The 72,089-nt window shown below is 40.0% G+C and overlaps 1 protein-coding gene, 1 long non-coding RNA gene and 1 other non-coding gene across 3 annotated transcripts; 1 reads left to right on the top strand and 2 right to left on the bottom strand.

The window, feature by feature from the left end:
- Positions 1 to 15,632: 15,632 nt before the first annotated feature.
- Positions 15,633 to 18,807, top strand: LOC131230455 (uncharacterized). The gene is made up of 3 exons (XR_009164034.1): positions 15,633 to 15,720; positions 16,007 to 16,091; positions 18,421 to 18,807. It is a non-coding gene; the product is annotated as an uncharacterized LOC131230455 (long non-coding RNA).
- A 22,200-nt stretch (positions 18,808 to 41,007) lies between these two features.
- Positions 41,008 to 47,503, bottom strand: LOC131227428 (L-gulonolactone oxidase 2-like). Its single transcript, XM_058223240.1, has 4 exons — positions 46,826 to 47,503; positions 43,876 to 44,125; positions 43,013 to 43,177; positions 41,008 to 41,756 (listed from the first exon to the last, which is right to left on the bottom strand). The coding sequence occupies exons 1-4, from the start codon at positions 47,498 to 47,500 to the stop codon at positions 41,008 to 41,010; spliced, it is 1,839 nt and encodes a 612-aa protein (XP_058079223.1). The 5' UTR covers positions 47,501 to 47,503.
- A 20,082-nt stretch (positions 47,504 to 67,585) lies between these two features.
- LOC131238203 (small nucleolar RNA R71) lies at positions 67,586 to 67,692 on the bottom strand. The gene has a single exon (XR_009167613.1). It is a non-coding gene; the product is annotated as a small nucleolar RNA R71 (small nucleolar RNA).
- Positions 67,693 to 72,089: the final 4,397 nt, after the last annotated feature.

Below are 72,089 nucleotides of genomic sequence, written 5' to 3'. Positions count from 1 at the left end.
TTCCATGAAAGGGGTTTGATACTCTGGCAGAGTTTTGTGAATGATACACATGTACACAAATATCTTTCAAGTAGCAGATTTTTTCTGAAATTAAAAATTCTTAGAACTTTGTTGATGTGGCCACTGGCTTTAAGATGGAATGTAAAGATCAGAGATTTGGACATCAGCAGTATTTATGCATTGAATTAGTCGTAATCTTTGATGTAATATTGACGTGTGGATTCTCTGGTATTAGTTCATAATATAGATGCCAGACAGGCAAAGCTTGTTATACACTGAAAGCTGCAAATATTTAAACTTATCTAATGTGGTTCTTATGCAAAACCAAAAGAAAATGTCATCTAGAAAGTTTCAGATATGTATTGATCAGGTAAAATATTTATCTTCCTTTAGAGAGATTGTGATACTTTAGTTGATTGGAAATGAAATTTCATGAAACATGATGAAGCAATTGCATCATAAGAATTCCAAAGTGCTGTATTTCATTTAAAATAAAATAAAATAATTCGTTGTGGTTAGGAACATATAAGGTGTGTTTAGATGCATTATTGAACTGAATTGCAGCTATTAGTCTAATAGAGTGGAAATTAGACAAGTTGTGATTTCCTTAGCAACTGTTTGGGCTCCAAATTGTGGTTATGTTGCTTCCAAGTTGGACTTGAATAAAAAATAACTACCAATTTTGTGGGTTGCTTCTTTATCATGAATTCTAGAAAATGTCGATTACTTTTGCCCATTCCTATAGATTAATAAAGTGAAATTTCACAATTAACTTTGTGCATGATTTTTGTGTTTTAACCCATCATAGAGGTAACCCATTGATTGGACAATTGGAGTCAATGAGGATGTTGATTGGATGGTATACGGGGCTTCATACCAAATCTTAGTATATTGCTGATGAACAGGATCATTTCTATTTCCTACACATTTACACTTTGATTTTCAAATAGCTGATGAGTTAGAAAGGCCCATTGCTTGGTGATCTAGACTGTTGAGATGGGTTTTCATCGTGGATGGACCATGCTTCCAAAATTTTCCCTACCAAAGATCCTACCTCTCAAAAGTTTCTACTCCTTTTCCTATTTGCTTTGAATTGTGTTGGAACTAAGAGATTCTTTAGATACATCTATTTAACCTTATTTTCATTTGTTCTATTTGACTGCAGGAGATGATATCCAAGCCTGAAATTGGACAATCACAAAGGTTTTATGCATGAAACAAAGCTAATTTTTCCCTTCCTATGTTGCTTTACTATTGATTCCAAGTAGCTTTTTCTTTCTTCTTTATTTAGTTTTTATAATGATTTGTATTTTTTAAAAAGGTTTCTGGGATATCAAGCTGATAAATATGGGTGGACCAGCATGATTTTTTTTGAGGTTCTATATTTTTCTTTCTTTCTTTTGAAGATCAGGCTCGAACAAGCTTTGCAATCGTCCATAAAAATCCTTAACACTGTTTGCTACGTCGATTGTCTTGAGGCCAACGTTCTTTTGGGAATGAAGAAGCACTTGTTGACATCCTTTAATCTCTGGCACTGCAGATCTCGTTGTTGTCCCCAACATTATTTATTTATTTTTGATCTGTTTGACAATTGCTTAAGCTTAGTTATGTTGGTTAGCATGAGGAGGTGATTATAAATAGTAACTATTGCTTAAGTTTACAATAGCATCATCACAAAGTTTAGCTTTATCTGCAATACAGAGTTCACGTCATTTTTTATCAGAGTTTCTTAATTGAAACTGTAAAAGATGCTTAATTTGTTATATTTTGCTACATCTTAAAATGCAATTATATCTGGCCCCTGCCCTTACTGCTGGCTCCTTCACCAGGCTGATTTTGCTTCTCTTTTCGTGTTTTTCTTGGGTTCGCATGAACCAACAAGGTGCAAAATAGAGGAAGTGCCTTGTTTGTCACAGACAGGAATTTTAGCTTCAGTATAAATTGTGGTTGGAGTTGAAAGTCAGTCTATTGCATAGTATTAAATAGTAGCAAATAAACAATATATTATGGTTCCTTTCAGTTTTTGTTGATTATGATTTTTCTGTAGCTGATAAATTAACATGGGGTGTCATCTTACTCCCATATATTTGGCTTTTCGCAGATCCTGTGTTCTTCTTTTTCTCTATTAGTTACTTAGACTATCAAATGTTGATTTTCTTTCATTGTTTAGTTTTTGGTGTATGTGATTGTTTGCATTACTGTAAATTACTGTTCATTTTACTATTTTTGGAACCCACACAAATGATCTTGGCTCGCTTAAGTTTGTCACAGAAAACTTGCCACCAATGCTTGTTACTAAAACTTAAGTTACTGATGAGTACAATCCAATGATTGAATCTCTTTGGTGGTGAAACTCTTTAAGTACTTGAGACTGTGTTCCCTACTTCTTAGCTCCCTCTTGATCTAGCATATACGGAAACATGGCTACTTTGATTGCAGTAATTTCAGCTTAAGAGGAGACATGCAGTTTCAGTTTCTTTTATATTAGAATTTTTTTTTTGTTTGTTTCATTCTTTCTCTTTTTTCCCTTTTCGTTTGGACAATTGGGAACTGTTAGAGAAATTGGGCTTCCTCTTATATCTTCTTCTGTTATCCAATTTCATAAACACTTACATATAACATGTATTGATACTCTATGATCTTAGTGAAAGTTTAAAGTGCAAGGCAAACTCACTTGCTCGGCAGATGCTATATATAGGCTTTCTTGGTTTATAGGCAAGAACAATGTATTGATGTAGTTCTTTGTGGACTATTATGTTTTTTTTTTTTATTCTTGAAAGATAAAACCTATAACCTTAATCTTAACCTAAAACCTAGCTAAACCTAAACATAAAACCTAAATGTATTCTCAAATCCCTAAACCTAAACCTACACCTAATCCTAATCTCAACTCCTTAACCTAAACCTAAACCTAAACTTGAAAACTCAAACCTAAACCCGATCCCGAACCCGAACCTATAACTACAACCTAAACCTAGAACCTATAACCTATAACCTAAACCTATAACCTAAACTCAATTCCCTAAACACTACCCTACAACCTAACCTAAACCTATACTTATAACCTAAACCTATTCTCAAATCCCAAAACCTATAACCTAAACCTAAACCTATAACCTATAACCTAAACCTATAACTTAAAACTCAATTCCCTAAACTCTAACCTACAACCTAACCTAAACCTATACTTATAACCTAAACCTATTCTCAAATCCCAAAACCTATAACCTAAACCTAAACCTATAACCTATAACCTAAACCTATAACCTAAACTCAATTCCCTAAACCTTAACATATAACCTAACCTAAACCTATACTTATAACCTAAACCTATTCTCAAATCCCAAAACCAAAGATACTAAAGTATCTAATGCATCTTAAATATTTAGAATTAAGAAGTCTCAGGTCCAACCAGTTGGACTGCAATTTATTGCATCTTAAACATTTTTACAGATCATTTTATAAATCATTTACATCTTTACTATCAATTGTATTATCAAATGAAATTCAAACTCTTTGTTGGGGTTAATTGTAAATCATTTATAGTTGTTTATAATAATATGAAAAAAATCTGTTTTTGTTTATAATAATATTAAAAAAATCTTTTTGTAAAAAAAATGATTTCATTTGTTTTTTTTTGTATGGATGCATCATGCATGGTTTTATGATAAAACACATGTATGTATGTATGTATATGTATGCATGCACACATGGATGGATGAAACGTATGCATGCATGCATGGATGGACAGATTATGCATGTGTGTATGCATGCATACATGCATGGATGGATTTATGTGTGTGTATATGTATGTATGTATGCATGCATAGATGGAAGACTGGATGGATGGATCATCACGCATGTGTGTGTATGTGTGTATGCATGTATGGATAGATGGATGGATTGATAGATCATGGATGGATGGATCATCATGCATGTGTTTATGTATGTATGCATGCATGGATGAATGGATGTATCATCATGCATGTTTGTATGCATGCATGTATGTATGCATGATCCCAAACCTAAACCCGACCCCAAACCCAAACCCGAATTCCTAAACCTAAACCTTAACTTATCCTCAATTCCCTAAATCTATAACCTATAACCTATAACCTTAAACCTACACCTAATCATGTGCATATATTTGCGGATATATATAGATCTATGTATCGATTGCATGGATCTATATATAGGTTGCATTATAGGGAAACATTTAATGATGTTTCATACAGGTTGTGGCTATCAAAGATATAATATCACCTCCTTATAGGGAAACATTTAATGATGTGTACAGGTAAATTCATTTTTTTTATTCCTTATATTGTTTTCCAGTTATATTTGTGTTGGTTTCAGAGTACAGGTAGCAATAGAAAGTGTTGGTCGATTGTGGCTTGTAGACAAAGGGATGAGTAACCAATAATACGAATATGGGAGGCCTTCCCCAGGTATCCAAATGCTTTTAGATATAATCATGTTGTTTTTAAATGTATTAGATCGAAATTGATGGAGCAGACTCGAATGTGCGTTGGAACTATTCGGATGTTGAGCGGGGGTCCTTGGAAGGTGGGAACCGCTTTTATGACCATGATGAAGCTGTCCATTTCCTATGGACAGCATTGGAGTGGCCTGACCATTTGGATAGGCCATGTTTATGTATTAACTCGAAATTGATGGAGTAGACCCGGATGTGCGTCGAAGCTATCCGGATGTTGAGCGGGGGTCCCTGGAAGGTGGGAACCGCTGTTATGACCATAATGAAGCTGTCCCTAAACCTAAACCTACACATAATCCTAATCTCAACTCCCTAACCTAAACCTAAACCTAAACTTGAAAACCCAAACCTAAACCCGATCCCGAACCCGAACCCGATTTCTTAAACCTAAACCTAAATGTATTCTCAAATCCCTAAACCTAAACCAACACCTAATCCTAATCTTAACTCCCTAACCTAAACCTAAACTTAAACTTGAAAACCCAAACCAAAACCCGATCCCGAACCCGAACCCGAACCCGAACCCGATTTCCTAATCCTAAACCTTAACCTATTCTCAATTCCCTAAATCTATAGCTTATAACCTAAACCTAAACCTAAACCTAAACCTAAACTTGTAACCTATAACCTAAACCTAAACCTAAAAACTAAATGTATTCTCAAATCCCTAAACCTAAACCTACACCTAATCCTAATCTCAGCTCCCTAACCTAAACCTAAACTTGAAAATCCAAACCTAAACCCGATCTCGAACCTGAACCCAATTTCTTAAACTTAAACCTTAACCTATTCTCAATTCCCTAAACCTATAGCTTATAACCTATACCTATACCTAAACCTAAACCTATAACATATAACATATAACCTAAACCTAAACCTAAAACCTAATATATTCTCAAATCCCTAAACCTAAACCTACACCTAATCCTAATCTCAACTCCCTAACCTAAACCTAAACCTAAACCCGATCCTGAACCCGAACCCGATTTCTTAAACTTAAACCTTAACCTATTCTCAATTCCCTAAACCTATAGCTTATAACCTAAACCTAAACCTAAACCTAAACTTAAACTTTAACCTAAACCAATAACCTATAACCTAAACCTAAACCTAAAACCTAAATGTATTCTCAAATCCCTAAACCTAAACCTACACCTAATCCTAATCTCAACTCCTTAACCTAAACCTAAACCTAAACTTGAAAACCCAAACCTAAACCCGATCCCGAACCCGTACCCAATTTCCTAAACCTAAACATTAACATATTCTCAATTCCCTAAACCTATAGCTTATGACCTAAACCTAAACCTAAACCTAAAGCTTAACCTAAACCTAAACATAAACCTATAACCTATAACCTAAACCTAAACCTAAAACCTAAATGTATTCTCAAATCCTTAAACCTAAACCTACACCTAATCCTAATCTCAACTCCTTAACCTAAACCTAAACCTAAACTTGAAAACCCAAACCTAAACCCGATCCCGAACCCAAACCCGATTTCCTAAACCTAAACCTTAACCTATAACCTAACCTAAACCTAAACCTATAACCTAAACCTATAACCTAAACATAAGCCTAAAACCTAAACCTAAACCTAAAATCGAAATGTATTCTCAAATCCCTAAACCTAAACCTATACCTAATCCTAATCTCAACTCCCTAATCTAAACCTAAACCTAAACTTGAAAACTCAAACCTAAACCCGATCCCGAACCCGAACCCGATTTCCTAAACCTAAACCTTAACCTATAACCTAACATAAACCTAAACCTATTACCTGCACTTATAACCTAAACCTATAACCTAAACATAAGCCTAAAACCTAAACCTAAACCTAAAATCGAAATGTATTCTCAAATCCTTGAACCTAAACCTACACCAAATCCTAATCTCAACTCCCTAACCTAAACTTAAACCTAAACTTGATAACCCAAACCTAAACCTGATCCCGAACTCGGACCCAATTTCCTAAACTTAAACCTTAACCTTAACCTATTCTCAATTCCCTAAAGCTATAACCTATATACTATAACCTATAACTAAAACCTAAACCTTAACTTAAACCTATAACCTAAGCCTAAACCTTAACTTAAACCTAAACCAAAACCTATAACCTAAACCTTAACCTATAACCTATAACCTATAACCTAAACTTATAACCTATAACCTAAAACCTAATCCTAAACCTAAACCTAAACCTAAAACCTAAAACCTAAACCTAAACCTATTTTAATGATCAGTTTTATTTTTAAAAAGTGCCTGCTTTTTTGGAAGAAGTTTATGCAATTCTTCATGATTCTGAATTATAATGTTTTGTTGGTTTAATTTTTTTTTTCAGGTGAAAGACACACAAAGAAAATTGTTGCTGATTTTTTTTCTTTTTTTATTTATGATGTTAAACTTATATGTATTTATGTGTGGATGAATGTAATGTGGATAAGATTGCTTGTGTTTGGATGGATGTAGTTTATATTTGGATGAATGTAGTTTATGTTGGATTTACGTAGTTTGGGTTGTTTAGATGGATGTGAATGTGAATATGATGAAATATATTATATAACAGGTGTATATCAGGAAGAATACGATGAAATATATATATTAACCTTCTTATAAAGGACGGTCTATGGCCGTCCTTTGAAGGCCTATAAGAGACGGTCCATGACAGTCTTTTTAAGGACGGTCCATGACCATCCTTTTAAAGGATGGTCTATGGCCGTCCTTTGAAGGCCTATAAGAGATGGTCCATGACAGTCCTTTTTAAGGACGGTCTATGGCCGTCCTTTGAAGGCTTATCAGAGACGGTTTACGACGGTCTTTTTTAAGGACGGTCCATGACCGTCCTTTTAAAGGACGGTCAATGGCCATCGTTCACAACCATCCTTTTTTAGGACGGTCCATGACCATCCTTTTTTCGTCAATAAAAATGACGGTTTTCGACCATCCTTTAAGTAATACGACACGTGAAAATTTGACGGCCCTTGCGACGGTCCATAACTGTCCTTTTTGGTCATTTGAGACGGTTTTGGACCGTCCTTTTTTCACAGTTTTGGCGTAGTGTCGCCACTCTTAGGAGTGGGAAGATCATTAATAAAACCCTTCGGGTTAGGCCCGAAAAGCCTCAAGAACCAGAAGAGGACAACAATAATGGATCTAGTGAGGCGCCACAAAAATTAGAACCGGAACTTCTAGAAAAGTCAGTTGCTCCATTTTCCTAACGGTTGGTTGCACCAAAACCTCTTTCTAACTCTTAGGATATCCTAGAGGTGTTGAAACAAGTGAAAGTCAACATTCCTCTACTTGATGTCGTAAAACAGATACCTTCATATGTCAAATTTCTGAAAGACTTATGCACGACCAAACGACGACAGAGTATTCAATAAAAGATCTTGACCAAGAAAGTGAGTGCCATCCTAAAGCAAGACATGCCACAGAAATTCAAAGATCCCGGTAGCCCAACCATATCATGTGTAATCGGGGACCATCGAATTGATCATGCACTTCTTGACTTAGGAGCGAGCGTCAATCTGATTCCCTACTTGGTATACAAACAGTTAGGTTTGAGTAAATTAAAACCCACCCTAACCACACTACAACTTGCTGATCGCTCTGTTCATGTACCAAGAGGGATAATTGAGGATGTGTTGGTCCAAGTTGATAGATTTTACTACCCTATAGATTTTATCATCCTAGACACCGAACCCATCAATAACATGAGCACTCAGATCTCCGTCATTCTTGGTTGCCCATTCCTTGCTACTTCAAACGCAATTATCAATTGCAGGAATGGTGTCATGACTATGTCTTTTGGGAATATGACATTGGAGTCAAACATCTTTTTCAATAACGGCAGAAACTTAGAGGATGATGACGATTTCCACGACATTAACATGATTGACTCTTTAGTGGAAGATACGACACCTCCGACCTTATCCTCTGACCCTCTAGAGACTTGCCTGGCCTACTCCCATGATTTTGATGATGACATGATTAGGGAGACATGTGCCTTTCTTGATACTGCACCTGTACTTGAAGTTAACCGGTGGAGGCCACAATTTGAAGAGTTGCCCCAAACTGATGTAGTGCCTCTACCGTCTAACCTCAAGCCACCGAAGCTTGACCTAAAACCTTTGCCCTCTGATTTGAAATATGTCTATTTAAGTCAAGATGAGACATACCCGGTGGTGATCTCTGCCCACCTGGAGAAAGAACAGGAGAGTATGCTTATATCTACTCTCATTGAGCATAAGGGAGCCCTTGGATGGACGATAGCGGACCTCAAGGGGATCGACCCCTCGATTTGTACTCATCGCATATATCTTGAGGATAATGCTAAGACCGCTCGACAATCACAACGTAGACTAAATCCAAACATGAGGGAAGTGGTTAAGGCCGAGGTTCTTAAACTATTGGATGTGGGTATCATATACCCTATATCCGATAGTCAATGGGTGAGTCCAACTCAGGTAGTTCTTAAGAAGTCCGGGATCACCATCGTAGCCAATGCCAATAATGAACTCGTGCCAACTAGAGTTACTACTGGTTGGAGAATGTGCATTGACTATAGGAAGCTGAATACCGTCACGAGGAAGGACCACTTTCCCTTGCCCTTCATTGATCAAATCTTGGAAAGGCTAGCTGGTCATTCCTATTACTGTTTCCTTGACGGGTATTCGGGCTACAATCAGATTGAAATCGCTCCTGAGAACCAGGAAAAGACCACATTTACATGTCCCTACGGCACCTTTGCCTACAGAAGGATGCCATTCGGATTATGTAATGCCCCTGCCACCTTTCAGCGATGTATGATGAGTATCTTTTCTGACATGGTGGGAAAATATCTAGAGATCTTCATGGATGATTTCTCTGTTTTCGGTTCATCTTTCAGCGAGTGCTTAGAGAGTCTTAAATGTGTGATGAAAAGATGTGAAGAAAAGAACTTGGTACTTAATTGGGAGAAGTGCCATTTCATGGTTCATAAGGGAATTGTCCTTGGACATATTATCTCGTCCAAAGGAATCGAGGTGGATAAGGCAAAAATCGATCTTATCTCTAACCTACTTCCACCCAAGAACATTAGAGACGTGCGGTCCTTCTTAGACACGCAGGGTTTTACAGACGATTCATAAAGGACTTTAGTCTCCACTCTCATCCCTTATGTAATCTTCTGTAAAAGGATGCACCATACGAGTGGACTGAGCAATGCCAGAAGGCTTTCACCAAGCTTAAGGGCATGTTAACCACTGCACCCATCATGCAGCCACCCGACTGGAGCCTTCCTTTTGAGCTTATGTGCGACGCTTCTGATTATGCTCTTAGGGCGGTTCTAGGCCAGAGAAAAGATAAGATGCCTTACGTCATTCATTACGCAAGTAGAACTTTAAATTCTGCCCAAGTGAACTACTCGACTACGGAAAAGGAAATCCTAACTGTAGTGTTCACTTTGGATAAATTTAGGTCCTACCTGATCGGATCCAAGATCATTATCTACACAGATCATGCGGCACTTAAGTATCTTCTTTCTAAGAATGATTCTAAGCCCCGTTTGATACGATGGATCCTTATACTCCAAGAATTTGATTTGGAAATTGAAAATAAAAAGGGAGTAGAGAACGTAGTGGCCGATCATCTGTCTCGCCTTAATACCTCTGATTCCCCTGAGGCGACCCATATCAATGACATGTTCTCTGATGAACAACTGTTCAGAGTCTCCCATTTGGCTTAGTTCGCTGATATTGTTAATTATCTTGCCACAGGTTCCATACCAACGCATTGGACTGCACAAGATAAGAAGAAATTCTTTACCAAGGTGCGTAACTTTTTTTGGGACGATCCATATTTATTCGAATATTATCCAGACCAAATTCTAAGGAGATGTGTGCCAGATGACGAGTATCAGAGTGTCATCTCCTTTTGTCATTCACAGGCCTGTGGTGGTCACTTTTCTACTAAAAAGACCACGGCCAAGATTTTACAGTGTGGCTTTTAGTGGCTCACTATGTTCAGGGACACTCATGAGTTTTGCAAGGCTTGTGAGCGTTGTAAAAAATAGGGAGCATTATCCCATCGAAATATGATGCCTTTGAATCTCATCCTTATCATAGAAGTATTGACTGCTGGGGCATCGATTTCATGGGACCATTCCCCTATTCGAGAGCTTAATGAAGAAATACGGTATCTCTCATAAGGTGAGCACCCCATACCATCCACAAACAAGTGGACAAGCTGAGATTTCCAATAGGGAGATCAAACATATCCTAGAGAAAACGGTTAACCCTGATCGTAAGGATTGGTCAATCCGATTGACCGATGCCTTATGGGCATACCGTACTGCTTTTAAAACCCCTATTAGAACGTCTCCCTTTAGACTTGTCTATGGGAAAGCTTGTCATTTGCCTGTGGAGTTAGAACATAAAGCGTACTGGGCGATCAAAAATCTGAATTTCAATCTGGACAACGCTGGCTCGCTATGTAAACTTCAATTAAATGAACTTAAAGAAATCCGGAACGATGTGTACGAGAACTCGAGAATTTACAAAGACAGAATGAAGGCATTTCATGACCAAAGTATTCTACGAAAATCATTCACACCTGGTCAAAAAGTCCTTTTGTATAATTCTCGATTACATCTCTTTCTAGGTAAGCTTCGATCTCGTTGGACTGGCCCTTACATTGTGGTCACTGCGTATCCTCATGGGGCCGTTGAGATAAGAGATCCTGACAATGGCAAGGAGTTTAAAGTAAATGGACATTTCTTAAAGCCATTTGTCGAGAAATTTGATTCAGAGGACATGTCCATACCTCTGACTGGTCCTGTTTACCAGGACTGATCTCCTAGTCTGATGGAGGTATAGGTAGGTTTCCTGTTTTCATAGGAGTAAGGTAGTTTTCTTTATACTGTTTTAGGATAAACGGTAAACTTAGCGCTCCTGGGAGGCAACCCAGCCTTTTATTTTATTTTATTTTATTTTATTTTAGTTAGTTCAAATGTTTGTGGGTAACATTGCTGCAAACCCTCACGAGACTATAACTTGTCCACTAGGGGCAACCTAGGAGTTTAAAGGCTTGTTGCATATGCTAAATGCAATCGAGAGCACCTGCGAAAGTGGTGTAGGTAGGATTTTATTTTTTGTTATTTTTATTTTACTTCTGTTGGTTTCTCTCTTGTGCTGACCCGCTTTTACGTAGATATTTTTGAAAAGCTTCTTGATTCTTTCGTCCAGGTACTATCTTTCCATCACTCATCTTATATTTTCGTTGTCCCATGTGCATTGCATGCTTATTTCTTTTACATTGAGGACAATGTAGATTTTTAGTTGGGGGTGGGAGATTAGGCTACCTAATCAGTGTTTTCTTGGTCTTGAGCAGAAATTGTGAAAATTTTTAAATTTTTTAAAATTTCATATGAATTCGAAGTGATTTTGACGGCTATCTTGGATTTAGAATTATAAGATAAGTGATGTTGGTAATTTATGACTCTTGGATTCAGTATCCTTTAGATTTCACAGTTAAGTTTGAATTGTTAATCCATGATTAGAGGTTTTAAACATTGATTGAGTCATGATCTCACAAGACAAATCTTGCTTTCACATAAAGGTTTCAGTTTGATATGGAAGGGTTAATTTGGTAATCACTAAGCATGTAGGGAACCAGCCTGAAAAATTTGCCCGTCATGATCAATTGAAAAAAAAAACAGATACCTTTGTAAAGGGTTGTGCAAATAATCTTCATCTTAGGTTTGCTCCCTATAGGTGTAGATTTAATTCTCCATAAATGATATGCGAAAAGGGTTGGGTGTACAGTCTTCACCATAGGTTTGTTCCCTGTAGGTGAGGATTTGATTCCCCTTCTTGGCATTACTTTTACTGAAAAATTAAAAGCTGGAGGAATGAAAGGACGATCTGTGGGGCAACTTTTGGTTATCATGAATTCTCTTGTTGGCTACCAATGATATCCTGAAATTGAGAAGTGAGTTTCATGTTGATAAGCCGAGATTATACTATACACCCATGAAACCAAATGTTTAAAATTATTCTAATTGATGGATTCCTACTTTGAACTTGATTATGACATTTATCGTGTGCTTGAATCTAGGAGAAAGTTTTGCCTAACATTCATAAACCTTAGAATTCTGGAATTTGGATAGTTTTTCAAAAAATCACTCCAGAAATTCTCCTATGATTCTCAACTTAATTTTCGCATATTTTGCTCGGGACTAGCAAAATGCTAGTTGGGGGTTGTGTTGAGGGTCAAATATTGCATATTAGACCCCAGTTATTGCTTAGATTTACGAACATGATACCGTTTAATGGCCTGCTTTAATCATGTTTGTGATGCAGAGCGTATTTACGAGCATGGACTGAAAAGGAAGCTTAAAGCATGGATTTAACACTCTGATCACACTAAAGGCAAGGGACGGACACCAGGGGACCAAGATCGATGGAATTACATGCCAGGGATCCACGAAAATCGAGAAACTGAAGCTCAAGTAGCCTGAAAGTCAGCCAGAATGCAAGATCACTGGGTTTACATCATCTGTTTAGCTCGAAACTTTATACATGGCTCAAGGACCAAAAACTAACCGTACATGTCAAATTTCAGCCATTGGATCCCTCTGGAAGTGACCCAACGGACAGATCAGCCCATAAATCAGTGATTTGGGGCCTACCTGCTATCTGGATAGGCTTCAAAATTGGTATCAACGCGTTAAATGAGATGAGAATACAGATGGATGGAGCAGATTTTTCACAAACATCTTCTAGGGACCTCATGTACATCATGTGTGCACGGTAGACAAGTGCACTAGCCGTGCACTAAAATTCTCAAAGTCGGTCAGCACACGCTGACCGACTCCATCTTCTCCAAACTAAAAAAAGGAAACAGCGTCCTACCATCGTCCATCGATTTTCACCAGTGGGCCCCACTCATCATCTATTTACAAGATCTGGACCGTCCATCGCGTCCAGAGGGGAGGCTGGACCCCCGCCTAGGTGTCCTTCTATTCCCATGCGTGCACACACGTGTAAATAGCGATCAAATGTAAGATAGACAGTGGAAGTATTTGATACGGTGGGCCGCACTAAAATCAAGAAAAAGTATACATTTCTTATTGATTTTTCGCCATGAGTCGAATGAACGGAGTGGATTTACTTTTTAATATTGTTTATGGGCCCCACCGACTCTCATTCAAAAATGGAAACTTCCGTTTCTTCTGGTGTGAAATAGGGGCGCCGTTTAATCTGCGGTGGGCCACCATCATGGCTCATGGGGGCGATCCGAGCCATCCATATTTTTGAGGAACTCGAGAAGGTCAAAACCACGTGGATCTCGTACACCCAGGCACACACACGTACCTGCTATAATGGTCAGAAGAAGTTCATTTTGCAACGTCCAAAGCAATTACAGCCTGATTACTTCAGTGGGCTGCATCAAAGGATAGCTAAAACCAACCATCCCGCACCGAATTCTCGCCATGAGTGTAATGGACGGAGTGGATCTCTTTGTTGAAGCTGATCATGGGCCCACCGAATGTCTCAGCGCAAGAAAGTGCGCAGGTGAGTGCGAACTTATACACGGACGCCGCCCGGCCCGCTGTGGGCGATTATGCGAGCAAGATCACAGTCGAATCTATTATCTAGACCGTCCAAATTGAGGAGAAGACAATTTTAACCGTGCTTATGACGTCAGATCTCAGGGAATGGAAGAACTACATCATGGATTCAATTCAAACGCAACAGGTTGGATGTGTTTTCACTGCGTAAAACAGAGTTACACAAATCCGATTTTTAGTACTGCGTAAAGAGGAGTGCGTAACTCCTTCTCACGGTGCAGGCCATCTGCCGGACCTTCCTACCTTTATAAAAGAAAGAAAAGAGAAAGGAGAGGGGGATGGACTTTTGCAGGGATCAATAGCTGAGAAGAGAAGTTGGAGGCAGCCGTGGATGTCCGACTGAGAGAGTATTTTTTTTAGAGTTTTATTTGTTTATTTTTTATTATTAAGGATAGCCTAATTATGGTAGGCTAAACCTCTTAGCCAGGGCTAAGAGGTGAAGCTTGTAGCGTGATGGGGAACTTTTAGCTGGTGCTTTTTATTTACACTAAATTGAATTTGATATTAGTTTAATTTCAAGGGAATGTTTTTAGTTTTTAATGGTCTGTTGTGACTAAAATTACAATAGGTCTGCAATAGCTTTGAGTATGTTCCTTTCCCTTTATGTTTATGACGTCAGGAAGCCCTATTGTTCACCATCATCTCCTGGGCATGGTCGGATGATGGTACCTTTCCTAACCTTCATAGCATGTTGATTGGTTGGTAATTAGTTTAATTTTGTTGTTTGCTTTCTCCTGGGCATGGTTTGGTGATGGAATCCATTCTAATTCATATACCTTTCATCTCCTTAAAATTATATTAGAGGAAGTTCAATTTAATTTTCATGATTTTTGAAGCAAGCATAAGATCTCCCTGATCTCTACAAGTGGATCCTCTGAATCCCTAGTTCCCTACTTTTGAATTCTACATATTTTAGTTTACTATTTCATCATTATTCCTCAAATCCACCTGATTTAGATTTCATCTTTTTCTAGTTCTAGTTCTAGTTATATTCTGATTACGTACAGGTTTCAGTCCCTTGGGATTCGACCTCGGTCTTACCGAGTTTATTACTACATCACAACCCTATACTTGGGGAGTGAACATTAAACGACATTGTATTTCAGCCCTTCCAACATTTACTATGAAATGTTTGAATATCTTGCTTCCATATCAAGATTTCTCATTTTTCTGTTCCTTGTTCCCTGTTTTGTGATTTTCACTGTTGTACCTTCTTCTTTGAATTCTTTTATAACAGTTAGCTTGTTGGCAAATAGTTCTTAAATTCAGATGTTTTCAGTTGTAGGCAAATGCTTCTTATCTCTGCTAACTGGGATATCCAAAACATAGGCCCCATCTCAAAATTGCCTCATCTATATGATGCTCACATGATGAAGCAATGCAAAGATTACCCTTGTAGTGAGTCCAATTAAGATTTCACCGTGCTGACTTTTATTTTATCTTTGTTTTTTCCTGTTCTTCATAAATAATTTGATGTCTTATCCTCCTGTCATTACCAGCTAGTCTTGTCACTATTTGTACATATGTCATCTCATGAGTCTTACTATTTGTAATTTTCTTACCCCTGTAGTGATTATCAAAAGTAGTGGGCCATCATTGAAAGATTACCCTTGTAGTGAGTCCAATTAAGGTATGGATAATATATGGTTTTAGTTTATGGCAAATGGTACCTTTTATTATGGATCACTCCTAGACCAAAGACCTGGTACCTATTGTTGTAAGTTCGTATTGATTTCACTAATTGTAATAGAAAACAGGCTCAAGCTCAAGCTGGGGGAGATTGTTACTACAATTCCAACTATCGGTAAGTACAATTTAGAAGGTAGATTTAAATTTTATTTATTTGTAAATCTGTGCCCATATGCATTGTTGGAGAAACTAAAAAACTTACTCATTCTCAGATTGCATTGTGGAATATGCATTCATTATTCAAAGAAAGGGCGACATTCCAAGCACTCACACTTTCTCTCCTTGCTTGCTAAATTGGTGAGTCTTCTTTCCTTCATACTATACGATTCATTGATGAAGTGGCTTGGCCATTTGGACAGGCCCATGTTTATATATTATCTCGAAATTGATGAAGTAGATTCGGATGTACGTCGGAGCTATCCGGATGTTGAGCGGGAGTCCCTGGAAGGTGGGAACCGCTGTTATGACCATGATGAAGCTGTCCATTTCCTATGGACAACAATATGGGTGGCCTGCCCATTTGGACAGGCCCATGTTTATATATTATCTTGAAATTGATGAAGCAGATCCGGATGTGCGTCGGAACTATCTAGATGTTGAATGGGGGTCCCTGGAAGGTGGGAACCGCTGTTATAACCATGATGAAGTTGTCCATTTCTTACAGACAACATTGGAGGGGCCTGACCATTTGGACAGGCCGTATTTATATCTGTCTTTGCAGGGACCACACCCTAAACCTATAACCTAAACCTAAACCTTAACTTATAATCTAAACTTTAACCTATAACATATAACCTATAACCTAAACCTAAGCCTATAACCTATAACTTAACCTAAACCTAAACCTAAACCTGTAACCTAAACGTATAGCATATAACCTAAACCTAAACCTATAACCTAAACCCGATCTCGAACCCAAACCCGATTTCCTAAACCTAAACCTTAACCTATTCCCTAAAGCTATAACCTATAACCTATAACCTAAACCTAAACCTAACCTAAACCTATAACCTAAACCTATAACCTAAACCTAAACCTAAACCAAAACCTAAAACCTAAACCTAAACCTAAAATGTAAATGTATTCTTAAATCCCTAAACCTAAACCTACACTTAATCCTAATCTCAACTACTTAACCTAAACCTAAACTTGAAAACCCAAACCTAAACTCGAACCCGATTTCCTAAACCTAAACCTTAACCTATTCTCAATTCTCTAAAGCTATAACCTATAACCTATAACTTATAACCTAAACCTAAACCTTAACCTATTCTCAATTCCCTAAAGCTATAACCTATAACCTATAACCTAAACCTAAACCTATAACCTTAACCTAAACCTAAACCTAAACCTAAACCAAAGCCTATAACCTAAACCTTAACCTATAACCGATAACCTATAGCCTAAACTTATAACCTAAACTTATAACCTATAACTCAACCTTAACCTAAACCTAAAACCTAAACCTAAACCTATAACCTATAACCTAAACCTAAACGTAAAACCTAAATGTATTCTCAAATCCCTAAACCTAAATCTACACCTAATCCTAATCTCAACTCCTTAACCTAAACTTGAAAACTCAAACCTGAACCTGATCCCAAACCCGAACCTGATTTCCTAAACCTAAACCTTAACCTATTCTCAATTCCCTAAAGCTATAACCTATAACCTACACCTAAACCTAACTTAAACTAACCTTAACCTAAACCTAAAACCTAACCCTAAACCTAAAACCTAAATGTATTCTCAAATCCTTAAACCTAAACATACACCTAATCCTAATCTCAACTCCTTAACCTATATCTAAACTTGAAAACCCAAACTAAACCCGATCTCAAACCCGAACCCGATTTCCTAAACCTAAACCTTAACCTATTCTCAATTCCCTAAAGCTTTAACTTATAGCCTATAACCTAAACCTTAACCTAAACCTATAACCTAAACCTAAACCTTAACCTAAACCTAAACTAAAACCTATAACCTAAACCAAAACCTATAACCTAATCCTTAACCTATAACCTATAACATAAACTTATAACCTATAATCCAATTAACCTAAACCTAAACCTAAACCTAAAACCTAAACCTAAACCTATAACCTAAACTTGTAACCTAAAACCTAAACGTAAACCTAAAACCTAAATGTATTCTCAAATCCCTAAACCTAAACCTACACCTAATCCTAATCTCAACTCCCTAACCTAAACCTACACCTAATCCTAATCTCAATCCCTAACCTAAACCTAAACTTGAAAACCCAAACCTAAACCCGATCCCGAACCCGAACCCGATTTCCTAAACCTAAACCTTAACTTATTCTCAATTCCTTAAAGCTATGACCTATAACCTATAACTTAAACCTAACCTAAACCTATAACCTAAACCTAAAACCTAAACCTAAACCTAAACCTATAACCTTAACCTAAACCTAGGTTTTGAGTTTAAAAGTCCATCTTAGGTTTGAACACATTACTCATGTCGGATTTTGCCATAGTTTAGAAGATTTGTAGGTATATTTTTGATTTCTTCATATATAAGTGTTTTTTTTTTTGTCTTTCTTCCTTTTGAGATGTGTACAAAGGCATGCTTGTTTGATTGTGTCTACAAATGCTGTTTTATACAGGTTGACAAACTAAAGAAGTCAATGGAGGATGAAATTCATTTTCTCAAGGGATGGGTTTCAGAACTTGAAAGTGATCTTGTGTCAAAGTCCACAAAAGTTACATCTGCAGTTTTAAGGAAAGAAGAAGTTCTATCTTCTGCATTTGCTGAAATTGACCACCTGAATGAAGAAAATTCTGTAAAAACGTGAGCATTATTGAATGCATATGGAGGGTGTTTACTGTGTTGAAGTATATTTTTTTCTTGCAAATGAGGGCACGCCTTAGTTGTAATTCTCATGATAGGTTGAGCAAAGTAAAGTATTGTTTATTTAGAAATGTGAATGTAGGATGCATTGTATGATTTGATTGCTATTTGTAATAAATGTATCATTTTTTTTCTGATTGCATTTTATGTACTATTTCTATCAGCATTAAGCTTAAATGAGTTATCAATCACAGCAGGTTCTTGCAATAGAAACAGGTCGTATTATTATAATTTAAAAAAATAGCTACAAATATAATCTGTAGCTATAGCTACGGCTTTTGTCCATAGCTATTGGTGTCCATTGCTACGGATATTATTGGTGCTATTGGTATCTATTGCTACAGATAAAATTCCTTTTACTATGGATATGATCCATAGCTCGTCTGTCGCTATTGGTGGGGTAGCTAAAGGTATTGCTACGGATATAATCCGTAGCTATTGGTATCTATTGCTATAGATATAATCTGTAGCTATACCTTTAGCTACCCCACCAATAGCGACGGACGTGCTACGGATCATATCCGTAGCAAAAGGGCTTTTGCTATGATTTTTGGCTATAGCCTTTGCCCATTTTTCTTGTAGTAAGGTGCTTTAATTTTCTTATTGGTGGACACTAGGTCCACTATCTCCATTATTTCATGCGTAGCAGTCAAGAGACTAGCATTGGATACTACTCCTACGAAGGGAGTGAGAATCACTACCACTATAGCGACCTTTTCATATGTCACTCGGATTTGTGAGGGTTGCTCAGTAGATTTGGGTAGTAGGACAGTGCTCGTTGACCTTATTGTCGCCCCACTATGGCACTACGACGTTATCCTCAGTATGGATTGGCTCACCGAGATGAGGGCAGAGATAGATTACGAGACCAGGGTCATGACAGCCTATGGACCTGAGGGCACGGTCTTTACTTTTCCAGTGCAGGTCAGTTGGCCCTGTCGTGTTGGTTGTTACACTTCCTTACTAGAGCATGTTGATGGGCCGACGTTAGGGAACACTCCAATAGTCCAGGAGTTTGAGGACGTGTTTAGGGCGATACCTAGACTACCTCATTGGTGCGAGATCAACTTTAATATCGACCTGGCGCCCGGTGCGACACTCATTTTGCTACCCACGTATCGCAATCCTCCGTGTGAGATGGAGGAGTTGAGAAAATAGATTGATGATCTGTTAGATGCGGGCTTCATACGACCCAGTGTGTGTCCTTGGGGAGCACCTGTGTTGTTTGTAAAGAAGAAGGACGGTTCACTACGACTATGTATTGATTATTGCAGGTTGAACCAGGTGACGGTGAAGAACAAGTATCCTTTACTCAGATAGATAATCTGTTTGATCAGTTGAAGGGGGCACGATACTTCTCGAAGATCGATCTGCAGTCAGGGTATTATCAATTGCGCTTCAGGGATGAGGACGTGCAGAAGACAACTTTCAGAACTAGTTTTGGGCACTATGAGTTTCTTGTGATGTCATTCGGTCCTACGAATGCACCGGGCACGTTCATGGATCTGATGAACAGGGTGTTTCGGCCGTTTCTATTCTGATTCATCATCGTATTTATTGATGACATTCTGATATACTCTAAGAGTCGAGAAGAGCACGAGGAACACCTACGAGCAGTCTTGGGTACTCTGAAGAAGAACTAGTTGTTCGCACAGTACAAGTAGTGCGACTTCTGGAAAGAAGAAGTCAAGTTCCTGGGACATATGGTGTCCAAGGAAGGGATAGCAGTTGACCTCGCTAAGGTAACCGCAGTCCAGGACTGGGAGCAGCCCGGTTCGGTTACTGAGGTAAGGAGCTTTCTTGATCTGGTAGGGTACTACCATTGATTTATTAGGGACTTCTCCAAGATTTCTAGACTGCTATCTCAGTTAACTCGGAAGGATCTGAACTTCGCCTGGAATGAGAAGGCGGAACCAGCTTTTCAGGAGCTGAAGGACAAGCTAACGTCCGCCCCTGTGCTAGTATTGTTAGAGCAAGGGGTTAAGTATACTATATACACTGATGCGTCTCGTGTTGTTCTGGGTTGTATCCTTATGCATAAGGACAGGGTGATTGCTTACGCCTCGAGGTAGTTGAGGAAACACTACGAGAACTACCCTACACACGACCTAGAGTTAGCAGCCGTCATCTTTGTACTGAAGCTCTGGAGACATTACCTCTATGGAGAGGAGTTCGAGCTCTTTTGCCACCATAAGAGCCTCAGATACATATTTACTCAGCGGGACCTGAATATGAGGCAGCGGCGATGGATGGAAACCTTGAAGGACTTCAAGATCGAGGTTTCCTACCATCCGGGCAAGGCTAACCTTGTGGCTGACGCGTTAAGCCGAAAGAAGACCATAGAGTTTGTGGCTCCGCTGATGGTGGCAGAATGGGGTATGGTAGAGTTCGTACAAGACTTCGAGCAGAAGCTCACTGTGGAGGAGCCGTTCGAGAGCAACGCGCATGTTCGTGTGTAGCCACTTATTGATGATAGGATCATCGTAGCTCAGAAAGACGACGAGCTATTGGCGAAGATGAGAAAGCATGTCAGTGACAGTGAGGACTCAGAATGGAGAGTTGGCACGGATGGAGGTTAACATTACCATGGCTGCCTATGCATCCCAAATCTTCCTGACTTGAGAAAGGAAGTCCTCGAGGCTACTCACGATTCGAGGATGGCAATGCATCCTGGCAGTACGAAGATATACCGCGACATGAAGATGTCATACTGGTGGGACAACATGAAGGCCCACATAGCAAAGTATATATCACGTTGTCTCACGTGCCAGCAGGTCAAGGCCGAACATCACCGACCTCCTGGACTACTTCAACCCATGCCCATAGCTTAATGGAAATGGGGCTTCATCTCTATGGATTTCATCTCAGGGTTACCAAAGACGAGGAAGGGGCATGACTTCATATGGGTAATCGTAGACCGGTTGACGAAATCGGCTCATTTCTTCCCTATCGGAGTTTCAAACTCAGCAGACGAGTTGGCCAGGTTATACATCAAGGAGATTGTACGTCTGCATGGAGTTCCTCTGGAGATCGTGTGGACCGAGACACACAATTCACATCTATTTTCTGGACTCGTATCCAGGAAGCCATGGGTGTGAAATTGAAGTTCAGTACCGCGTTCCACCCACAGACTGACGGGCAGACGAAACGAGTAAACCAGGTGTTAGAGGACATGTTACGAGCTTGCGTGCTGGATTTCAAGGACAGTTAGGATGATTGTCTTCCTTATGTAGAGTTCACGTATAACAACAGTTTTCAGGCGAGTATTAGCATGACTCCCTATGAGGCCTTATATGGGTGTCCCTATCGAGTGTCCATTGCTGGGCAAAGGTTGGCGAGAAAAGCCTAATTGGTCCAGAGTTAGTTCAAGTGACCTCAGAGAAGATCGACATTATCAGGCGTTGACTCCTCGCAGTACAGAGCAGACAAGAGCTACGCTGATACAAGGCGGCGATAGTTAGAATTTGAGGTCGGGGATCATGTGTTTCTGAAAGTTTCCCCCATGAAGGGAGTTCTTCGGTTTGGGAAGAAGGGGAAGCTCACGCTGCGATTCATTGGCCCATTCCAGATACTAGATCGAGTGGGGGTGGTAGCATACCGCCTTGCTTTGCCCACAACACTCGTAGGTGTGCACAACGTATTTCATGTGTCTATGCTGAAGAAATATGTTCCTGATCCTTCCCACATTATCAAGTGGGAGCAGGTGCAGTTGAGTGAGGATGCTACATATGTACTGCGACCGACGCCTATCTTAGACAGGAAGGAGCAGGTGTTGCGCAGTAAGGTTATTCCGCTGGTGAAGGTATTATGGACGCATCACACTGAGGAAGAGGCTACTTGGGAAACTGAAGCCGAGGTCCGAAAGAACTACCCTCAGATTCTCGAGGAGTACGAGATGTACTAATTTTGAGGATAAAATTTTTCTTTAAGGGGGGTAGATTGTAACGTCTCGAAAAAATCCATACAAAGACTCGAGTATCACCTTAGGTAGAAATCACTCAGGACCAAATCCTTTAAGAAATTAGACAAGAATTAGCTAGTGCTACACCAGAGTACCTATAAAATTAGCACTAATCAAATATGATCTGTAGGACCCAAAATGTGTAGAATCGTCAACGCTACATTACCTTAAAACTTAGGATCCATCTCAAAACTCAGTTGCTCTTGGGAGCACTTTGAAACTCCATATCGGACCTGGACCGCATGTTGAAAGTGCGACTACCGCGAAACTAGATGGTTATGACCGCATTACTGGACTTGACAACCATCTCGGAAATCAATTCCTAACAGTACCCAGAAATGCACAACTTGAGCCCGTAGCGAAGTGTGTGAGAAACGCGAATATCTTTAGAAAACGAACTGAAACTTAAGTGAATTGAGTCGTTCACTTGTAGGCCAAATCTAGGGATTCTGACCTTCGGAATCTAACCTAATTATAACCTCAGATCAGGGAAAATTTCAATACATGTCAGTGCACTTGTGGCCCTGATCGAGTACCAATGACCGTTGAACTGAAACTAGTCCACCACGGTCGATCTATAAATCTGATCGGACCGAAAACTCAGCTTGATCTAGATCCAATGTCAAGGAGCTTAAGTCCGACTGCCCGCAGAAAAGAGGCCTCCAGAGCAGCTCCGTTGGACTAAAAGAGACGCCTTTTGGATATAACCAAGTATACCTTGGCCCTGTGGCCATTTCCATCAATCCTGGGCCTATATAAGGGTCTTAAACCCTCTCTCTCCCTTTACATATGAATTTCTAACCCTAGGTGAGAGAAGAGAAAAGAAAGAGAAGGAAAGAGAGAGAAAGTGAGAGAGAGAGAGAGAGTTGGCATTTGTTCCGGGGATTCAATCCCGCCGCTTAACCATCCTTCTCGTGTCGCTACTCCGCGATTCCGATTCCGTTCTTAGGTGAGAAAACCTAACCCTATTCTGTTTTAGGGTTTTCAATAGTGTAAATGGTGGAATAGCTAACCTATTCCATGTTATAGGTTGTTGTGGCGCCATACACAAAGACTTACCTTTTAAACTGAGTTCGTTACGAGTCTACCGGCGAAAGGTGCGGACTATAAATGTTTAGGTTATGGTTTTCAAGGCTTTCAATGTCAGTTAATGATTTATGACTGACTTGAATGATACCACATGCTTAGATGCGATGTTTCCCGCACTTTACACATATATATGAACTATGATGAAAATAGTGAAATCCATATGTTTGTTGATATGCTTGAATGAATATGGAATTATGATTCGTGCTTGTCATGATTATTGATTGTAAATGTATAATCGTTATATACGTGGCATCTCCTTGTGAAAACATTTGCTATAACATGTGTTTTAACTAAGTTATTATATGTATGTAATATGTGTAGTTTAAGCGTTTGATAAAATGCCTCAATGAGGAACTATTTGTTAAAATATATGTAATGAGGGTGTTGAGATAGGATTCTCAATTCCCTTAACCATGGTTATAGTTTTCCCTTATGTATCTTATACACTATTACGTGCTTTATGGTTGAAATGCCTATGTACGCTAATATGCACACTATGTGTTTGTTGAAATGCTCAAATGAGACTTATATTTAAGTTGGTTGTTACATGCTATTTTGGACTAGCACATGCATATTCCTATTGTATTTGGAGTGTGTTTGGGAATATGGTATAGTCCAGGCAATCGGTAACAGGTACTGGATTGGTGGCTGAGGTTATTTCGCCACACCAGACGTGTTCGATGAATCCGAGTCGTACTTGGGTTGTCGATAGTGGTTAGGCCACATGGAGTGCTTGTGTACTCCATATCAATCGGCTCGACGTACGCTCGTACTAGTCGAGCTCGTCAAGTAACTCGATTGACTCAATGTATATTCACCATATATGGACACTACTGCTTGAACCTAAGGTACCAAACTCACCACTGGAAACCCTGTTAACCTTGGTACCTCGATCCGCTAAGACTCATGAGCCGGACATGGTGGAATGGGACACCATGGTCGAGCTGTTGGCCTACGCTGGGGCGACGAGCCTCCCCGTAGTGACCAGTGAGCAACATCACCTCGTGAGTTGAATACGGTAGTATGGGATACTATATTCGAGCTGTCGGCCTACACTGATCAGGTGACGAGCCCTTTATAGTGACCTCGAGTATACTCTGAGACTGCGTTGAGGTGACGAGCCTTTCCGTAGCAACTAGAGTATGAACTAGGCCTACACTGATTAGGTGATGAGCCCTTTGTAGTGACCTAGAACTGCAACATCATATGAGATTTACTAGGACTGACGACCCTAGAATGGATCATTATTCGGGAAATGATATAAGGGAGGTACCTTAGCTTCCCAATCCTGCTGTATGAAAGGTCTAATAAGAACTCGGTAATCATGTTCATGCATCGCATTGCATGTGCCTTTGGCGTTGGAGTTGAGCACTGTGGAAGGGATGCATGCCGCGACCGTGAGATAAAGTTCGTAGAGGAAGTGTAGGCGAGGGCATACATCATTAATACATAACATCTTTGCATTAACCAGAGTATTTAGGAATGCTTGTTGTATTGCTTTATCATTACTGCTTGATTGAATTGATAACATGTTAACCTTTGTTTTATAGCTCCACTGAGTTGATCACTCACTCCTACGTTCTGGGACGGTATTGTACACACCAACCAGACTCTGTCTTTGTCTTAGCTACAGGTGGTGGCAATGCCTACGAGGCGGAGTCAGACTTCGAGGATGACGAGGAGGCATTCTCCTGCATGTAGTTATCGGGCGGGTTCATGTGAGTCGTGTCCTGATCGCCGGGGCTACAGGGACACTGACTAGATGCCCTTACACTATTATTCTGTATTTTGGAGCACACATGTATATTCATTTTGTATATTTTGGGAGTATACATGTATATATTTAACCTAGTAACATGATCACAATTCGGAGACCTACTACAGTTCATATATCTTATACATGTATTACAGTCTTCTGCTTACAAAACTCACTTGTCTCTAGAGTATGATATGCTGTTTTGGTATAATCTCATTCATGTTTAATGCACTAATACAGACAACATTTAATCATCATTATCTATGTTGCATAAGTGATGTGTTGGAACTTGGGAGTTGGGCCTATGCTCGACCCCCAATTTTTAGGGCGTTACATTATCCAACTGGATGCTTTTCCAAGGTCGATGATGTCCGACTAGATGCTTTTCCTAGGTTGATGATTGCATGGGTGACGAGCCCACTGTCCGCACGGATGAGCATCCCCGGGGCGATGATTGCATTCACGCATTCATGCACATAATAAGACCTGCATCATGTATTGTTTTGTATGCTTTGCTTTATAACTATGCTTACCTAATGCGGCGGCGTGTAATCTTGAGGGGAATTCACACTGAGTTGGCCACTCATCCATCTAATATACAAACGTACAGGTAGTACAGGTGGCTTGAGTGATATGTAGGTTTAGACTGATGAGGAGCCATTATGATAGTCAAGGATGCGTGGGTGTACTTGTCAAGGAAGCTGTGCGATCTTGCGGCTTTCGGTTATATATTTTCTTTTATATTTCTCATGTATATAAATCTTATAATTGTTAACATTGAGACAATAGGTTTGTATAAGTCATTATGGGCAACTTCTTGTATATTTTAAATGTAATTGAAAATTTTTCTTTATGCTTACTTGTCCATTCTACGCACATCTGCTTACTCTGATAGTTGAAAAAAAATACTTGAATTTGACCATCCTTTAAGGTTAACACTCGGGTTTTTGGGAAACGGGTCATATACTCAGGTCCTGAAAAGTTGGGGCATTACAACATGTGCCTTAAAAGCCTGCGAGGTATGACATGATTTACGCAATATTGAAAGTTCCCATGAATTTTCTTAAAAACTGTACAATTCTGTAAAGTAGAAATTGTGCATTGCACTGGCAAAAAATAGTGCCTAATTCCTTCATTTTTTTTTTCGTAACCAAGGTCCTTATCTAGAATCTAAGGTGCAAACCAATGTAAAAGTCACTTGAGTCGAGAATTCTACATATTTGTCGCTTTCTAAGTAATTTTATGAATCCTAGCTAACCATAAATTATGAAACCTTGTTCTGATTAACTACGATTAAGAGTCAAACATATTTTACCTTTAAATTGACCCCACATTCAATCAAACTAAAGCTAAAACCAACAGATAAAAAAAAGCTAAGAAAGTGAGGGCATCATTCCATCACATCGTTTTCACCTGTGGGAGGGTGTTTACAGATCCACCTAAGATTTGGATATAGCTCATTTTTTAGTTTATGCCCTAAAATAAGCATACAAAATGGCTGACAGTGTCCATAAATATACAAATCTTTGACACTAAGTAATTGTGGATGGTATTGGGTCACTAGCTAAGGGCTTGTTTGGCTAGGTGTATTAGGTGGTATTATATGGGATGGTATTCATAACCCCATCTAAAACATCTTATTGGCATGTTTGGAATGGAGGATGAAAATCATTTTGGGTTTGGTGCCCAAACACCCGTGACTGTGGGTGGGATTTCGCCATCTCTCGATTCTCCAGATCCCACTCCATGAGTTGTAGGAGAAAGGTGGGGCCTCCACTCGTGGGTCCCAACTTGATGCATATGTTTCATCAAAGCTATCCATCTGATTTTTCATTCCATTTTAGCCTTAATTGTTAGGTGCAAGGGGGACTAGAAAACTCTAACCTCAATGACGCTCGCATGCATAAAATTTTAGAGTGAGATTCTACTTATGGGACCCATAATGAGGTAGTTGTTAGATCCACACCATCCACCTCTTTAATTAGGTTATTTTGACCACTGCGCTAAAAAATCAAGCTGATCCAACCATCAGGTGGACCATAGTACAAGTGATGGTGGGTTGGAAAGACCCACTCACGTCATTGCTCACTGTTCACTCCCAAGTATAGGGTTGTGATGTAGTAATAAACTCTGTGAGACCGAGGTCGAATCCCAAGGGACTAAAACCTGTACGTAATCTGAAACTAACTAGAACTAGAACTAGAATGAGATGAAATCTAAATCGAGTGTAATTTGAGAAATAATGATGAAATAATTATCTAAAACTTAAACAACTTAGGGAAAGGAACTAGGGATTCAGAGGATCCACTTGTAGAGATCAAGGAGATCTTATGCCTATTTCAAGAACTCAACTGGACTTAGAGTCCCATGTTCATGAAAATGAAGACTGAACTTCTTTTGATATAGTTTTTAAGAGATGAAAGGAATATGAATTAGAATGGATTCCATCACCAAACTATGCCCATGAGACAAAGTAAACAACAGAATTAAACTAATTACTAACTAATCAATAATGTATGAAGGTTAGGAAGGGTACCGTCATCCGACTATGCCCAGGAGATGATGGTGAACAATAGGGCTTCCTGACGTCATAAACATAAAAAGGAAAGGAACATGCTCAAAGCTATTGCAAACCCATTGTAATTTTAGTCACAACAGACCATTAAAAACTAAAAACATTCCCTTAATTAAACTAAAATCAACATAAGTTCAGTCTAAACAAAAGGCACAAGTAAAAAGTCTCTCATCATGCTACAAGCTTCACCTCTTCACCCTAGCTAAGAGGTTTAGCCTACACTAGGCATGATTAGGCTAAACATCGTAAAAGAAATAAAAATAAACAGTAAAATAAATAATTGTTACTCTCTCTCTCTCTGCTCCACACGTCCAGCTTCCTTGATCCCCCTAGCCAAGATGCCCTTTCTCTCTCTCCCTCTCTCTCCTTTATAGAATTCTGGAAGTGGTGGCTGGAGTCGAGCATCGACTTTCTCTTTCGCAGTCAGTTTGCAACGGAGCCGGACTCCCTGCTTACGCAGTGGAATCAAAAGCAAAGCCTTACGCATATGTGATGATTGGTGGGCCTAGGATTGATGTCAGACAAGAAATTCGACCCGTCCATTGAATTCCTCTCGAAATTTCAGTCGAGAAGGTGTTGGATAAATTTCTATTGGATACACCGAAAATATAAAAAATAGAAAAATAAATTATCACTAGGCTGAATCACATATAAAATACGCTGTCCTTAAAGCTTGATTCGCCCCCTTATCAATTGCTGATGGGTTACAGGTGAATTGCTCCCAGGATAAGATAAGTCTTATCTGGATCCAGCGTGCAGCAATCACGATAGGTCCACTATGGAACAATTTTAATGCAATAGATTTCTTCTGGCAGACTTAGACGATGGAGATGATAACAGTATTCTAAAATAGAGCTATGGACTATATCTGATTTAATGAGAGTGATGGTGTGTTGAGATGATGAAATCGAACTGGAATGGTTCAGTTTATATAGGCCTCAGGTTTAGACCCGTTGCTGTGTGGTATTCAATGGTCCAGAACATTTGAAAAAGTTTCTGGCCGTTTTCCATTAATCCCAGACGTTTCTGGTCATTAGATCTATAGATCTGACCGTTGAATCATCTTGGCCGGTCCGTTTTCAGACCGTTGTGGCTTTTAAGGTAGCTATCCGTTTATAGAAATGGCTGGATGTTTTGAATTTAAGATCTGACCATTCTCAGTCACCTATAAAACCTAGGCTCATTTCTAACTTCTCAGATCCATACCGCCTTAAGGCTCTGACTAGACCCATCACACGACGATCACACCGAGGTCGCACCGTCTCGCGCTAGTTCGCATAAGGTCGCGAGGGAGCGACCACTTTGCGACACGATGCGCACATGCGAAGTGCAAAGTGCACCATCTAGTGCCACTATAGCCACACTGCCTCACTGCTCACGCCCTCACCCGTGCCCGTGCCCTAGCCCGAGCTTGAGCGCGAGCGCGTGCGTGTGTTCTAGTGTTTCATCTCCTCCAAAAAGCTCCAAGTAAGAATACCCTTCTCGACATCTCATATAAACCACAAAACTATTCTTTGCATTTCCGATGTGGGACAAATCACACACATTTACTTTTTAATTCAAAAAATTTAAAAAGTATTTTGACGGGAAAATCCTGAAATTTTGAAAAAATTTGAATTTTGGTTTTTATTATTTTTAAAACCACTGATTTTCAACAATCCCCCACTGATTTTTAAAACAATGAAAACTCTGCCAGAATAATAATAGTTATTATGCATAAAGAAAGATATCTTGCGATTTGAATCATTCCTTAGTGTAAGCATTTTAAAGTTATTTCGAAATTTCTAGTTGCCACATCATTGAACCAGTTATTCCTTTATAATATAACTGAAAATACCACACACATAATAGCTCATATGTTAGGTGTTCCTTTATAATCTCGCTTAGCACTTTTAATGGCCATGTGTTTATCCTGTTTCATGAACGATCCCGAGATAACTCTAAGTCTCATGAGAAGCGGCACCACTTCTACGTTTACATAGGTGAAATCCTTCTAGTGTTTCCGTTAAAAACACTTGTCCTGTTTGACTGGACTTCATTAAGAGTTTTAATACTCATCCCTCTTTTGTCACGACCAGCACTATCATCTAAGATGAGGTTTTTTATTTATTTAATGTTGAAACTTTTCACTTATCAGTGAATTGTTGTTACCCATTAAACCCAATATTTAGAGATTTTCTAATTTAGGGTTGTATTTCTTTCACTGGTGAAACTTTAAGTAAAGAGTTTCAACCCCATCCCTCTAGATGTTGTCCTTACTACCACTCTCATTAGAGGTTTAGTAAAAGGATTAGCCAAGTTATTACTTAACTTTACATATAAGATCGCAATGATTCCATCTTAAATCGGTTGTCTTACATAGTCATGTCGTAAACTTATGTGTCTGGACTTCCCATTATAGGTACCGCTATAGGCTCTTGCTAGAGTGGCTTCACTATCAAAATGAAGTGAAACAGCTGGTATAGGCTTCGTATAGAATGAGATTTCTAAAAGAAGATCCCTTAATCACTCAGCCTCTTTGCCTGTAGCAGTTAAAGCTATGAACTCAAATTCCATAGTTGAGTGTGTTATGCAAGTTTGTTTCTTAGATCCCCAAGATATAGCTGCACCTCCTAGGGTGAATATCCACCCTATAGTGGACTTGTTGTCCCCTATACTCGATATCCAACTTGCATCGGTATATCCTTCCAACACTGCTGGAAATTCTGAGTAAAATAGCCCTAGTTCTTTGGTTTCTTTAAGATAACCTAGAACTCTACTAATTGCTTTCCAGTGTTCAATACTTGGATTACTCGTAAACCTACTTAGTTTACTCATAGCGTATGCTATATCCGGTCTTGTGCATTGCATTGCATACATAAGACTACCCATAACACTAGCATACTCTAGTTGTGCAACTGCTCTTCCACTTTTTTTTTTTATAACTTGATACTTTGATCAAACAAGGTCTTTGCCTCTTTAATTTTCAAGTGATTACACTTGTTTATTATTTTCTCAATATAATGAGACTGACATAATGCAAAACCCCCACTATATTTTTTTAACTTTGATACTTAATATGGTATCCACTTGTCCAAGATCCTTCATTTTGAAAACTGAAGAGAGAAACTTTTTAGTTTCAGTTACACCTTCCATTTTATTACTGATTATTAATATATCATCTACATACAAGCATATGATTATAACATAATCACAACATACTTTTGAATATATGCATTTATCAGCAATATTGTGTTCAAAACCATAAGACAGAACTTTAGAATCAAATTTATCATGCTACGGTTTTGGTGCTTGCTTTAATCCATACAAAAAACTTAACAAGTCTACATACTTTTTTTTCATTTCCTGGTAGAACAAACCCTTCTGGTTGCTCCATGTAAACTTCCTCATCGAGATCACCATTCAGGAATGCTGTCTTCATGTCCATTTGATGGAGATGAAGATGATGTATGGATGCAAGAGCGAATAAGATCCTAATCGATGTTATTCGAGCTACTAGAGAATAAGTGTCAAAATAATCAATTCCTTCTTTCTGTCGGAAACCCTCAGCAACTAATCTTGCCTTAAAGGTTTGAATTGTATCATCTGTGTGATATTTTTTCTTAAATACCCACTTACAACCTATTGGTTTAGAACTGGGAGGTAGATCTACTAATTCCCATGTTTGGTTAGACAATATGGAATTCATTTCATCATTAATGGCTTCTTTCCAAAAGGCGAAGTCTCTTGAAGACATGGCTTCACTAAAGCTTTTAAGTTCATCTTCTATAGTTAAAACCATAGGTATTTTTCTAATCACCTTCTCTCTATCATCCTTAACTAGATGAAAAGAGAGTCGTTGAGAGTTTATTTGATCAGGATCAAGACTCTTTTCTACTCTTGCTCTTTGACTCCTACGAGGTTCACTAAGAGTTTTCTCTTCTATTTGTGCTTCTTTTATAGTTTCATTAGGAGATTGAATCTCAGCATTCTTTTTCTCCGTGAATATAGAATTCTCAAAGAACTCTACATCTCTAGACTCTATGATTACATTAGTATCTAAGTCTAGAAGTTTATAGGCCTTATTATGTTGTGCATATCCTACAAGGACGCACTTGATAGCTCTTGGTTCTAACTTAGTTCTTTTAGGTTCCGGAGTTCTGCAATATGCAAGACACCCCCACACTCTAAGATACCCTACGTTTGGTTTTCTTCCTTTTCATATTTCGTATGGAGAAGTCTTGGTTTTCTTAGATGGAATTCGGTTTAAAACTTGACATGCAGCTAACAGTGCTTCTCCCCATAGGTTTAATGGCAACTGTGCTTGTATTAACATTGAGTTGACCATTTCTACTAACGTCCTATTTTTTCTCTCTACTACACCATTTTGTTATGGTGTATAAGGCACTGTGCACTGATGTATGATGCCGTGTTCTTCACAATAGTTAGAAAATTCATTAGAGAAATATTTTCCTCCTCGGTCACTACGAAGGATTTTAATATTTTTATCTAATTGATTTTCTACTTCAACTTTATAGATCTTGAATGCATTAAATACTTCATCTTTCGATTTTAACAGATATATATATATATGTATATATATATATATATATATATATATACATATATATATATATATTTTAACAGATATATATATATATACATATCTCGAACAATCATCTATAAACGTTATAAAGTACCTTTTACCTCCACAGGTAAGAACGCCATTTAGTTCACATATTTGAGATGATCTCTCAACGCTAGGGAATGGTTTCTTGATTATTTTAGACCGTATGCATACTTCACATTTATGTTTGTCACTATCATTGTATGATATTAGGCCGTTCTTAGCCATGAGTTTTATGGTACTGTAGCCAATATGGGCTAGTCTACCATGCCATAGTATTACAGACTCAATCATGTAAGCAGACGAATTCTTTTCATTTAAAGAGAGTTTGATCATCCCATTACAAGCGTATCCCTTACCCAAAAAGTGTCCATTCTTAGACAAGATCAACTTACCTGATTCAAACACAACCCTAATCCCAGGCTTGCTTAAGAGATCCCCTGAGACAAGATTCCTTCTTATGTCTGGGACATGCAGTACGTTAGTCAGGATTACCTTCTTTCCAGAGGTAAAGAGTAATTTCACGGTTCCTTTGCCTACAACTTTCGATCGTCCTTCATTTCCCATTTGTACCTCCTGACCATTGGTCTCGTCTTCATAGGTTTTAAAGGCAGATCAATCATTGCATACAAGGACTGTGGCACCTGTATCATACCACCAACCAGGGATTTTCTCTTGAACTATGTTCACTTTTGTGACCATGGCTACGATTTCATCGTCTACTGCATTAGCCTCTTCCTTAGGCTTTTTTCGGTCCTTATAGATTCGGGCGAAATGCCCAATCTTGCCGCAGACATAGCAATCTCCCTTAGGTTTGCCGTTTTTCTTCTTTTAGGTTTTCTTAAATTTTCCTTGATCTTTATTAGGTTTAAGGGAATCAGCTTTCTCATAGGTATTATTTTGGGATGTCCTTTTTACTGCGTACACTTTGGATGAGGATGCACCATTAGCGTCATCCTTTTTGTCTTGGTTACGAGATTCTTCTTCAATATGAAGATGCTTCTGGATTTATTCAAGGGTGAACTCTTCAGATTTATGCAGTAGTTTCTTCCTGTAGTCTTTCCAGCTCAGAGGCAATTTTGCGATTATAGCTTCGACTTGAAAGGATTTAGGAAGATCAATTTTTATGGCTTTTATTTTATTTACAATAAGCTGTAATTCGTGGATTTGGGCTAGCAGCGGTAGATTGTCTACCATTGTGAAGTCGAAATACCTGGCAATCAGAAATTTTTGTATACCTTCCTCTTCAGCCTTTATTTGTATTCTAGCGCGCTCCAAATTTCTTTTGCTGATGTGGTCCCCATGTACAAATCATACAACCAATCAAAGAGAGCATTGAGGATGTGGCCACGACACAACAATTCATCTTCTTGTCGCTTGATCCTAGTAGCAATCTGTTTTGAAGTGTCAGTGTCCTTTGCTTCAAGCAGAGGCTGGAGAGTCGGGTCCAGGATGTAGAAGATCTTCAGAGTGGTCAGTAGGAATTTCAGCTTGTCTTGCCATCTAGTGAAATTTGAACCATCGAATCGGTCCAATTGGATCAGATCCTGGTTCATCAGTTTGATTGATGCAACACTTTCGGTGTCCATGGAATCACGCTTTAAGATTGTTAGATAAATTTCTATTGGATACACCGAAAATATAAAAAATAGAAAAATAAATGATTACTAGGCTGAATCACGTATAAAATACGCTATCCTTAAAGCGTGATTCGCCCCCTTATCAACTGCTAATGGGTTACAGGTGATTGCTCCCAGGATATATAAGACAAGCCTTATCTGGATCCAGCGTGCAGTAATCACGATATGTCCACTATGGAACAGTTTTAACACAATAGATTTCTTCTGGCAGACTTAGATGATGGAGATAATAATAGTATTCTAAAATGGAGTTATGGACTGTATCTGATTTGATGAGAGAGATGGTGTGTTGAGATGATGAAATCGGACTGGAATGGTCCAGTTTATATACGCCTCAGGTTTAGACCCGTTGTTATGTGGTATTCAATGGTCCAGAATGTTTGAAAAATGTTTCTGGCTGTTGTCCATTAATCCCAGACGTTTCTGGTCATTAGATCTGTAAATCTGACCATTGGATTATCTTGGCCCATCCATTTTCGGACCGTTGTGACTTTTAAGGTAGCTATCCATTTATAAAAACGGCTGGACGTTTCGGATTTAAGATCTAACCATTCTCAGTCACCTATAAAACCCAGGCTCATTTCTAACTTTTCAGATCCATACCGCCTTAAGGCTCTGACCAGACCCATCGCACCGCAATTGCACCGAGGTCGCACCGTCTCGCAGAAGTGCAAAGTGCGCCATCTAGCGCCACTACAGCCACACTGCCTCACTGCCCTCACCTGTGCCCATGCCCGAGCCCAAGCCCGAGCGCGAGCACGCGCGCACGTGCGTGCATGTGTTCTAGTGCTTCGTACTGGAACACGCAACCCATGTTTCATCTCCTCCACAAATCTCCAAGTAAGAATACCCTTCTCAACATCTCATATAAACCACAAAACTATTCTTTGCATTTTCGATGTGGGACAAAGCACACACATCGCACTTTTTAATTCAAAAAATTCAAAAAGTATTTTGGCGGGAAAATCCTGAAATTTTGAAAAATTTGAATTTTCATTTTTATTATTTTTAAAACCACTGATTTTCAACAGAAGGAGTGTTTTTTCTTGGGTTTAGTGTGGTCCATCGAATCAAATCTTTCCACCGTCTGTCCGCCGTTTGGACGATCGAAAACCAATCTTCATTACTTCCTGTAGTTCATTCATCTAGGCTTGGATTATAGGAAGCGTGGGCTTTTGATGGACGGTCCAGATCAGACTCCTGAAGTACGGTGGTGGCCCACAGGATTCGTCCGCAGACTCTGTTTGCGAAACAGAGCCTGTGCGACTCGTAATGTGACATTCGGTGGGTCCCTAATCATCATCATATGGAAAATCCAGTCCGTCCACTGGATTCCCCTCGCATAACTGGTCGGACGTAGATGATTTTTGGGTCTGTTTCGGTGTGGCCCACGGAGTTTTTATTCCACCGTTCGTCCCGCGTTTTGAAAGAGAAATTCACACGATCGCTTGCATGGGACCAGAAGGGAACCTAGGTGAGGTTAATACCCCCCCTATGTACACAATGGACGGTCCAGATTGATGATATGTATGAGGAGTGGGGCCTACTAGTGAGAAACGGACGGACGATGGGAGGACACTGTGTACTTTTATGAGTTGGAGAAGAAGTAACGCTGACCGATTTTGAGAAATTCAGTGCACGGCTAGTGCACTTGTGCACCGTGCACATGTGATATACATGAGGTCCTATAGAGATGTTCGTGAGAAATCCGCACCGTCCATCCATATTGTCAGCTCATTTAACGTGTTGAGACCAATTTTGAAGCATATCCAGATAGCAGGTGGGCCCAAAATCAATGGTTTATGGGATGATATGTCCATTGGGACACTTTTACAGGAATCGAACGGATGAAATTCGATGCATACGGTTCATTTATGGTCCTCAGGCTATGTATGAAGTTTCGAGCTGAATGGATGGTGGGAACCCTATGATCTTGCATTCTAGACGTCTTTCGGGCCACTTGAGCTTCAGTTTCTCGATTTTCTTGGATCCCTGGCGTACAAAACTGTCGATCTTAGTCTCCTGGGGTCCGTCCCATGCTTTGATGAATTCTGAGCATTAAATCTCAGCTTTTAGCACCCTGTTTCAGTCCAAGCACCTAAAGTCACCTTGCAACACAAACCCGATTAAGATAAACCGTTACGCAGTATCATGTTCATAAATCCAAGCAATAACTGGGGTCTAATATGCAATATTTGACCCTCAACACTCACCAAGGTGGGGTGGGGTGTCCCACTCGTGACCCCACCTTGATATATATGATATATCCATGTCGTACAACGGTTTCTCCAAATCATTTTAGGCTATGGGCCGAAAAATGAGGCAAATCCAAGTTTCAAGTGGCCGCATGGAGGGAAATGAACTCCTACTATTGAAACCTTCCAAGGTCCTTTGTGGAGTCCTTGATCATCTAAACCATTCCAAGTTAGGCCCGTAAGACCCGCTCGAGCTGACTTACGTGGTGAGCAGGTCAGATTGTCCAAATGGAGCCCACCTCGATGGTGACACAAAAAATATATAGAAATGATTTATACATAGGAAATCCCATGGTTCGACTTCATTCGGATGGGACTAGATATACTTTTTTTCTTTTTGGATAAATGTGGGATATACACCTTCACTCTGATGGGAGTAGATATTCCGATGGGAGTAGATATACTCATTTCAATTCCAAACACTACGTTAGAAAATGTGGAAAATCTCAATTCACTGACCATACCTTACACATGTATTTATTACATCTTTTCCAATTCCATCCACTTAATACAACCTAATGCACATGCCCAAGCAGGCCCTAAGCTACGGAAGCGGATTAGATGGTGTACCACACACTAGCTATATATCTACTGTAGGTATGTGTCATGCGAAGACAAGCACTGACACTCCTCGAGCTCCGAGTTGTACGACTGGTTCAAAGGAGATCAAAGTTACATGGGCCCCATGATGATGTATTTATTATATTTACACCGTTCATCTATTTTTAGAGATCATTTTAGAGCATTATCCAAAAAATGAATCATATCCAAAGATCATCTGGACCACACCACAAATAGCAGCAGAGATAATGATTTTCACCGTTAAACAATTCGTAGGGTCCACCATAACGTTTATTTTTCATCCAATCTGTTCATAAGGTCACAAAGACTTGAATTTAAGAGGAAAAACAAATTTCATATTGATCCAAAACTTCTGTGACCCCAAAAAGGGTTTCAATGGTAGACATTCAATCCCCCACTGTTTTTTTCCAATGTGGTCCACTTGATAGTTAGATCTATCTTATTTTTCGTCTCAAGCCTTAAGATGATCTTGCCAAATGGATGGACGGCTTGGATATAACACATACCTCATGATCAGACCCACAGAACTTGCACCAGCTATATAGCTGGTGAGAGGTACACTAGCCAATCCGCTTCCCACTAGTTTGGGATTCCACCAATGCATAGACACGTGCTAGGACTTGATTGTACAGTAGACCGTCCATTCCATTTCGGAAGCGGATCGGCTAGTGTACCACACACTAGCTATATAGCTGGTGTGTTTATATCAGCAAGTTTTGTGGGTCTTATCATGAGGTATGTGTTATATCTAAACCGTCTATCCATTTTTTGAGCTCATAGTAAGGATTGAAACGAAAAATAAAAAAGATCCAACAGTCAAGTGGACCACACTGAAAAAAGCAGTGGAGGATTGAACGTATGCCATTGAAATCCTTTTGGAGTTCATGGAAGTTTTGGATCAATATGAAATTTTTTTTCCTCTTTATCCGGGTCTTCGTGACGTTATGAACAGATTGGATGGAAAATAAATGTTATGATGTGCCCTACAAAATTTGTTTTTCCTCTTCATTCATGTCTTTGTGACGTCATAAACAGGTTGGATGGAAAATAAATATTATGGTGGGGCCTACGAAATTTTTAATAGTGAAAATCATTATCTCTACTTCTATTTGGGGTGTGGTCCTATTGATATTTGGATATGATTCATTTTTTGAAGAGTACTCTAAAATGATCTTGAAAAATGGATGAACGGTGTGGATATAATAAATACATCATTGTGGGGCCCATGTAACTTTGATCTCCTTTGAACCGTTCATATAACTCGGAGCTCGATGAGCGTCAGCGCTCGTCTTCGAGTGACATGTACCTACACCAGCTATATAGCTGGTGTGTGGTACACCATGACTGACTATACTGCCATTGAAATTTGTCCAAAGTCCACAATTTATATTTTTTTTTTCTTTTATCACTTACCAGCTATAGATGTGACCCATTAACTGCTTTTGTTTACCATTAAGGACGAAAGCAGTTGGCCTCGCTTAGGTGGCCTTTTTGTCTCTTACGCACGTACAGACGTGGATCTTCAGAAAACATAGGATGGACGACGAGTTGGTTTGATACAGTGGACCGCACCAAAACCCGATAAAAACCCCTCATTCCCGACTGGTTTTTGCCAGGAATCTAATGAAGGGGTCGGATTTCTTAGAAAACATCAATATGGGGCCCACTGAACATGTCGGCGCATGTACGTGTGTAAGCCTACACACGTCCATGGAAAATCAAATTTTCTGGCTGTTTGTGGCTCACCATTTTTTATCATCTTGATGATCCAAACCATCCATCGTGTAGATCGTCCAAAAATGCCCCAAGGGACGTTATTTCTTTAGAAAAAATGTGAGGAAAGTGGAAGTTTTTCCATGCATTTCTTGGCTGCGAAAATAGGTTACGCAGACGATTTTCTTGGTTGACGCACGCAGCTGGCAACTCAAACTCCCTTCCAGCCGACCTAAACCTCTATAAAATGAGGAGAAAGAGAGAGAGAAGGCATCTCTTGGACGTGGGATCAGATCTAGATGTGTGAAGCATAAAGAGAGAGAGACGTGGCTGGCCAAATATCAAGAGTTTTCTTCATTTCTCTTTAATTCCTTTCTGGTTATGAATTTTTCCTAAGAGATTTTAGTCTAATCATGTCCTTGATTAGCTAGACCTCTTAGCTAGGGCTAAGAGGTGAAGCTTGTGACATGATTGGTAGTATTCTACGGCTTGGATTCATGTTTATGTACTGATGTTGATTCTAGCTAGTTTGATTATAAAGAATTCCTTTAGGTTTTAATGGTTTGTTGTGACTTAAATTACAATAGATCTGCGATAGCTTTGAGTATTTTCTTTTCATTGTTTTGATTGTGAAGATAAGAAACCCTGTTGTTCATCATTGCCCCTTGGACATGGTTGGATGATGGAATCCTTTCTAATATTATTGCATCTCGTAGATTGGTTGTGGATTGGTTTACTCTGTTGTTTACTTTGTCTTATGGGCATGGTTTTGTGATGGAATTAACTCTAATTCTCATACCTCGCATCTCTTGAAAGCCAGATCACAAGAAGTTCAGAGTCGGTTTTAGTGATATATCTTCCAATTGGATAAAGATGGGACTCGAAGTCCAATTGAGTTCATGAATCAAGCGTAGATTTCCCTGATCTCTACTAGTGGATCCTTGGCACCTTAGTTTCCTACTTTTGAATTTACAAGTTTTAGATTAATATTTCAGCATTATTCCCTCATATTCACTTGATTTAGATTTCATTTTCTTCTAGTTTTAGTTCTAATTACTTTCAGATTACGTACAAGGTTCAGTCCTTGTGGATTCGACCTCAGTCTTACCAAGACTATTACTACATCACAACCTTATACGTGGGGTGTGAACAGTTGAAACCTCATTTCCACCTCCTCACCTAACCATTCATCAACTAACACAACCCACATCGATGCTTGGGCAAGGCACGAAGGTGGATCACTATGAAGAGGAGGTGAGCTGAATCTCGCAAGGGGCATGACTGCCACCTTAGCGGGCTTCTGAAATAGACCAACTTAGCGAACATTTTGAGGGTTAGCTCATGTGAAATGAACTGCAATAATAACATGGGGTGGAACTCACTTCCATTACGTTTAGGGATCTTTATCCCTTCCCAATGCCAGGATATGCATCAACTTTGAGATGCCAAAATTTTAAAAGTATGATGGAGCGAGATGTCCCACCGTGCACCTCAAAGCTTTCTTCGGCAAGTTTGATGCTTTACAGGAGATGATTGAGCCCTAATATGACTATTTCAGAAATCCCAGAAAGGGGATGCACTCAATTGGTATATGGCTTTGGATTATCACAAAATCAGTACATGGGAAGATTGTTCCCAGGCCTCCGTGGATCACTTTGCCTATAGTTTAAACGCAGCAGCTAAGAGAGCAAACCTAGACGCACTTAGGCAAAGAAGCGATGAGTCATTATGTGTCTACATTGGAAAATGGAGAGCCATGACTGGTAGAATGAAAACACCAATCGACAACTAACAACAAATTTCTGTGATAAGTCGTTCATCTAACCCAAACATACCAGGATATTTAGTCTCATTCCCATTTGCCAACTTCGCTCAATCAATTCATATGGGGGAACACATAGCAGTCCCATTTTTAATGATAGTTGCATACATATATACATACAAATATGCCTCGCAAGGAAAGTAGTGAATGATTAACATACTGTAAAATAGATATTTTTGTTTTGCCTGACATGCTAATATGGCATGTGCATGGAACATCCGACGGTGCATCAAGTGGGCCACACCAGGTAAGAGGTCAGGCACAAAATTAAGACTGCTGAATCATAAGGTGGGTCCCACATTTATTATAACACATTCGTCGTAAACATTGGTCCAGATAATCTTCACGGATGAACCATCCCGTTCACGTCCCACACACGTGACAAGTCATCTGCATGGTCCCAGCAAGCATCATCCATTCGATTAGCCTGAGAGATGTCGATTTTCCGACACACACGAGCTTCAGTAAATACACGCCCCTGACGACAATAGTAGCCCTTGTGTGGTGCACAATGTTCATGCATCGAGCATATACACAATCCTTCAAGTGCACAGCCATTTTTCTCGATCAACACTCCAGCCCCACGCAATCCTAAGATCCCATCCGTCCATTCAGAAGATAACAAACCGTCTGGATCATACCTCTCCATCACTTGTATAAACATATCGCCTTTCGGCCCTAACTTATCTCTCACCCCGTGAAAACCAACGTTCCTATTCTTCCCCCAATGAGGAAGTCCATTGTATTTGAAAAATGCCATTTGCTCGATCTCTTCAAATACATCTTCATGAAGCCGAGGCTCATTTGGGTCGCGGGATCGGTAATAGGTCATGTCTATCTGGAATGAATCAGTCGTCTTCCCGAGATACGCTGTAGATTCCCGAACAAACCTCGTCAAGAATCCGCCGTACAATTCAGCACCGCACAGAGCAGTGGGATCCATGTCTCTTAGTTTCTTCACGTCGACGAAGAAGGAGGTCGCGTTGGCTAAAGGTATGCTAAAGGCGGTTTGGTGAAAGAACGGGCCTTTGATTTGTGGGTCCCACGGACAAGCAGTGAGTAGTTCATCATCAGTGCCCTTCATGCAAGATTCTGATTAAGAGAAGCATATTATCAATGAAAAAAATGGTGTGTGGAAGCAAGTTGCTGTGGTCTAGCTAGCATGATTTGTTATCGTACCTTATTACAGTGTGTGTTATATAGGGTTCAAGTGGGCCCACCTGTGATCACAATGTACAATTGAATAGGAGGGTCCCACCAGATGGTCCATGTATCACCGTAGTAGGGTGAATCACAGCCATTGATCAAATAAAGTCCTCTTAAATGGGAAGGTGAGAATGGTCCAATTTATAGGAGGGTTCCGCTTTGGTTGCATGGAGCAAATATCACCGGATTCAAGTCCTTTTCATTTTTAGGGTTTTTATTTATTTATTTATTTATTTATTTATTTATTTATGTATGAAATGCCAGCCATTTTTATGCATAATTACCAAGGAACCACCCAAAAGGTTTTTTATTTATTTATTTTTATTAAGATATCAGCACCCATATTTTGATGGGTCTCTTTATTCTACCATTTTTCGTAAGGAAAAAAAAGAAAAAAAGAAAAAGCGAAAGAAGGAACGTCATTGGATGAAAATACTCTTTCAAAATGGTCATAAATTTGCATATTTGATGAAAGGATCGATGGACCGAACCATATATTGTCCACGTACTCTTGAACAATCTACATCCCTACTTCCATCTTGGAAAAGTCTATATCTATGTTCACATACTTTTAAATGATCAAATAGCTGTCCACCTACTTTTGAATCATATAAATTACTAGCCACGTACTATTAAACAGTTTAGATATAGAGAGCTGCCTACAGTTTAGATATAGAGAGATGCCTACTGTTTTCGAATGGATTGGCCTGAATTATGTTCATGAATATTACTTTAAGGATGCTGTTGTCATTTTTAGAAACAGGCTAATGATGGTTTCTTAGGTTTGATAGAAAGTGCTAAAAGAAAGCGACATCTAAAAATATAGGTGATACTATCTAATTAAACCAAAAAATGGGTGGCATTTTATAAAAGTCCTTTAATTGCATGGCTATAATGGCCCGATCACGGATAATTTTAGGTCCTACGGTGTGGATTCTTTGGATGCATCCTCGCTGGGACAACTTGGGTCCCACATAGGAATTCCAACTATTAGAAACTTAGGAAGAATTGAACCACTGATACCCACACCCATGCAATTATCATGATATGCAACCACGCCCTTATGTTTTCAGAAGTGATAACATTGTCTTACCAGGGCACAACCGCACAAGGAAGAATTTGAATGAAACAGATGTACAAACCTGAGCCCTGCATCTTGCTCTGATTCCCAATCACTGGATAGCCTGTGAAACCCAGTAAATCCCCACCGTTCTTTAGTGCCCCGCCCCCCTGGAGTGCCGCCGTTACTTGAATTTTGGACAGTAAACATTTTCCTTTGGAATTTCCCATCGCTTCGAATGTTTCCTCTAAAATGTTTATAGAAAAGATCAATGTTTAATACTACTACAATGCTAGTTCTTGTGGGCCACCTCATAGATGTGCCATAGTCCAAGTATCAGAGCGATTGGACAACTATAGCCATCTTTCTTTTTTTTTGGAAGTGGACTCATGCCACGTGGATTTCATTCACATAAAAGGATTTACAGCCATTCGGGTAGGTCCCAACAAAAAGATTTCCAACCACACCTATCATATATCCACAAACTAGGCTAGACATTAAAAACGGAAGAAAACAACTATAGCCATCTGATTGTTGTGATTTGTGCATAGTTATACCTTTTATGGTCACTGATAGGATGAGTCTGATCTTCTTGGTTATGGCACAGCTATTTCAATGGTGGTCACAAATCAAAGGTTCTGACCATCATACGCAATATCCCAGAGACCGTTACATGTGCTCGTTCAAAAACAGACTGGCCTACTCATCAGGTGGAGCACAAATGTAAGTTTAACACAGGCCACATTGGTCCATTTTCATGTTGATATTCCACATGAACATGTGGTCCATCTGATGAGATTATCCACCCCATTTTTTGGTGCTATGGCGTGGTCACAAAATGACCTACCTAAATAATGGCCTGAATATTACATAAGTGTGCTATGAAATGGCTTCTTCAGCCTATTCTCACTCAAAAAATCACATCATCAATCCACAAATACTAACCTACTGCACGAGCCGACTCGACGAGCAGCGATAGTTGTGGCGGGAATAAATCATTATTGCCATCTCCGGCTATGCTTGTGTGAACACGAAAGTCATCTCGGTATACTACCTTAGCTTGTGAAGGATACCAAGTGATGTCGCCGTACTCAGTGGTCTCACCGAACGTAGCAATGGTGTTTTCAAAATCTGCATCCAGTGAAACCCTGTTGGTGATGGAGCGCTTGAACATGGGCTCTAGTTGAAGTGTCACCTGCACCACATTTGCCAAGTTGATTAAATCACCATGTGGGTGAAAGTCATGGATGGGTGGGCTCGTAGTAGTGAAGAAGATTTGATCATCCATCTGATTTATGCTTAAGATGGCTACATGATACAATTAAGAATTTAGATTATCTAGAGGTGGCTTTAATGGCCAAGAAATATTATTCCTCCCTTTCTATTTTTTTTCTTCAAGAAATCATGTATTTAATTAGAATATGCATTCTTTATAAAAAGTGGGGAATAGAGAGGATATGGGAGGAGTTTGGATGGAATAGGGCTTATCCTTATATGATCTTCTCTCTCCCTTATATCAATATTCTTCATTTTATTTATCATATTCTCTATTACTGAAAACATTCAACAACTCAGATTGACCAAAGGATAACTTGATAACGAAGATCTAATCAAAACAATTCATGGACATCACATGGTGAAATCTAGACTGTATTTCGATGATGAGCTTAATTTGGACATGATTTTGTGATTGTTGGTGATCTTATATATGGGCTTATGTGCAACAATGGTAGAGAAAAATACAGATAAGTAGAGAGAGGGTGAAGACATGAGCTTGCAATGTAGGAGAAGAGAGGATGTAGAGTATATGATATACTCTAATCTTAAAGCCTTTTTATAATGTTATAGCCTGCAGATGAGGCCATGTTCGCCCTAACAAGGCCCAACATGGGCTGGTCCTACTACGAGACTCCATTCGACTAAAGTCAATCTGCTTATTCAATTCAACAAAGCACCTATTTAACTCTTGATTTTTTGTACTCCCCCTCAAGTTGAGGTATTCTAATGAAGCTCAGTTGGGAACAATGACTAAATATAACTAAATATAAGAAAGAAATTCTTCTCTAACATCTTTGAAATAAGGAGAAATTTTACATTGGAGAGATACATAAAATATTTATTTAAAAGCATAAAATAAACAGTAACATGGCCATGGAGTGGCACGAACAGTGACGAGAGGCGAGCAACTAAGTGACTAGTAGTGGAGGTAACAAGATGACGAAAAACTTCAGGCCAGTAGACACTTAGTGACCATGAGTGATGTGAACAGTCATATCTAATATCCGGCGCAACTAAGAATGGACGAATTGTCCAATATAAACAACGAATTCAAGCCAATTATTAAGAGTAAATAAGGTTGGGATAACCACCCAGTTCAACCATAAGTCTGAACCAACTGGTTTATATATAAACATGTAAAAGCCAACTGCCGTGTACCAAAATGAAATGGATCAACTCCCCGTATAAAATTGGTCATATCATATATTTTGTCAAGGAGAGCCTTATAAAAGAAACTATTATAATATTTAAGGAAGTGATAGAAAAAAGGCGAGCCTACATCACAGTCCAAAAAGCACCATAAAAATAGACAATCAATGGGCCCAAGATATCAAGCTGGCGTATAACAAACAAATTTGGGCCAGTGAGAGATTCAGGATCAAAGCAACCATGAAATCAAACTAGCCAAATAGGCCCAACAACATCAAAACAGGCCCAAAAATAGTCTTCAATGGCCCAAACCAAGAGTAGTAGCAACACATTTAGAAAAGAGGAACTGGGCCCACAACTAACATATATAGGGAAAAGGTACTATGCGCTCGACCTCACGATCAGCTCCCGTGAGGTTGAGCTGTGTGGGCCCCACCGTGATGCGTGTCGACCATCAACACCGTGCATCTGATGGGTACCCTCTAAATTATGACATATCCCAAAAATCAGCCGTATACGGAACTCAGGTGGGCCATACCATCTAAAATCATGTGAAACACCATTAAAACATATAAAAGCACTTGGTGGGGCCCACCTGAGTTTTGAATGCTGCTGAAACTTGGTCTGAACCCTCATGCAAGTGGGACACACATAATGGATGGGCTGGATTTTCAAACCACATCTCGGTGGGCCCAAAAAACTGTTTATGCGTGTTTTAATGGTGCACGGCCCCTCCCCACTTCTGTATGTGGTGTGGCCCACAAAATTTACGGATTGACTTGATATTTGAGACCTAGGCCCACGATGGAATGGTGCATCTGACTGATGGGTTAGATGTTTGAAACGCATCACGGTGGGGCCCACACAGCTTAACCTCATGGGGCGGACTCATGAGGTCCAACGCATAGTACCTTTTCCCATATATATATATATATATATATATGCAGAGGGAGATGGAGAGAGAAATGGAACAATGAGGTTGACCTCACACAGCCCCACCGTGATGTACACCGAACATCTACCCCATCAGTCAGATGTACCATGGAGGTCACGGGCTTAAAAATCATGTCAATCCATGACTTGGGTGGGCCACACCACATACAAGAGTGGAGAGGGGTTACCGTCCTATTGAAACATTCATAATCATTTAATGGGCCCACCGAGATGTGGTTCACAAATCCGGCCCATCCATTGTATGTGTCCCACTTGGATGAGGGGTTAGACCAAGTTTCAGCTGCATCTAAAAATCAGTTGGGCCCCACCAAGTGCTTTTATATATTTTAACCATGTCTTCACATAAGTTTAGATGGTATGGCCCACCTGAGGTTCGTATATGACTGATTTTTGGGATATCCCATAACTTAAAGGGGACCCATCAAATGCACGGTGTTGATATTTGACACACATCACAATGGGGCTCACGCAGGCAATCCGTTTCCATCAGAAATTGAACAGTATCAGATCATACCTGAGAAATGATTCCCAGCACACCCAAAGACACTTTAGCTGCTAAGAGGTCAGGGTCATCTTCTGCAAGGTCCACAATCCTCGCATAGTAGCCGTTGATAGGCTCAGGACTCGGAACAACAATCCTCATACCCACAACATACTCATGAACAGCTGATCCCTTTCCAAACAACGAACTCCCATGTCCTCCTGTACTCAATACACCACCCAAGGTAAGTCCTAGCCAGTAGGGCGAATGTGAGACCGCCAGTCCCACCTGAGCGGCGGCATCTACGATTCTGCTCATGGTTATCCCACTCTCCACGGTTATGCGCATGCTTGCCGAGTCAATGCTAGCCACATGATTCAACCGCTCAGTGCTTATTGCAAGACCAGTCCCACTAGGCCCACCTGGACAGGAGATCTTGGTCATGCCGTGAGAGTAGACGGTCACCACCTTCATCTTTTGCTTTTTCATGGATGCATTCGATACGGCATGTAGCAATTCCATCTCGTCTAATGGATACACAGCAGCCGCCACTCGGCAAGTGGTCCGGTCGGAGAAGGTGCCGTAGCTGTTCGTCACGGTGCAATTGTTGCTACCTGATGAACAGTTGATGACTTGGCTCGGTAGAGTGGCGGACACACCTATCACCATCACCAAGACCAGTAAACCAAGAGCCATGGTTGCACACATACCTTGAAATGAGTTCATATTTGAGGAAATAAGGGAATGGTGTGAGTATTTATAAACATACCAGTGAGGTATTCCACTGCTAGCTAGGTTTGGAGAATAAGCTTATTCAATTGCATGTTGTAGCATTTTAAATTATTTTAAAATAAATTAGTGTTTTAAAATTTTCATTGCCTATGCCCTACGAATGTGTCTTTTCAGATAAATCTAAATGCCTTTTTTATTTTTGTTTCGAAAAGTTGTTTCTTTTGGAGCCTAAAGGTGGCACTAATTAAGTTTAAACTCAATAGTCACAATTCTTTTTAAAAGGGTGTCTGTACACAAGGGTGTCTTCACAAAGTCTATAAGTAGGATTGTCCTTTTCGATAATTTTTTTTTCTTTTTTTTTTTTAAGATAAGAGAGAGAAAGTGAAGTTTTGTTTTTAAAAAATGTGTTTATGTATATCTGGTTTGGATCAACGCCTGCAAACCAAACCTATTAAGTTTTTTAACTTTCTTATTCTAATATTATATAATTTAAATAAAATTTTAAAAATCCAATTTTCAACACGTGTGGGGCCCACATCTACTCCAACGCAGGTAGTAGTTGGCATGGGATGCCACGGTTAAAACGTTTCAGAATGGGTGTGTGCCCACACACACACACACGTGTATGTGTGTGTATATATATACATATTCCATCAACTCTATTTATAAGCATTTTTTTTTTTTTTTTAACACATGATCTTACATGGTGTGGGCCATGTGAATCTTGGATGGTCCTGATCTTTTGGACTCCGTAGAAAACATGAGGGGGCTCACATGATGAACTGAGTGATGTGGGCCCTTTGTAACAGTAGACCCCACAAAGAAGGTGTGAAATAAGCTAACCCTACAAAGGTTGCGGAGGAACAATCCTCCATAGCATCCGTGCCGTGCAAAACTAGGCCCCACCTTGAAAATTCCTGTCTTGAAAGTCAAGGTTCTCCACTTGTCAGGCAAGGAATTTTTGAATCAGATCACCAACGGGTGTGATTTAATCTCTGTTGTTTTCAATACGAAATGGTCTTCCAGGTAAGTGGGCCCAGGCTGATTTTTTTACCAGTTGATATTCATTATGGGGTCCACCTTCTGCATGGATCGGATTCTGCTCACTCATGAAATATTGGCACGTGTGGCTGATTATATGTTATGCTAACCGACAGCGCGTAGTGGGTTATTATTTCTCACGGACGGCTGAAATAATCAGTGAAAAGACGAGAGAAATAAGAAAACATTGACGAAAGGAACGGATTAGGTGCAGACCCATCCTCACACAAGTCGGTGCGGCCCTTACCATGGAGCCCACCTTGATGCATGTATTTTATATCCACACCGTCCATCCGTTTTTTCAGATCATTTTAGGGCATGATAGAAAAATGAAATAAATCCAAATCTTCTGTAGACCAATAACATATGAAACAGTGGTGAATGAACATTAAGAATTTTCTGTGGGCCACAAGAGTTTTGGATCAAGATGATATTTTTTTTTTCCCTTCATCCATATTTTTTTGATCTTAAACAATACGATGGACCGTAGAAAGTTTTTAATGGTGGAGAGGTCAATCAACACTGTTTCCTATAGTATGGTCCACGTGAAATTTGGATCCATTTCAGAGTGGATATAGAATAGATTCTTCAAGGTGGGCCCCACGGTAAGGGCGTACCTTCTTGAGTGCGGCCGGGGCCGCACCTTATCAGAGCCGTCCATCTAGTGATATTTATCAGTGATGGAGCTATATTTGAAATCTGATACAAACCAGACAAATATCATTTTCGCTTTCAAGTGATGAATGTTGCCCGTCAGCTGGTTTTGTTTACTACTCTTGAGAGGATGCTGATTAGAACCGTAGGATCATCTTGTGGACATTTATTTTAAAATATATTAATTTAAGAGTATAAAAAAGAGGATGACGAGTCGAGATTGATACTTATTATGTCACGTGCTCCTATGGAATAATGCGCTACCATATTCGGTTTACAGGCTGATGAGTCTTTATTTTTGGTTTCCCCTTCTTTATTTTTGTGGGTTCCTAATGTATTGATGATGAGTCTTAGGTTTATAGATTATGCACCATCTGGATACTTTTTTCTTCAAAAAAATTACAGTCATCTTAAAAGCAAAAAACAGAAGAAGATGATGATGGTAGATGATCTCTTCTGATGTTTCAGAACTACTGATTGACATCCATGTTTCTAGATAATCATATGCATGAAGTGGATTGATGAAAAGGCAACCAGTCCGGTCATCATGTTTCGTTGTGGTCAAGTTAAGAGTAGACCACATGGAGGGTTTTAAATTTTTTAATGTATTCAAGACCATTTTCAACTCATTGTTGTAAATATTATATATTTTTTTAATTGTAAAGTAATATAATTTTTATTGAATATTCAGTTTTAATTGTATTACAATAGGTCTCAAATATTAAAAAAAAAAAAAATACAGCTTCTAATTGAATTTTATATATATATATATATATATATATATAGTGGACTCCGCCGTGGATTGCATGGCTTTTAATCGATGCCTCTCTAATCATTCCAAAGACTTTTACCGGTGTTTGGAGAAACTTTTATTGGCTCTTTTTTCGTAATTAAATGTGGCCAGAAACTGTGCTTTGTAATACTTTTACCGGCGCTTGGATAGACTTTCGCCGGTGTTTTTTTTTTTTTTTAAAAAAAAAAACTTTCGTGGGCGCTTTTTCAGCGATTACTAATAGCCACCAGAGGCATTGGTAAAAGTAGAATAGGTGCCGGAAAAGTCTACTCGATCATGGCGATTAGCAAAAACGCCGGTAATGGATGATAAGCGTCAATAAATCCTATGCCGATGCACCCATTTTTCAGCACTTGTCTAATCACTGGTAAAAGTTTTCTCAGCACTTTTTTTGCCATTTACTACCCCTTTTGACCGCTGTTAAAGTTAATTTTTCTTGTAGTGTAAACATTATGTACGACCTTTGAAAGTTGTTAATAGTAGGCATTCAATCACTGATGTTTTCTTATGATGCGGTCCACCTAAGATTTGCTTCATCTTTTGGACCATACCCTACAATGAGCAGGCAAAATGGATGAACAATTTAATATGTAGAAGAGGACTGGGTACTACTCCCACCAACACCGAGCTAGAGATGGACCGTCCTATGAAAAGGATATGTGGGCCCACCATGATGTATATGTTTTATCACATGCCCTAAATGATCCATCAAAATAGATGAAGGGCATAGATAAAAAGATATACATCGCAGTGGGCCAACAGAGAACCTGATAGGACCATCCGTCTCGAGCTAGGTTGCGGCTTAGGTGGATAGAGGGGGTGGATCCCTCACTGTGGAGCCCACTGTGATGTATATTAATCTTTAGCTCAAGGGAGTTGATACGACTCATGAGCTAGTCATGGTGGTATGAGACGTTGTATCTGAGCTATCAGCCTACATTGGGGTGACGTGTCTGCCACATAGGCAAAAAATTGGGTGACGAGCCTCTCCGTAGTGACCACCGAGCACAAATGTATATCACGACCCTACGATGTTGTTAATACTTTGGGTGGTGCGTATTCTCCACATTCGGGGTGTAGGTGACGACCTTCATGCTAAACGTGATTTTCCTTGGATAACAAACCTTAATATTAATCCGACTGAGTTGTATGGACTATTGGGTGATGAACCTAAATTTGGATCAAGGATACTGGTGAGGTACTGTCATGAGCTACGTGAATCCATTTAATGACTATTAATAGAATGATGGTATCCTAACTTCGTCAACATGCTGTTTGAACTGGAAGTAATGACTATTTGGTTAATCATACATATCATTATATTGTTGGATTGTGTTGCGGGCCAACCATTGCACATACGTTGACGTCTTTGCTAGCAATAGCGTTGATGTGGTTCTATATTAGTATTGTTGATCTCGAAAATTCATCATGTTAAACACTGTTAATTGTGCCGAGGGCTAACCATTGCGCATATCATCGTGTGATCCATGCATTTAACTTAGGAATTGTTTGTTTTATAATGTTATCATTACTTGTGCTGATCGAGTCTATAATATATGTAACTTAGAACTAATAAAATCACTAAGTTAGCTACTCACTCCCACCTAGAACAGTGTTTTAAAATACCAATCAGGCGATATTATCGATGCAAGTACTATCGAGATCTCAGAGAGTTAGGCCTAGATTGGCTTGCACCACTGCCGTTATGGTTTGGAGGATTGGGTAAAAAACTAAAAACTTTAACCTTTAATCATTTTGGGTATATACATTATGGCTTGTATAATTCTCATTTAGGCAGACAACACTATTAGAATTGTACATTTTAGATATTAGGCATACATTTCTGGGCTTAGTTATCTTTGCATAACTTTTCATGCCGCTGATTTAGAACTACTCCAATTGGTGAACATTAACCGGATTGTGCAGGCATGGGGGAACTCACCCACTTGTATTTTTGCTAAGTTCACACCCGTGAACTTAAGATCGGAGTCTCCGTACTCGGGTGCCAGTTTTCGGGGCGTGACAATAGAGTTCAATGAAACCCTAACCTCATAATGCAGGAGGATGAGATCGAAAGGCACATGTTCTCTCTTACCCTAAATCAATAAAAGGGGGAACGAGGAATTAAAAGAAACCTTAGATCTGATGCAAGCGTGAGAATCGAACAGGTCTGTCATTGAAAACATGAGCTCGTTGAGATCTGCGAATCTAAAGGGGAGCTCTCTCCTCCAACATTTAAAGTGAGAGAGAGAGAGAGGGAGAGAGAGAGAGGGAGAGAGAGAGAGAGAGAGAGAGAGAGAGAGAGAGGTCGGGCTTGGAAGATGGTGAGGATGAGGTATTTTTTTTTTCTTTTTTGTCTTTTATTAGGACCTTCTTCGATGGCTGATTTTGTTACTGGAAAATGTTACCCCAAACTGACAAAAATGATTTTTGGGATGCTCATTTCTTTCAGCTACAGGTAGCCATACGAATCGCCGGTGGTGCATGTAGGCCACCGTTAAGAATGTGCCGACAATGTAGCCTTTTCTTTTAGTGTTATTTGCCATCGAACCTATTTATAATCTCACACCAGCTTAAATGAAGGGAGAACAAAATTAATAGCTTAATCCAATAATTTTATGGGCCTTAGAAAGTTTTAATGGATCATTTTCAATGTGACTCAATTTTGGGACCATGCCTTAAAATGAGTTGACAAAAAGGTAGGACTACGTGGATATATACCACATGCATATACTGAGGTAAGGCCAAGATCAAGGGCTGACCCACTAAACTATTAACCCTGTCTCACCTGATTGGATGTGGTATGGCTAGTGACCCCAACACTAGCATGCTAGCCGGTGTCAAAAGCTTTGTGGGCCCACTATGATGTATGTGTTTTATCCACACTGGTCATTCATTTTGTCAACTTATTTTAGGGCATGAGCCCAAGAATGAAATAGATCTTAATCTTGGGTGGATGACACCACAGAAAAAAGTAGGAATTGAATGCTTATCGTCGAAAACTTGTTGGGACCAAAAAAGTTTTGAATCAAAATGATTTTTGTGTTTTCCCTTCATCTTGATCTGCATGACCTTATCAACAAGTTGGATGGCAAATAAACAATACAATGATCCCTATAAAATTTTTAATGGTACACATTCAATCAACACTCTTTTCTGTGATGTGATCTTGCAGACACCCCACTGTAGATAAAACCTGAATCCCTTCATTGGCTTCAGTAACAACCAACTGAGGCAGTTTGTACAGTTAAAAATATGCCTTGAAGGTAGTTGCTGTGCGAGTTGGATTGGCTTAGATCATGGCATACAAGTGACAAAATAGACGAGGGAGTACCAATCCAGGTTCACCTAGATCCTTGCCTAGATACGGTGGTGGGAAATCTGTATCCATGGATGTGGTAGCCTGAGCACCGTATCCAAGCCAAGCTATCCTCCTGCTTCCATATTACTATGGGTCGTAACAACAACCAATCGTGGTCACAGTGGTAGTCCGGTGACGCTCCAACAACTCTATCTAATCATGATGCACGTGGCACCATTCGCCTATTTAAGCAACTCCTTGAGGAGGCAGAAAAGGCGGTTAGAGAGAAGGGAGTGAAATATATAAATATAGAGAGAGAGCATTCTAAGGGACAATGAACTTTTAAGGAAACAGATAACTATAGAAACATTGCCCAAACAAATTCTTGAGATCGATCACTACAATGCAATCCTTTTGCTCTAAAAATACTTGTAGTCAAACACATATCGAACCTCTAATGCAATGATAAATACTTTCTATCCACCTCTCTTAACTAAAAAGTCAAAAGCAACTAACAATGTTAAATTCAACAAGTAGGGTCAAAATTTGAGACGTTCAACCACTTCTTCTGTTCATGAAAAAGAAAGTGTTTGATTTTCACTACAAGAAATAGAGTTTTTAGCGACGAAACTTTTTTCCGTCTCTAAAAATGACTTTTAGCGACGAAAATAATTTTCGTCGCTAAAAGTTCACTTTTACTGACGAAACTGTAAATTCGTAGCTAAAAGTCACTTTTACCGACGAAAATTTTCATCGGTAAAAGTAATTTTCCCGCTATTGTGAAAATTCTCCCGCTAAGAGTTTTAGTGACAAATTTTCGTCGTTAAAGGGTGTTTTAAATTTTTAGAAAAACAAAAAAATCGAAAAGTTTCCTTTTAGCGACGAAATTAATTTCATAGCTAAAAGCCACCTTTAGCGAGATGTTTCCTTTAGCAACGAAAATTTTCGTCGCCAAAAGTGTTGTAATTTTATATTAGAAAATTTTCACCCTGACTTTTGTCGACGAACCAAAACTTTCACCAATAATATTTTTAGCGACGAAAATCTGTCGCTAAAAGTGTTGTAAATTTTACTGACGAACCAAAACCGTCACCAATAATATTTTTAGTGACAAAAATGTTCGTCGCCACAAGTGTTGTAATTTTAACTTGAAAATTTTCGCCTTGACTTTTACCGACGAACCAAAACCGTCGCCAATAATATTTTTAACAAAGAAAATCTTCGTCGCTAAAAGTGTTGTAATTTTATATTAGAAAATTTTCGCCTCGACTTCTACCGATGAACCAAAACTGTCGCCAATAATATTTTTATCAACGAAAATGTTTGTCGCCAAAAGTGTTGTAATTTTAACTTGAAAAAGTTCGTCCTGAATTTTACCGACAACCAAAACCGTCGCCAATAATATTTTTAGCGACGAAAATCTTCGTCGCTAGGTGTTGTAAATTTTAACTTAAAAAATTTTGCCCTATAAATTATATTTGAAAATTTTCCCGACTTTTACCGACGAACCAAGACCGTCACCAATAATATTTTTAGCGACGAAAATGTTCGTCGCCAAAAGTGTTGTAATTTTAACTTAAAATTTCGCCCTGACTTTTACTGACGAACCAAAACTGTCGCCAATAATATTTTTGGTTGCGAAAAGTATTGTACTATAAAATATTCACCCTGACTTTTCCCGATGAAATAAAATCGTCGGCAATAATATTTTTCGCGACGAAAATGTTCGTTGGTAAAGGGTTTTTGAATATTTCCATCAACCAACTAGAAAATTTTCGCGTTGTGTTGAAAATTCGGCGGTAAGACTTTTATTGATGAAATTTTTCGTTAGTCAATGAGTCTTTTACTAATGAAAATGTTCGTCAGTAAAAGTCTTTTTTTTAAATCTTGTCGAGGACTCGGCGAAACTGAAACCTATTGTGTATTTTTACGATAAATTGATTTATTGGCAAATATATATATATATATATATATATATATATATATATATATATATATATATATATATATATATATATATATATTCATATGAGTAGAAATTTTTTTAAAAATATAATTAAAAGGTAATATTTAAATGATTTGTAATGTTACATGAAAATGAATATTGAGAAGGATAAAAATTTTAGGAAAGTTTGAGAAAAATTTTGAGAACAAAATTTTGATTTTGAAGAAGAAAAAATCAGCATTTAAAAATTTTTAAGAAAAAAAAAATTAAAATATGAGAAATTTTTTGAGAACTTAAAAATAAAAATTTAGAATTTGTATTATGATTTTTTTTTGAAATATTTTATAATAAAAATGATATTTTGTTAAAAGAGTAAAAATATATACATTTTGAAAAAAAAAATGTTATTTTTAAGTTATTTTTAAATGGAAATTGAAATTTATCTATGAAAAATAAAATTACTAAATTATTAGGCACATCCGCTAATTGAACCTTTACTCATTTTTGGACAATCTAATCAGTTCAGATTGAAGAATAAATAACTTCAAATGTTTAAATCAAATTTCACTGAAATTGTGTGATCAATCTTGTATGCCTAATATCTTTGTAAACTGATTAAGGCGAGTAACTACTCAAATTGAGGGTATTGATCAGTAAAATAGAGTGAACGGACCAGACATGTAAAATGGGCCAAATATTCTAGTCAAAATTGTGACCCAACTTAGTGACCTCGTAAGAACCTAAGAATTGATGTTAGTAAGTTTTGTGGGCCCCATCAAGATGTGTGTCAAACATCAACACCGTGGATTTGATGTGTCCCCTTTAGGTTATGAGATATCTCAAAAATCATCTATATACGAAACTCGAGTGGGCCATACCATCTAAAACTATGTGAAAACATCCTAAAAAATATAAAAGAACTTGGTGGGGCCCACATGAGTTTTTGATGCGGCTGAAAATTGGTTTGACCCCTCATCCAAGTGGGACACACATAATGGGTGGGTTGGATATGTGAATCACATTTAGGTAGGCCCAATATATGATTATGAATGTTTTTAGGAAACCCGATCTCCACTATATTATGTGGTGTGGCCCACCCAAGTCATGGATTGACTTTATTTTTAAGCTCTTGGCCCACCCAAGTCATGGATTGACTTCTCCATATCGTTCAGCGCTTTTCTCGGATCATTTTAAGATATTAACTAAAAAATGGGGTGGGTCGAAGGCTTAAGTGGACTACAAAGTGGGGATTGAACGTCCGCCATTAAAAATAACATTCATGGAAGTTTTGGATCAAGCTGATGTGACAAATTTAATCTTGTGGAATTGACCATTGATTGACCTTTAACTAAAATTTCTATGATTATACTATCTTAGATGTTTATTAATTGAGCCTTTTTCTTCCTTAACAGAATCCATTACTAGATTTTGTCTTTTTTGTGTTCATCCGTCTGCTGCCAAGTAAAGGCTCTAAGTATTCAGTTTTTTCTTCCGTACAAATGGAACACCTTTTCAAATTTTTGAGATGAAAATGGCCTTGAACATTTTTTATACGATTTCTTTTTTTTCAAATTTTTGAGACGAAAATGGCCTTGAACATTTTTCATACGATTTTTTTTTTTTCAAAATTTTGAGACGAACATGGCCTTGACCATTTTTTATACGATTTCTTTTTTTAAAAATTTTGAGATGAAAATGGCCTTGAACATTTTTTATACTACTTTTTTTTTCAAAATTTTGAGACGAAAATAGCCTTGAACATTTTTTATACGATTTCTTTTATTACTATTTTCTAGTATTCTTCTCTCACCATGATCTCCTGTACTTTCTAAATATTCTGGGTAAATCTTTTATGCTTTTTGATTACTTTCTTCACAAAAATTCTCACCTTAAAAAATAAAGTTTTTCTTTTTCTTTTTTACTTTTTATATTGAAATAGATTTATAGGGAAAGAAAATAATAAAAAATGAATTAAAAATATTACAAAAATTTTATTTTAAACAAAAATGGGGTGGGTCTAAGGCTTAAGTGGACTACAAAGTGGGGATTGAACATCTACCATTAAAAATAACATTCATAGAAGTTTTGGAATATTCTGGTCAAAATTATGACCTAATTTACTGACCTCATGAAAACCTAAGAGTTGATGTAAGTTTTGTGGGCCCATCATGATGTGTGTCGAACAATAATACCGTGCATTTGATGTGTCCCTTTTTGGTTATGAGATATCTCAAAAATCATTCGTATACGAAACTCAGGTGGGCCATTCCATCTAAAACTATGTGAACACATCCTAAAATATATAAAAGCAGTTGGTGGGGCCCATGTGAGTTTTGGATGCGGTTGAAACTTGGTCTGACCACTCATCCAAGTGGGACACACATAATGAATGGGATGGATACAACACTCACATCATGGTGGGCCCCACATACCCTGCCCAAATGGATTACTGTATGGGTGGGTAGTATTCTAAGGGAAGCAGACTGCGTACTGAGTAACTCAGTACCCTTACAATACTGAGTAAACTCTGCGGGGTCCACAGTTATTTATTTATTTTATCCACTCCGTTCATCTATGTTAACAGATAATTTTAGGTGTAGAGTACAAAAAGGAAGCATATCCAAAGCTCAAGTGGACCACACCACAGGAAATAGTGTGATTGAACCTCTACCATTGAAAAATTCTTGGAGGGCACAAAAGTTTTGGATCAAGTTGATGTTTGTGTTTTCTCTTCATCCATGTCTTTTTTTATATTATGAATAGGTTGGATGGCAAATAAACATTACTGTGGGCCCAAGGAAGGTATCAATGATGGAAATCATTATTGCACACTGTTTCATGTGCATGGTCCACTAGAACTTTGGATTTACTGAAAATTTGGTATCAACTCATACTGTTCATCCATTTTTTGAGATCATTTTAGAGAATTATCCAAAAAATGAATCATATCCAAATATTAAATGGACCACACCACAAATACCAGCGGGGATGGGGAATAGATTGGCTACTCCCCCTGCCACTAGCCCGGTGGTTGGTATTCGGTGTTCTGTGAGCCCCACCATGATGTATGTATATCATCCATTATGTTCATCCATTTTAACAGATCATTTTAGGGCTTGATCCAAAAAAAAATGATAGGGATATAAATCTAAGGTGGACCACATCATAAGGAAAATAATAATGATTGGATATCCACCATTAAAATCCTCCTTAAGGCCCACTATACTGTTTATTTGACATCCAATCTATTGATTAAATCATACAGGCCCTGATGAAGGGAAAAAACAAAATCAGCTTGATCCAAAACTTTTATGGCCCCAAAAGGGTTTCAATGGTAGACGTTCAATCCCCCACTGCTTTTTTCAGTGTGGTTCATTTGATAGTTAGATCCATCTTATTTTTCATCTCAAGCCTTACGACGAGCTCGCCAGTCAGATGGATAGTTGGGATATAACACATACCTCATGAAGGGACCCACAGAACTTGTTGACATTAGCCACCTATTCGCTACCTTTCATTTAGCCAGCCCTAAACCGACTCTCCGTTTCTCTCTCCCTCTCATACGCTCTCCTCTTTGTCTATCCCTCTCCCAGTGCCAGCCCTACAGATCTCTCCCACCTCTCTCTCTTCCTGTCGATCTCTCCACAAACATTGAGGTAATTCTCTCTCTCTCTCTCTCTCAATCGATTGATAGTGGTGGTTCTCATTCCTACTGTTCCCTTGTGGCATGGCCCACTTTTGAGTTTTGTGTTGACCTGATGGATTCGAAACCCGCATGATTGGAAACCCCATGGATTCGGAACCCCCATGATTGGAAACCCCCATTGTAACGTCTCGAAAAAATTCGTACAAGGACCCGAGTACCACCTCAGGCAGAAATCACCCAGGACCAAAACCTTTAGAAATTAGGTTAATATTAGCAAGTGCTAAACTAGAGTACTTATGAAATTAACACTAATCCCTTTAAATATGATCTGCAAGACCCAAACTATGCAGAATCATTGACGCTACATTACCCTGAAATCTAGAATCCATCCCTAAACCCGGTTGCTCTTGGGAGCACACCAAAACTCCATATCGGACTTTGACCGCACGTCGATCCGCATTACTGGACTTGAAAACTTCCTCGAAAATCAAGTCTTAATTGTGTCTAGAAATACACAACTTGAACTCGGAGCAAAGTGTGTGAGAAATGTGAATATTTTTAGAAATAAAATTTGAATTTAAGTAAACTGAGTCATGTCGCTTGCGGGCCAAATATAAAGATTCAGACCGTCAGAATCTAACCCAAATACACAATCGAATCAAGGAAAATTTCCTATACATGACAATGGACTTGTGGCCCTGATCGAGTGACGGTGACTGTTGAACTGAAACTGATCCGCCACAGTCGATCTGTAAACTCGATCAGAGCAAAAACTCAGCCTGACCTAGATCCAATGTTAGGGAGCTTAAGTCTGACCACACGCAGAAAAGGAGGCTCCAGAAGTGCTCCGTTGGATCGGAACAGTCGATCTTTGGACATAACCTAAGTATATCATGGCCCTGAGGTCATTCCATCAGTTCTGGGCATATATAAGGGCCTTAAACCCTCTCTCTTATATTCCATACGAATTTGAAACCCTAAGAAAGGGAGGAGAGGAAAGAGAGAGAGAGAGAGAGAGAGAGTTGGAGATTCATCCTGGGATTTGATCTCGTTGCTCCAAGCACTTAGCCACCCTATCTATATCACAAATTCGGCGTTTTCGATAATGTACTTGGGTAAGAAAACCTAACCCTAATCTGTTTTAGGGTTTCAGATAGTGTAATTTATGAAATAGCTAACCTAATTCATACTATAGGTTGCCAATCCACCGTTGACAAAGACTAAGTGTCTAAAACGAATCCGTTACGTGTTTACCGGCGTAAGGTGTGGACTATAAACGTTTAGGTTATGGTTTTTAAGACTTTCAATGTCGGTCAATGATTTATTACTGATGTGGGTGCTATTTCACATGCCAAATACGATGTTTGTTTCGCGTTTCAGGTATATATGAACTATATTGAGTTTAGTGTATTCCGTGTATTTGTAGAAAGGGTCGTATACGTATGAAATTTAAAAATGTGTTTGCCATAATTAATTGCTGTGTGTTTATACTAGTTGTATGTGTAACAACTCCTTGGCGAAAGGATTTGCCTCAATACATGTTATGGCCAACATACGTCGTGTATGTTAAAAAGTGTAGTCTAAGTGTTTGTAAAAATGTCCGAATGAACTAGTAGTTAGTAAATTGTACTTTATATGATTGTTGAGATATGATTCTCAACTACCTTAATTATGTGTATGATTTCCTCCATGTATTTATACTACAGTGTCTGTTTAGGTATGGAATGTATATGTGTGAATTCATGTTCAAGTTGTATTTCCTAATATCCTCAAATGATTATATGAATTGAATTATTGATTCATTGCTGCCTTGATTTTCTCATATGATTATCTATTGAAGTTGAATGCGCTTGGGACTATGATATAATCCAGGCAATCGGTAACAGGTCCTGATTTGGTAGCCAAGGTTGTTTTTGCCCCATAGGATGTGTTCGATGAGTCCGACCCGTACTTCGATTGTCGACAGTGGTTAGGCCATACGGAGTGCTTGTGCACTTCATGTCGATCAATTCAATGTGCACTCGTACTAGTTGAGCTTGTCAAGTAACTCGATTGACCCGATGTATGTTCACCATGTATGGACGCTATTGCTTGAACTTAAGGTATCAACTTACCATTAAAAATCCTATTAACCTTGGTACCTCGATCCGCTAAGACTTATGAGCCGGGCATGGTGGTATGGGACGCCGTGGTTAAGGATGATGAGGATGATGAGGAAGCATTCTCATACATGCAGTATTCAGGCGGGTTTACGTAGACCGTTCTGAATCGACGGGGCTTTAGGGCTGATACTTCGTAGTGGACCATCACTTTTGGACATTTTGTATTTCAAAACAATACTTGTAACTATTTGACCTGGCAATGCGTTCATACTGTGGGGACCTATAATGATTTATATATTTTATATACCGATCGCAGTCTTCCCCTTGCGTAAATTCAACTATCCTTGGAGTATGATTTGCTGATTTAGCTTAATCTCATTCATGTTTTGTGGACTAACATGGACAATATCAAATCATCATTATCTATGTTGCATAAGTGATGCGTTGGAACTCGAGAGTTGAGTACCTGCTCAATCCCCGATTTTCAGGGTGTAACAAGTTAGTATCAAAGCATGTTTTAGATTAAACTGCACCTGGACGCACACTGACGTGCTTTGACCTAGGAGGGTCTGAGAAAATGTAGAAACAGGCATAGGATTCCCAGTTTCACCAATCGGTGAAATTCACCTAAATCAACCACTGAGATCGGGCCCGTACACACCCGTGATCACGTGAAATGATCCCGGGTCACTTCTAGACCGTCAATCGACAGGTCTAGACGAAGATTTAACCCATTCCAACCTCAAACGACCCAGAAAATGTGAATGTAAATGAGATAGGACCCGAAACGACTCGAGACGAAGTCGGGGGCCCAAACAGTATAAATTGGGGGGACCTAGAGTGGGCCCCGCATGTTTCCGGCACCCCCGGAGGGGGGGGGGGGAGGCCATCGCCGAAATGTCCAGAGACCGGTGAGGGCCTCGCCTATTGAGCGGTCAGGTCGACGCGGGCCAACGCTAATGTGGTGCTGTGTGGCCCATCGAATCATGTGGGGATGGTTTTAAACACCCCATTTGCTCCCCTCCTTCATTTTTCACCCCTCCAAGCTTTCCTTTTTCTTCAAAAACCCTTGTTTCTCTCTCAAATCTCCCCTTTCATCTACTCATTTCCTCATTTTCTTTCAATACACACACCCCTCCATCGTTTTCCATCAAAACCCTCTCCTGTCTCTCTCTTTTCCTTCGATTTGAGTACACAAATCTCTCATTTGTGTCTCATATACGTCCAAGTCCAACAACCCATCCTATTCCCTACATATCATTCCACTCCAATGGCTCTATTCAAGCTTGTAATGACCTTTTTCTCGATTTCCACCATTCTCTCTATGATGGAAAAAAAAGGGCTCCTGTGGATGAAGCCGGGCCTAGTCGCCCTACTCGTTCAAGGAGGCTGAGAGGCACCACTGCAAGTGCAAGCATCGATCGAGAGATAAGGACCAAGCGGGAGCATAATCCTAAGGCTCCCCTCGAAAGGATCCTTCTGACGGATATGTCTCATGGGAGATTTCATGGTCGCAGGGTCCTTTTTGAAGCTCATGTAGATGAGAGGCTCTTTGGGCAATATCTGGTAATGGACCGCTTGGTCGAGGCCGGGTAGGGTCTCATATTTGAGGGTGAGTACCGCGCAAATGTAGGCACAGTCCGAGCCTTCTATGCCCACATTCGAGAGCCTACGCTGGAGCCCTTGCAGTTTAAGATCCCAGTGAGTAGAGATCGGGAGGCCACAATTGATGCTGACTTGATAGCCCAACTCATGAGAATGCCGCTTGGCAAGACCCATGTAAGTGAGAAGAATTTGAGGAGTGCACGTGAAAGGGATCGTTGCACATGATTCCTTTGTGGACAACTGGCCCACTGAAATCAAAACAACAGCCTCTTAGCAACCAATATGACTGACGACTTTCGCCTGCTCCACCACATCTTCACGTATAACGTATACCTCAGGTGGAGCAACCACAGCGAGTGCACCCGTCTGATGGTAGATTTCCTGTACCAAGTGGGGCAGGGAGAGAGTTATGCGTGCCTACGCATGTTCTGCGACAAATAGTTCTTACCGCACGCTCCACTAGAGCGTCTGATTCGCTCCTATTCGGCCGACTCATATGCAAGATTGCACGTGAGTTTTGCTATAGACTTGGGGCGGAAATGCCGGTGCCGACCCATTACATCAACGAAACTACTCTCAATCAGATGGAAATCGGGCCGCGGTAGCGGTAAGCCCGACTCGATGAGAGTGAGGACGAGATGGCTAGTGAGGAGTATGAAAGCGAGGAGGAGAGCAGAGAAGAGATAGAGGAAGAACAGGAAGAAGAAGTGGAGGCTTAGGACACGGATGAGAGCTCCCCTCTTACGGCACCGGATCATGACACTGATCAGGCTACTAGGGAAGCCTGCTTAGCTCGACTTGAGGAAGACCAGGCTGCCCTGCGACAGGAGATCATTGGTACCCGGGCCCTTGTGAAACACAAATTTAAGAAGGTGACTCGCACCTTAAAAGCTATCCTGTGCTGCCTACAGGATAAGGGCACCCCTCCTCCGTCGCCAGACTCAGATGTCTAGTCGTCCATGCCATTGCCCTGTAGGTTTTTTGTTGCTGTTTAGGGATGTCTGTGTTTCAATGTTTATGGGCTAGTAGTATTATAGGTTGAAAGTATATTTGTGGTTGTTAGTTTGTTTTAATGTTTGCAGCCTTGCTTTTAATAGTTCATATGCATTTCCTATCATAATTCATGTAATGTCGTATCTCATTGTTGAGGGTGGAATATTGCATATCAGACCCCGATTACTGCCTGATTTTACATACACGATAATGCCTAATATTATAATTTAATCATATTTTTATTGCAGGATGTAATAAGGAGCTTTGATTGAAAAAGAGTATTAAAAGCATGGATTTAACACTCCAAAGTCACCAGAGCAAGGAATGGACTCCAGGGGACCGAAATCGATGGATATACATGCCAGAGATCTGAGAAAATTGGAAAACTGAAGCTTTAGTGGCCTGAAAGTTAGTCAGAATGCAAGATCACAGGGTTTTCACCATCCACTCGGCTCGAAACTTCATACATGGCCAAGGGCCCACAAATTAACCGTACATGGCGAATTTCAACCTTCAGATCCCTCCAGAAGTGGCCCAATGGACAGATCAGCCCCTAAAATCTTGATTTGGGGCCCGCCTGATATCTGGATATACTCCAATTTTGGTCTCAACGCCTTAAACCACGTGTCAAAGCGGATGGACGGAGCGGATTTCTCACGATCATCACAGTGGACTCCGCATGTACATCGTGTGTACATAAGGTACAGCTGCCCGCGCCGCACCGGACGGTCAGCCCGGTCAAAGACGGGCTGACCCGTCATCTTCTTCCGCACCAGCATCCAGCGGACGGACGTGGGCTGGCCGTTTTTGGCTAGTGGGCCCCACTCATCACCCCTTTGCCAGATCTGAACCATCCATTGTATCCGGAATGGGGGTTTAACCTACGCCTAGATTTCCTTTTGGCATCATGCAAGCTTCTTCACGTTCCTAGTCGTCAAATACAGGATGGACGGCGGAGCAGAAAGATTGGTGGACCACACCTAATCCAAGCCACACAGACCGTTTTCAAACGTTTTTTCAAGAGCATTTCAATGGACGGTGTGGATTTTCTGCCTGATGACACTCAGTGGGACACCGCACATCACAGCGTGACGTCCGCAGCTCTGTTACGCAACAGAGCCTGCGGAAGAAAGTAGTGGGCCACCATGGTCCATTATCCGGATAATCCAGACCGTCCATCAGGCTTGAAGGAACCCACTAATCACGGCCTAGGCGGAAGAATTCTAAAGGGAGAGACTATGGCGATTTCCAACCCTTTGAAAGACAACGGACGGAAGAAAGAAAGACCCCATGGGCCAAATCAACTGACAGCCAAAAATATACTGTTCTAACTGGAATCTCGAGAGGATGTTGGCTGACGGTGTGGATTTCTCCTTTGGCATCAAGAATAGGGTCCACCGAGAATCAGCGGAAGCTGCTTTACGCAGGAATGTGCATCCGGAAAAGGATCCGGACGATCCGGGATGGACTGCAAGCTCAGCTAGGATCGGACCGTCGATCCTAGCTACCCAAATCAGTCTCCCAGGCTGGCTGATCATCGCCAAGGAGCCTGAACGGCTCAGATCTCACTTTTGGAGGGTCAGTTTATTAAAAATTTCACCTAGTTGCGCTGCGGCATCTCTTATACGCTGCGAAAGAAGTAGCGGACGAGGTTCTCACCGATCCAGCGTCCGTCTCTTCATGGCTATAAAGAGAAGGGGAAAAGCTAGGGAACGGGGCATTCTAGGTGGCAGGGAACGTGGGCATTCCAGGTGGCGGTCTTGGCTTTGAAAAAAAGAAGAGATCAGCGTGTGGAGTTGGGTGCTACTGCACGTCAGGGAGAGAGAGAGAAATTCAAGAGTTTGGGGCTGGACGTGGGGCAGGGAACGTGAGCGAGTAGCGGCTGGAATGTGAAGCTGGTTTTCTCTCTTTCCTTCTTGTTCTTTTCTTTCCTTTTTTTTATTTTTATTTTGTTGTTTTATTTAGCCCATTCATGTGTGGCTAAACCTCTTAGCTAGGGCTAAGAGGTGAAGCTTGTATTGAGATGGGAGACTTTATTTGTTGATTTAATTATTTAATTGTGAATTAAACTTGATTGTGGTTTAATTATTAAAGGAATATTTTCTCAGTCTTTAATGGTCTGTTGTGACTGAAATTACAATGGGTTTACAATGACTTTGAATATTTCTTTTTCTCTTTTGATGTTTATGATGTCAGGAGGCCCTGTTGTTCACCATCGTCTCTTGGGCATGGTTGGATGATAGTACCCTTCCTAACTTTCATGCACTGTTGATTGGTTGGTAATTAGTTTAATCATGTTGTTTGCTTTGTCGCCTGGGCACGGTTAGATGATGGAATCCATTCTAATTCATATACCTTTCATCTCTTGAAAACCAGATCAAGTAAGTTCAACTTAATCCCATAATCCTTGATGCAGGCATAAGATCTCCCTGATCTCTACAAGTGGATCCTCTGAATCCCTAGTTTCCCTTCCTTGAATTGTTTAAAGTTTTTAGATAATTATTCCACAATTATTTCTGAAATTCTATTTGATTTAGATTGCATCTTAGGCTAGTTTTATTTCTATCTAGTTTCAGGAAACGTACAGGTTTCAGTCCCTGTGGATTCGACCTCGGTCTTACCGAGTTTATTACTACATCACAACCCTATACTTGGGGAGTGAACAAGTTTTTGGCGCCGTTACCGAGGACTGACGGTTACGATTCTCTGAAATTAATTGGTTTTAGGATTAGTTTAAGATTAGGATTTTACTAACATTAGTTTTTTTTATTTATTTTTATTTGAGTTCAAAACTAACTTGTTTCCTGTTTTATAGGATCTTGACATAAGTTTCTCAATTGGTAATTCCTTCCTAATCTCTCTACTTTTTCCTATTTTTAGAATTATGGTTTAAATTTTAGAAATTAGCTAATTCTAGTATCCTCCCTTTTGTAGGAAATAGTTTTTTTTTTTAGAAATTAGGTTATTTCTTTCCCTTTTTAGAAATTAACTTTCTATTTTAGTAACTTTCTAATTTTAACTCTTTTAAAATCTAATTTGTTTCCTAATTTATTTCTAGAATTTTTGTTTAGAAACTAACCTTCCTATTTTATAAGCCTTTAAGATAGAAATTTCTCATTCGGTAAGCTCCTTTCTATTTTTCAGTTCTCTTTTAAATTTACTTTCTAGTTTAGGTCTTTCCTAATTTATTTTAGAAATTTCCACTTTCTTTTAGGAATTCCTTCTTTTAGAAATTAATTTACTGCTATTTTTCTTTTAAAGGATCGTTCTTCTCTTTTTAAAAGCTAACTTATTTTATTTTATTTTGCAGGTTTTAACTTAGGACTTCAATTTGGTAATTTCTTTCCAACTCTCCCTCTCTTTCTTTCTAGATTTTTCCTTTCTTAGGAGTAGATTTTTCTAATTGAGGGCTGCGAGTGTTTCATGCCCAAGTGGGCCCGTGACAACACTCGACGTCTCTTGACTGAAGGAGGATTTGTTGAGGGGTTGACTATCCATCGCAGGACTAGACACCGCTCGAAATCCCCTGAGTTAACTGAAGTTATGGCTGAAGACTAACCTCCTCTACTTCCACCTAGGGTGGAGGATACCCAAGATGAGAATGAGGTACAACAAGCACTCCCGCCTCGTACTTTACGAGATTATCTACAACCGGCGGGAGTGAGTACGCCCTCATGCATGATTTTTCCTAAAAACACAGGACAAATGGACATCAAGCCAGGAGTTATCCAACTCCTTCCCAAATTCCATGGACTTGAATCAGAAAGTCCATATTTACATTTGAAAGAGTTCGATGAGATTATAGCTACATTATGTTTTCCTAATGTATCTGAGGATACAATTAGGCTAAAACTCTTTCCTTTTTCCTTAAAAGAGAAAGCTAAGACGTGGTTACATTCACTGCGTCCTAGATCCATTGGCACATGGAACGGCATGCAGAGAGAATTCATAAAAAAATTCTTCCCACATCATAAAACGATTACCCTTAGAAAAGCAATCATGAACTTTGCCCAAAAGGAAGATGAAACATTCTTCCAATGTTGGGAAAGGTTCAAAGATTTGGTCAGTTCATGCCCACAACACGGATTTGAAACGTGGCGCATTACAAATTTTTTCTACGATGGACTGACATCTTCCATGCGCCAAATGGTCGAGACAATGTGTAATGGAGAGTTCATTAATAAAGATGTCGATGAGGTATGGGACTACCTCGACAGTTTGGCTGAAAAAACACAATCTTGGGACTATTACCCAAAGTCGAACACCACGTCTAGGCCGACTCAATTAAAGGAGAAAGGTGGATTATATCTCTTGAAAGAAGAGGATGATCTCAAGTGTAAAGTGACTACGCTCATAAGGAAAGTTGAGGCCATGGAAGGAAAAAAGGATAAGGTCAATGAAATTGTTTGCGGCATCTGTGATTGCAACATTCACACAACTGAAAACTGTCCTACAATACCTGCCTTTCGAGGAGTGTTGAATGAACAAGCCAATGCCGTAAATAACTATCAAAGACCTTTTACTGGACCTAACTCTAATACATACAATCCTGGCTGGAAAAATCTTCCAAACTTTAGTTGGAGAAATGGACAAACGGCGACCCCTCCAGGTTTCTTCAATCAAAATCCAAATCAAGTGAAACCTCAAGAGGAACCGGTTCAAAATCCCATACAAGAGCTGGCTCAGGCAATGCGGGAAATTACAGATTTTATGCAAAAGATAGATTCTCGTATGACAGTTATAAAAAAGGGGATGCTTCCTGCACAACCTCTCCTCAATCCTAAACCGCGGTACGAGATTAATGATCCCAGCTCTTCAAATCAGATGGGGCACGCTAAATCCATCACCACTCTTAGGAGTGGAAAGATCATTGATAAAACTCTTCCGGTTAGGTGGAGTTGGTCACCTTCATGTTCGAGAAAGAGGCCAGCTTATGGTGGGACAGTGTCCTCCGTACTATTGCGATCGGACAAATATGGACGTGGGCAGCCTTTAAGACCTACTTTCATGAGAAATACTATTCCATCACCTATCGCCACGAGAAGGAGAGTGAGTTCCTTCACCTCCGATAGGGAGGGATGATAGTGGCAGGGTATAAAAACAGATTTACGGAGTTGGGCAGGTACTCCCCGTTGATTCTGACGGATGAGCCGTTGCGGATGCGACAATTTTCTGAGGGCCTGTGATCCGAGATCCGCTCGAAGATGTGCTGCGCTAGTGTACCCAGCTATGCTGAGCTAGTGAGCATGTCTATCTGGGTTGAGTAGGACGGAGATAGGCAGTCTCGTATGTGAGCACCTATGGCTCCCAAGCAGCGACCTGATCTTTCTAGTAGACCGTTCCTTGGTAAGAGGCCGCGCACAGACTCACCGCCGAGGCTGATGGCCCCACTTACCCCAGTGAGGCAACCTGATGTGTGGTGTGCCTACTGCAAAAGGCCTGGCCACACGGAGGTGAACTGCTTCACAAGGATGAGAGATAGCGGCTTTTCACCACCCCAGAGGATCAACTACTAGCATCTCCAAGTTATATTAGCACCACCTCTACGGTTGGTACCAGCTCATCCATCATTCCAACCACTCGCACCTCAATCTAGGCTGCTTCAATGGCCTATGGTACCTCAGCCAAACCGTTTTCAGCAGGCTCGTGTGCACTCACTTACAGCCGACCTATCAGATGCAGCACCTACAACACCTATGGCTTTTGATGTTACGACATATATCCAAGGTACTCCAGTCTTCTTATTAGTGGACACCGGGTCCACTGTCTCTATCATATCATGTGCAACAGTCAAGCGGTTGGGGTTGGAAACTAGTCCTATGGTTGGGGTGAGAATCCTTACCGCCACAGGGACTTTCTCAGATGCTACCAAGTTCTGTAAGGGGTGTTCGATAGATGTAGGGAGCGGGACAGTACTCCTCGACTTGATTCGCACCCCATTACATCATTATGATGTCATTCTCAGTATGGATTGGCTCACAGAGATGAAGGCAGAGATCGACTGTGATACTAGGGTGGTGACAGCCTGTGGACCAGAGGGTACGACCTTTACATTCCCAGTGTAGGTCAGTTGGTCCTATCGCATTGGTTATTACGCTTCCATGCTGGAGGATGTTCATGGTCCAACGCTTGAGGACACTCCTGTGGTCCAAGAGTTCTCAGATGTGTTCAGGAAGATACCTGGACTACCCCCTCAGCACGAAATTGATTTTTCCATCGATCCAGTGCCAAGCACGACACCTGTATCTCTTCTAACCTATCGCATGGCCCCGTGTGAGATGGAGGAGCTGAGGAAATAGATCGATAATCTGTTAGATGTAGGCTTTATACGACCCAACGTGTCTCCATGGGGAGCACCCGTGTTGTTCGTAAAGAAGAAGGATGGATCTCTGCAATTATGTATTGATTATCGCAGATTGAACTAAGTGACGGTAAAGAACAAGTATTCTTTTCCCAGGATAGATGACTTGTTTGATCAGTTGAAGGGAGCAAAGTATTTCTCGAAGATTGACTTACAGTCGGGGTATCATCAGTTGCGCGTCAGGGATGAGGACGTGCAGAAGACGGCCTTCAAGACCAGTTTTGGACACTATGAGTTTCTTGTGATGTCGTTCGGCCTTACGAATGCACCGGCCGTGTTCATGGACCTGATGAACAGGGTATTTTGACTGTTTCTATTCCGATTCGTCATCGTGTTTATTGATGACATCCTGATATACTCTAAGAGTCGGGAAGAGCACGAGGAACACCTGCGACTAGTCTTGGATACTCTGAAGAAGAACCAGTTGTTCGCATAATACAAGAAGTGCGACTTCTAGAAAGAGGAAGTCAAGTTCCTGGGATATGTGGTGTCCAAGGAAGGGATAGCCATGGACCTTGCCAAGGTAGTTGCAGTTCAGGACTGGGAGCAGCCTGATTCGGTTACTGAGGTGAGGAGTTTTCTTGGGCGGGCAGGGTATTATTGACGATTCATTCGGGACTTCTCCAAGATAGCCAGACCTTTGTCTCAATTGACTCGGAAGGATCTTAAGTTCGCCTGGAATGAAAATGAGAGGTAGCTTTTCAGAAGTTGAAAGACAAGTTGACGTTCGCCCCTGTGCTAGTATTGCCAGAGCAAGGGGTCAATTATACAATATATACGGACCCGTCACACGTCGGTTTGGGTGGTGTTTGGATGCAGAAGGACAGGGTTATTGCCTACCTATCGCGACAGTTGAGGAAACACGAGGAAAACTACCCTACGCACGACTTGGAGTTAGTGGCCGTCATCTTTACTTTGAAGATCTGGAGACATTACCTCTACGGAGAAGAGTTTGATCTCTTTTGCGACCACAAGAGCCTTAGGTACATATTCATGCAGAGAGATTTGAATATGAGGCAGCGACGATGGATGAAGACCCTGAAAGATTTCAACTTCGAAGTCTCCTACCATCCTGGCAAGGCCAACCTTGTGGTTGACACATTGAGCCGCAAGAAGACCATAGAGTTTGCGGCTTCGCTAATGGTGGCAGAATGGGGTATGGTAGAGTTCGTGTGAGACTTCGAGCAGAAGCTCACTGTGGAAGAGCCGTTCGAGAGCGTCGCGCATGCTCATGTGTAGCCACTTATTGATGATAGGATCATCGAGGCCCAGAAGGGCGATGGACGATTGTCTAAGCTTCGAGAGCAGGCTAGCGGCAGTGAGGACGTCGAGTGGAGAGTTGGTACGGATGGAGGCTTACATTACCGTGGCTGTAAGACCCGTGTCTTAGTCCGTACTATTCCGTTGGCTTCCGCGGTCCTTCCGGTCAAATTCCGGCGACCTTCGCACCGTATCCGGCGTTTACGCACGATCCTAAGCCAGGTCCCGCCCACCAACATCGGCTTGATCCGAAAGTTGCATCATAGTGACCGCGTCGTCACCGCAGTTCCAACGCCGTGACTTGCGCACCGAACCGATACCCAGGCAAGAAGATGCCGATCTACGTTTATTCCGAAGAAACACCGCGCAATGCGGATTTCGAGGGAATCTCTACAATTAGTCCCATCAATCAACCATTAATGTAAGCCTTACCTCAAGTACAACAACCCATTCCCTCCTTTTTCAAAAGTCTACCCTCTTTCCACCTCACCACTCCTCTTTTTCCCATTTTCAACAACAACCATACCCCTTTTTCAAAATTTTCAACCCAACCCATCACCCATCACTCCATCACCTCACCTCACCCATCCATATCTTCTCTCTCTCCCTCATTTCTGCAAAAAAATAAATCTCTCCCAAGTAACTCAACCCCCACACGTCCAACCCTTCTCTCCCTCCCAAGTGTAGTCTACCCTCTCATCTCTCATCCTCACCATCAAAAGTCCATCAACCTCCATCAAAAGGCAAGCTAAGGAGCATTTGAGGCCAAGGGAGCAAGGAGGAGGCTTAAAGGTGGGTGATCCACCATTGGAATCTTGATCTTTAGGGCCCACTTGTTGTGGGACCCATTTTGATGTATGAGTT

Source organism: Magnolia sinica, chromosome 2, assembly GCF_029962835.1.
Source record: "Magnolia sinica isolate HGM2019 chromosome 2, MsV1, whole genome shotgun sequence".
In the NCBI taxonomy this organism is placed as follows: domain Eukaryota; kingdom Viridiplantae; phylum Streptophyta; class Magnoliopsida; order Magnoliales; family Magnoliaceae; genus Magnolia; species Magnolia sinica.
Note: the sequence above shows the minus strand (reverse complement) of the source record. Positions and strands in the feature narration are given on the sequence as shown.

Excerpts from the sequence above, each read along its gene's own strand:
- LOC131227428 (XM_058223240.1), bottom strand. The coding sequence starts at position 47,500 with ATGTGTGCAACCATGGCTCTTGGTTTACTGGTCTTGGTGATGGTGATA. Across the intron at positions 43,178-43,875 it reads CGAGTCGGCTCGTGCAGTAG|AGGAAACATTCGAAGCGATG; the intron begins GTTAGTATTTGT and ends TAAACATTTTAG. Across the intron at positions 41,757-43,012 it reads GAGCAAGATGCAGGGCTCAG|AATCTTGCATGAAGGGCACT; the intron begins GTTTGTACATCT and ends TCTCTTAATCAG.